We start from the raw sequence: 68,686 nt of genomic DNA, 5'->3' as shown, positions 1-68,686 counted from the left end.
TTGTTCTCATTTTTGCCACTAGTTGGCATAAGTGTCCATTTGTTGGAAATCAAACAAGCATTTAATGGCCACTTTTGCAGGCAAAGTCTTCTCCACTAGGTGTCATGAGACTCTTATATTTGTGCTACTAAATCTCTTGACATTGATAGGCTATATACATGTCTTAGTAATTTTGAACTATTGTCTTTGATTCAAGAAACACGTTCAAACCTGTCAGTGAACTAACTCACTAACACCCTTATGTAACATCATATGCCTGAAAACTCATCAACCCAAGTGTCATGAATAGAGATATGGACCTCTTTTCTCTTCCATTAAACAGCCCTTAGGGAACACACTAACCTAACGTATGAATCATACTATTAAAAATGCCAAGAGCAAGGGGAAAAAAAACACGATTATCCTGGGCGTGGTGAAGTAATTACACTTTAAATGATTATCCTTGCCTGATGAGCGCATGTTAATAACGTCCTCAGCACTTTGATCTCCAGATCACGATACCAGCAGTGCATTATTTCAAACAAACATCTGAAAAGTAAATAAAGTCAATAATTACAAGCTGGCATATATGTTATTACGGGTACCTGCCCACGCGTCATGGATATTTAAAATTCTATAATTAACCATCAGATGAGAGACAGAGAAAACGTTTCAAAGTATCAAACTGCACATCCTGGAGCCAATGTAAAGTGTCAGGGTGTGTGAGCGTGTCTTTAAAAAGGACTAAATACATAAACACACTTTTTTTTTTACCTTCATTCCACTGGCTGCCATCCAAAAGCTCCCAGCCGCCAGTTTGGCCTCAGTGGTTAATGGGTTTGTGGTCATGTTTTAAATGCAATGAATATGAAGAACACACCTTACACAATCAGTGTCAAGATGAAGATCCCTTTGATTGTGGTAATTAAGTTTTGCTGTCTTTGTTGTCAGGAAGACAGGGCTTTTATTGTCATTGGACATGAGCAACAAATGTATTACCTCATCATTTGAATGTATTTTAATGATGTGGCAAATTTCCACATAAAGTTATTACATTAATATAACTGCATATCTAATCATGTTGGATGTAACCAAACTGGCTCTATCGGAATTATCACAATCATTGAACCAATGTGATTTTCCTCAGACCTAATCTTGACTAGGCCTAAATTACACTGCCCTTATGTAATTTTCCTTAAAATCAAACTTAGCTATATTATATTAAAACCAATCTAGTTTCCCTGAAAGTCAAACTTAGCTGTGTTGCATTGACTTTTTACACTGACATTAACATACCTTCACAAATATGGAGTTACATTATGTACAGTATGCTGACCTATACGTACTATATATGACTCTTTCTTCAGATGAACACAAACAAAGATTTTTACTGGCCTAAAGGCCTAGTGTAGCAGGCTAATTCATGAGACCTGCAATGTGAAACCAGACATAGCAACTATTTTTGTGAACTGTGTATATTTGGAGCAATTTTTTGGCTAGATTTTGGTTTCCTAAACTATATGCTAAGTGTTCCTCTTCCTGTGTAATTTATATCCATACAGAGAAAGTTAGTATTTGAAAGATGTTTGTGATCATCCTGGCGAAAAAAAAAAAAAAAAAAAAAAAAAAAATCACACACACACTGCTGCACTTGCGAATACGCCGCATACTCTAGGAGAGGAAAAAAATTGATGGCATCCCACCCAAGCATTTTATTATTTCTGAAAGGCAGGGCATATAGAAAAATATAAGTTTGGCAGTCTGGCTCTCGTAATGAAGGGGTTGATCAGGCACGGCTCCAGTGCAGACATTTGAAGATATGCCTTGGCCATCGTGCCACCGTAACCAGTAATATAGCATGTCACAAGAATATAGAAATGGTCCTTCATTTGCCGTCATGCGTGCTGTTTGTACCTGCACGCTTGTCAGAACTCCCGTTTTGTGTCGCATTTGAGCGGAGTTGACATGCCGTAAACAAACCCACACTTGCTAAACCTTTTACTGTTTTTTATGTTGTTTTTTCTTTTTCTTTTTTTTTTTCTCTATTATTTGTTTAGTTGGCTTTTTTACGTAGTGTATTTCGTGTACTTTTTCTTTTTAAAATGGTACAAATTAATTATCAATCTCAAAATCTCTATCTACGAACCACGAGGTGCTAGACTCTCATCCCTCGAGAAGAGAGCCAAGTGGGATCAGAGCTCATGCGAACGCTAAATTTTTCGCAGTGCTGACAGTCAGCCCCCTCAAGGACTGACCTAGCATGCTCCTCTCCCATACACATCACACACATCTGGTGAGAGTCATCAGATGTATTATAAAGAGAACAGGGAGTCACACACATTGTGAATCTCGACCCTGACATGACGGCAGCTAAGCTCCTAACTTAGATACACAAACACAAAAGACAAGCGCTCAACAAACATACGGCTTCTGAAGATGCAGGGTGCGTCCCAATTCAGAGGCTGCATCCTTCGAAAGGCCGCAATCGAAGGCGGATTGTGTCACCACGACGCAACGAATGCTGTCCCAATTCGAAGGCTCTTTCAAATGCGTCCTTTGTTTCCCGTGTACTGAAGAATACACTTTTCAGATGGATCCTTTGCGGCCTTGCCTACCCCAGAATTCATTGCGCAATGGTGATGACAGAATTTGTATTTTATTTTTTATTTTTTTGAGACACAGAAACTGGTGAATTACACTTTTAAAGGCAAGTATTGGGTTTCAACTTACTCAAATATCTAATGATACAGATTTAAAGATAAAAAACCCTTTAAATCGGTTCAAATGTTGACTTGTATCTTACTAAGATCCAATTATATATAGTTTATACTCTATTATATGCAGAAATGGACCATGGTGAACATATTTAGACAGTTTGTGAACACTTATGTTTTCAGACAGTTAAATATAACTGTCTAAAGTGTAGTACAAACTTTACTGCCGCTCGTCAAAGGCAGCTGTCACAGTTGCTAGGCGACAAGAACAGCCCTCCGTAGGCTAGACCGTCCCATTTAACAATGCTCAGTCCAATCTTTGTGGCATTTGAAGGCGTGGCCTTTGAAGTCAGAGTCCTTCGAAGGATGCAACCTTTGAATTGGGACACAGCCAAAGAAGCTGTCGACGCGTTTCTGCTGTCAATTTTCGGACTTGGTGACGCACTAAGTTGCCTTGTGATGTCTATATGTTCGGCCAATCGGATTGGCGCATGTAGACATGCCGGCTTACGCAGAGGCATAGCCAACAACTTAAACATTTGTCTTTTTGATGCATTACAAATCTTACTTTTAATCAAGCTTATTTCAAGCTTATATCAAGTTGCCTGGCTGTCCATGCTAACCAGCCAAACCTTGACCATTTGGGGTCATATAACCAATTTATTTATTGGTGATTTTTGCCTTTATTATGATAGGATAGTATAGAGTGGACAGGAAGCGAGAGAGGGGGACGGGATCAGGAAAGGTCCGCGATTTGAACTCGGGTCACCCGAAGCGCAACGGCATTATATGTTGGCGGGCTGCCCACGAGGCTATCGCTGATGATCAAAATATATGCCAATCTTTAACTATTATTTGTATTGCATTTATATTAGTTAATATTGAAAAAATGGGCTGGATGTCGTATTTTGTTGCATGAGACTACATTTGGCCAACAGTGTATAGAGCAAGGTTTAAGCATGTTTGACATGTAAACCAAAAATGTGATAAAACAATATTTATTTCACTCTCTGAAATAAAAAAACAGGGCATCAAGCATTAAACATGCTTATTACACAGTACATAAAATTTTGTAGATGCACTTTAAATGCACCAATTCATCATGCAGCCTGTTCCTGTTTTATTAAGATTTTGGCTGAGTACAGCTGACAGGGCCAAATTTCAAAGAAATGACTTGAGTGTATGCCTTTTTTCTATTACTTATGGTTTTATCGTAGTACAAAAGCTGCAAATCTAATTCCTGGAGTGACGCCCCATCCCTCCAGTGTGCTTTAGCTACTGGGTGTTCTCTGCAATGAATCAGCCATGGAGCTCGACACAGCGGTGCTTGGCCAGCGGCCTGCGAGTATTAATGTGCACTGTGGCATCAGCGGGGCCTCTAGTTAAAGAGAAATGAGATGAGAGGAGTTAGGAGCTCTGCGGTACAAGCGCCTGCTGGACTGAGGTTAAACGCAGATCTTGAAATGAGAATTTGACTATCTGCTCTCATAAAAGCCTCAGTGAGGGCCGAGCGCGAGAGAGAAACCGCGGCGTCTCTTTCGCTGCTTGCTCGCTGAAAGCAAACAGAAGTGCTGTGTGTTCGCCAGGCCTCTGTGGGTGTTGATTTGCCTCTCTGTGTTTTTTCTTGCTTACCCGAACAGAATTTAGTTGTATGTCATCAAGTAGTTACCCCATTTGTCCTACACCACTACCAACCCCAATTTTCAGAGTGGCAATGAGACAAATAAGGCATTAAACCTATATTCCCTGCAAGTTTAGTTTAATTCACACTGTAAAAAAAAAAGTGGTAACCTGCAATTTTAAACTTAAAGAGCTGTTTCTACCTGATTTAATCCATAAATAGTTTTGTATTTAGGCTGATTTTGGCTTGAATATAGCCAATTAATTTAGATGTTACCTTTTTTTTTTAATGCTAGTTATTCAAGCCAATGCACAAAAGATCACAAGAGAAAAAAAAAAAAAAAAAAAAAAATTAATTATAGAGAAATATAGCGAATGTGTATAAACTAAGATAGACATACCATGATTGTAAGGTTAGTATATGATAGTATATGCCTCTGTAGAAAAACTGGTTATTTGCCAGAGTCTTAACTCTAAAAAATGTTGGGTTAAAAACAACCCAAGTTAGGTTGAAAATGGACAAACCCAGCGATTGGATTGTTTAAATCCAGCAGTTGGGTTAAATGTTTAACTAATGTGCTGGGTAGTTTTATTTAACCCAACTATCATTTAAACATCACTATATGGCTGGCTTAAAATGAACCCAAAATAGGTTGGAAATTAAAAATCAGACACATAATTACTAGAGGAAACAATAATAATCTAAAGGTGAACATTTATTAATAAGCAATTTAATAAATGTTTATTGTTTAATTGTTATTCATTAAACTTATTAATAAATGTTCATTTATTAAACATATTCATAAATATTAATTTCCAACATATTTTGGGTTCATTTTAAGTGAGCAATACAGTAATTTTTAAACAATAGTTGAGTTAAATAAAACTACCCAGCGGGTTGGGCAAACATTTAACCCAACCGCTGGGTTAAAACAACACAATCGCTGGGTTTGTTTTTAACCCAGCATTTTTAGTGTTGGTTAAATACCCACAATCCTGAAGTGAAATCTACCACTCAGAGAAAACGGAAAACAGAATCATGTCAATCTGACTCAATAAAGCATTGCCAAGATATTTAGAAAAATTGCTTCTAATGTTTCCAGTGTTGTTTTGAATCTCATTGATTTGCCTTGTATCAACCAGGGCTATTATCGTTAACTAAAACTAAAAAATACATTTAAAAAAAAATACTTGAAACAAAATAAATGTTAACTGAAATAAAATATACAAAAATATTTTTTTTTCAGCTAACTGCAAATGCGACATTTCTCATTTAGTTTAACTTGAAGTACTAAAATAACTAAAATTAAATAAACAAAAACTTATAAATAAAAAAAAAAGTAAGACATACAGTTGTGGTCAGAATTATTGGCACCCTTGGTAAATATGATCAAAGATGACTGTAAAAATAAATCTGCATTGTTTATCCTTTTGATCTTTAATTCATAAAATTAGCAAAAAACTAACCTTTCATTGAAAGAAAAGAATTGAAAGTGGGGGGAGAAAATCACATTATGAAATAAATGTTTTTCTCCAAAACACGTTGACCACAATTATTGGCACCTTTTTATTCAATACTTTTTGCAACCTCCTTTTCCCAAGATAACAGCTCTGAGTGTTCTTCTATAATGCCTGATGAGTTTGAAGAACACCTGACAAGAGATCAGAGACCATTCATTCATGCAGAATCTCTACAGATCCTTCAGATTCCAGCTCCATGCTGGTGCTTCTTCTCTTTAGTTTGCGTCACTCATTTTCATTAGGGTTCAGGTCAGGGGACTGGGATGGCCATGGCAGAAGCTTCATTTTGTGCTCAGTGACACATTTTTGTGTTGGTTTTGATGTTTGTTTTGGATCACTGTCCTGATGGAAGATCCAACCATGGCCCATTATTGGATTTCTAGCAGAAGTGGTCAGGTTTTGATTTTTTAGTTTCATCTGACCATAGAAGCCGGTCCCGTTTGAATTTCCAGTCTTGTCTGACAACTGAATATGCTGGAGATTGTTTCTGGATGAGAGCAGAGGATTTTTCTTGAAACCCTCCCGAACAACTTGTGGGGATGTAGGTGCTGTTTGATCATTTTTTTTAGGCTTTCTGAGACTCAAGACTCAACTAATCTCTGCAATTCTCCAGCTGTGATCCTTGGAGAGTCTTTGGCCACTCAAACTTTCCTCCTCACCGCGCATTAGGACGATTTAGACACACGTCCTCTTCCAGGCAGATTTGTAACATCTTTAGTTGATTGGAACTTCTTAATTATTGCCCTGATGGTGGAAATGGGGTATTTTCATACAGCCACTTTCTATTTTGTGAAGCTCAACAATCTTTTGCTGCACATCAGAACTATATTCTTTGTTTTTTCTCATTGTGATGAATGATTAAGGGAATCTGGCCTTTGTGTTTCCTCATGTTTATACTCCTATGGAACAGGAAGTCATGGCTGGACAATGTCATGTTCATGATCACCCTGGTGTGCTTAAAAAAAAAAAAAAAAAAAAAAAAAAAAATGTAAATATGAAGGGGAATATACTTTTTATTAGATATTTTACTCATAAAAAATTCTAGGGGTGGCAATAATTGTGGCCAACGTGTTTTGGAGAAAAACATTTATTTCATAATGTGATTTTCCCCCCACTTTCAATTCTTTTCCTTCAGTGAAAGGTTAGATTTTTGCTAATTTTATGAATTAAAGATCAAAAGGATAAACAATGCAGATTTATTTTTTATGGTCATCTTTGATCATATTTACCACGGGTGCCAATAATTCTGACCACAACTGTAAAAAACGAATCAAAATGACAAAAATGTTACTAAAATTTGAAAATTAATGTGATAGCAGTGAAAAATTAAATGTAATTTAAATTACATATTAGTATATCGATGATACTAAAATAACACTGATATGGACAAACAATTTATTAGTTCTTCAAAAGATCTTTTGTGTTCTACAGAATAAAGTTTTAGAAAAACATGAAGGTGAGTAAATGATGACAGAATTTCCATTTTTGGGTGAACTATCTCTTTAAGTTGACTTTCTTTGTCTGGTTGTCACATTTAAAAATGTTATTTATTATTATTATTATTATTATTATTATTATTATTTTCTTCAAATAATTTTTTTAATGAGATGACAATTTATTTTCCAGTCTTTTTTGAAACATTTTTGAAAAGCCTTTGGGGGGAAAAAAAATGAAAGGAAAGATAAAAGACTGCTTAAAAAGTTGACTGGTTTCTGGTCAGCTGAACACCACAGTTTGCATTTAATAAGCAATAATGTTTTGCAATTCTAGATTATGTAACCTGATGAACCATGAATCATAAATGGCTCACACCAAGACCCTGACCTTTAACCCTCTGTCGGCTGATGTTGCCACTTGCCTCATGAACCCCACTCGACAGTTTTACTAGAGCTGATTTTCGGGTAATCGCTAGAGTTTGAGTTTGTTGTTTTATGGAGTCATTTTATCTGATGCCACAGGAAAACACAGTCCTTGGACAGTGAAGGGCAGCGCTTGCCAGCTCAGTGCGGTGATCCTGAACTATGCAACACCAGTTAAACACTGAGTGCTCAGAGCTGCGGTCGACTGCGGCGGGATTCAGAGCATGTGTCCCGCTGCAGCTCTACGCTTTATTCTCCGTTTATCATGGCAGTGCGGAGCCTGGCGCCGCTGCCGCCTTTTAAAATGACATTGGTTAAATGACGTTAACATCCCCGTTCTGAGGTTTGAACTGTAGTTTTGGGCGGCTGACTTGTTTGTGTCTGTAACGTACGATCAAAGCAAAGAGATTTGTACTGAGATTTCTGACCATGAGAAACGTCACATGTCCAATTGATTCGTCCTATGATGTGTTAGCCTCTGTCTTTATAGGGGTGTTTGGAAAGCTTTGTGCTTGTTATGGGTTCTTTATACTGGAAGTGAGAAATCTTGATAGGAGCAGTTTATTGAATTATCTCAAGTATATGAGTACTTAAGACACACTTAATGTCTAAATGTCACCAGATCCTCTGTAAGGCATTAGAAGGGAGTGTCCATATCATTTTTGCAGTGACATTTATACAGTTTTAAAGGCACAGTTCACCCAAAAATGAAAATTCTGTCATAATTTAACCCTCATGCTGTTCCAAACATGTATAACTTTCTTTCTTCTGCAGAACACTGTGGAAGAATGCTGGACAACAGACTGTTTAAGTAACTATTGTACAAATTAAAAAGACATTTCTCAAAATATCTTCTTTTATGTTCCACGGAAGAAAGTCATACAAGTTTGAAAGACTTAAGGGTGGGTAAATGACAACTTAATGACAAAAAATTTCATTTTAGGTGAACTTTCCTTTTAAGTGTGGTTTAAATGCCTAAATACCTTTTTTTGTTGTTGTTCACTTTTTTTGGCTTGCAGTCAAAAGGCAACGTGCTTCTGACACACAAAAAGTGTCTAACACTTTACCGCATACTGGCCTACAATCAGCAGAAAGTGGTTCACATCCTCAGGCAGCACTGCTCCCATCCATCAGCACAGTGATAGGAAAACAATAGTGGGTTGTTCTGTCCGTCATTGGGTCTGTTTTGATCTCTCTGTAATGCTAATGAGGCTATCAGTCAGTACGGCCAAACCCACTCTCCCCAGTACATATTTAAGCACCTCGAACATCATTCCCCAGTCTCAAATGACTCAACAGATGGGCTCCTGGTGAGCATCTGTCATCTTTAAATGTTGGGTACTGATTATTGTTCTGTAACTTACTGTATGCTCTCAAAGTAATCAACTAGATATGGCAGAAGTAGTCAGGTACATTATTAGACTCGCCAATACAACATACAAACATTATTGGTCAAGTACCAGATATATATTTTATTAGCAACGTTTCTGTCAATCGACCTTCTTCAGGTTTAGCCTTTTCCATTGACCGCAACAATGCTAATGAAATTTTGTAATGATGCAAGTTTGTCGCGCTTACAAGACACAACTGTTGAAAATTAAAGGTATAGTTCAAAATTCAAAAACAAAATTTCTGTCATCACTCAACCTAGTGTCGCTCCAAACCCACAAGACTTCCATCTTTCAAACACAAATGAAATATTTTTAATGAAACCTGAGAAATTTCTGTCCCTCCTTTACCTTTAAAAGTTCATTCCACCAAAACTTTGAGGCTTCAAAAAGTTTGTAAGTTCATTCTTTCATGTGTCAAAGTTTTGGTTTTGGACTTTCAGTGGAGGGACAGAAAATTCTCAGGTTTCATTAAAATATCTTAATTGGTGTTTCAAGGATAAATAAAAGTTTTACTGGTTTGAAACTAAGGGTACGTTTACACGACAATGATGTACTAAAAACTAAAAAGTTTTCCTTTAGGTTTTTCGTGTACAAATGACAACTTTGTCAAAACAATCCCTGTTCACACAGATCAGTGAAAACTATTAAAAACACTGTATTATGCAAAGCAGGCCAGTAGTTGGCAATATCACTTTGTAAAGAAACACTACGCGCCTATAGACTGAACAGGTAATACACATGCACATGACGTCACCATTTTCACAAATTCGCATTTTTGTAGTTTACATGGAGACAATAACAGTATCGTTTTCAAAAACGTACACTTAGAAACCATTTTCAAAAGTTTGCATTTTCAGGCCCCCAAAACACTGTTGTTGTGTAAATGAATTTATTTATTTACGCCATGTCAGCAACAAGGCTATTTTCATGGCGAAAACAGAATAATCAACAAAATTCATACAATTAACAAAAAATATATATAAGACATTTCATATGAATACAAGACAGAAATTCTAAAATACATTCAGGTGATATTTTCTAAAATACATCAGTTAAACACATCTCGGAATAAAACCGTTGTCTATTTACATTAAAAACACTGCACTCCAGTAAAATATGTTTGTAGTTTGACATGGAAGGCTTGATGGTGGTTCTTCTAAATAACCATGTGTAAGTCTTGTATGACTCAAACGGCATCTAGTAAAAACAACTTGATCATACCTAGATTTGAAATTAGTAAAAAACATTCTTCTTATACTAGGACTTAATTCGTTTGCATTTATCCCATTCCATCTGCCAAACACTATTAATATAGGAGTTTATTACTGGTCTGAGATCAGAGGGTGGAATTTGACACTCTGAAATATTGAAGTTGAGAGCCTCCTTTGCAGCAATGTTTGCTTTCTCGTTACCAGATAAACCAATATGACCTGGAACCCAGCAAAAAAAAAGATAATGATTTTTTTCTTGCGTAAAAGATCTACTTTAGATAATATAGTTATAATTATGGGATGATCAGTCTTTACAGATTCTAGTGCCTGAAGGCAAGATTTTGAGTCTGTGAAGATTAAGAAATTTCATTCTTTTCCATTTTCTATATTTTCCAAAGCCAGTAGTAAAGCACGAGCTTCAGTTGTAAAGATAGAACTTTGTTGTGTAAATGAATGGCCAAACGCATAAAAAGTTGAAAACTAAATGATGCTGACTGAGTAAATGATCGCAGAATTTTAATTTTGGGGTGAACCAACCCTTTAACTCAAGGACTGTGACCATTTGTGGTTGTCAAACATTAGGCCATGTCCACACGAACACAGGTATTTTCAAGACCGCAGCTTTTTTAATAAAATGCTTATGACAATGTTGTTAGCCTACCGGAACAGGTAATAAACTTTTTTCAGGTTTCATTTTGCGTTTTCATGTGGACTGACTTTTTTTTTTAAACTGTGCTTGTGTGGACACGATTTTAAAAAAAAACAAATAAAAATACCGGTGTACTTGTGTATTAGGTCTTAGTGGCTCATGTTGATAGTTAATGTGATAAACTACACCTGTGGGTCCTCTCATAGGACACCTGTGTGAACTTGAGTAGAACTGTCTTTATATCCAAAAATAGCTCGAAAAGTGAAGTTGGCCCTGGGAAAAGCTCTAACATCTTTTGAGAGAAGATGACTCTGATATTTTATTTTTATTGCAGTGACATTGATATATTTACAAATGTGGCTTAAATGCTTTATGGGTCAATTGTACAAGGAATTTCAATCGATTAGGCAATTATATAGACACCTATTAGAAGTAATGTTAATTATGTTTATTATGAATGTTAGGATAATAATACCATTTAGCATTATGAATGATAAAATAGAGGCTAAGCATTGTTGACTCGTACTCTCTCTGGAGTCATTAGTGGTCAAAGAAAAGAGTTTGTGGCGCCAGTGCTGTATGAGACTCTTTGATTTGTGACCTTTCCCAGGTTAATTATAAAGAAGCAGCCCATTAGAGTTAAGGGTGCTGGTTTTCGTCTCAGACTTACATTTACCGTGGTGCTATATCTCTGAGGTCTCTATTAATAGCTAAAATGTTTAATTATATATTTTGCTCATTCTGAATGACATGATAGCAGACGGCAGTGCTTGTGTAGTTTTCTAATGCTGAAGGATGCACTCTCTTAATGAAGGTTGAACAGTCATTACCTGGCAATTTTCTGCTTACTTTTACCTTTTGGTGGTCAGTCTTCATTTGTGACAGCTTAACTGATCCAGTACTTTCATCTTGTGAGAAGAGAGACCTGTGAAAGAGTTGACTTTATTGAATGACTTCAAATGACTTATTGGCATAGTTGCAAAAACGCTCAGAAGCTTCTTAATAGAGATTATTCAATGCAAAACTTGATCATTTGTTAAACATGCCATTATGTTAGCAGCATATCTCATAACATTTAGGCCTAACCCTGAGTCTTACAAAGTAATACAAACTCAATACAATGGAAAATATAAAAGCTAAAAAACTTCATTTAAGTTTTGAATTCATGCACATGTTGTTAATGATAGCATACAATACAAACCTAGTTTGCTTCCAATATCCATAGGGAAGAAAAGCACAAATATCTCCTTTATATCTTGTCATCGAGATTAATATCTCATAGTTTGCTCAGAATAAGCTCTATTTTTCTTATTACAGTATGTCAACAATTATACCATTTCTTCTTATAACTTTATCTGAGATATAGTTGATACTTTCATAAAACAAATGAGAAACCCATTGTGTATTTTCTTTTGGGCATATGAAATATAAACACTTATATAGTCTGTGATTCAGAGTAATCCCAAGATAAAAATAACCCCAGACAAACCCCCAAAAAACAGCTTCTATGTGGTAATTGAAATATGTGTAGCATTGATTTATTTCCTGAATTTTTATGAATTACCCATGGCATTTGTCAAAGTTTTGTTTTCCTCCTTTACATCATGCTTTGGGTTTGAATTGGTCTGTAGCTTCAAAAGTCTCTAATGGATGTCTAATGATATGTTTGGTCTGTTATTGTGTCAACTTCACCACATTTTCTGCTGTAAAGCCCTGCTTCAATAACACAATCATGATATTGTCATCTCAGCCCTCCCAGTAAACAGTCCTTGTTTCCGTCGTGAGCTTTTGACAGACAGTGTGTGTGAATGGAGACTGCAGCAATAGGATGTTTGTGGCATTTCCTCCTGCATAAGCACAGCTGTGTTTGGTATGCTGATCGTCCGAGCTCCAGTCACTTACGCTGACGCCTGCTCGCTCTTGCAAAACACGCAGGCGGCACTACCGGGAGACATGACTCGGCTGTAGAAAGATAACAACGGTTTGTGTAAACCATTCAAATGATGACTATGCTTGAAACGCCATCATTTATTCAGATAATTGGCCAACCCACATTTCTTTATGGGCCTTGAAAGCTCAAGTGAATGCCAGACATTTTAAACATAGTTTTGGGAGCGTGCTGTTATGCTTGTGGTTTGAGACACCAGAAATGTGTAAATTGAAGTTTACTTCACAACTAAGCGTCCCTCATTCTTCTCTTTTTGACACGCATGAAAACACAAGGTATGGATTGCTTTTAATGCCAGTGTAATTCTTAGATTTAGTGGTAGGACTTGAGGACCGATGGCCCGACGCCAGTGTGAGGGCGTTTCTGAACAGTTGCGTTATTCCTTTCTAACATGGGTGATGTTTTGTCAGAATTGCGAGAATAAAGTTTAAAGCTGCATTGTATGCAATCATTTTCCAACAAAACTGTGTTCATGGATTCATAGGTTTCAGGAAGTTAATAGTTGTATAATTTGCAGATATTTTTATTAAAATTAAAACTAATAAATGATTTGTATTATATTGTATTTTCATATTGTATTATATTGTAAAGACCAACATTAAATTATAAGTTGCTAATGTAATTCTTGCAGTGGGGCCAGTGAAAATGTTGGAAGGGCAAGTGAAATGGTGAACTGGGCCAACAGAGAGATTTTTGATATGGAATATGGAAACAAAATTAACTAATCAGTAAGTACCCTGTAAAACAAAATTGTTGGTTTAACTTAAAAAAAAAAAAAGTAAGTTACCTGGTTGCCTTAAAATTGAGTTCATTGAAATAAAAAATGTAATAAAAAAAGTTAATACAATGAAGGCAATTGGTTTAATCAACAGAAACTCAAAATATTATGTTATCTAAACTGCATTAATTATTTAAGTTGATTTGACAAAAGAAAAAATGTTGTGATAACAATCCTGAAAATATTTTTTTTTTACAGTGAGCAAATTTAGGACTGAGATCGTACGTATGAGGTAATCAATAATTACTGAATGAGATTGGCCACATTAAGAGCTAATGACTATAACAAGTTATAAAGAATTACCAATTAATTGCTAATCACAACATAATGTGAGTCTGAGATGTGAGCAATTGTCGTTTTTTACTCTCAACATAAGTAAATAGTGATGCATTTTATGACCAAATGTTACCTAGTCACTCTTCAAGAGCTACTAGTGATCTGAACCGTTATTTTAAAGTGAACAAAAAAAAAAAAAAAAAAAAAGTTACTTACTGATTAGTTAGGCTTGTTTCCATATTTCCTTGTTAATGTAGTACAACTTATTTTTTCCTGCATAACTTCCTGCATAGTTACCTATTAATGATGGACCATTATTCTAAAGTGTTACCAAAAATATATTTACTGTTGAGTCCTGCAGTTGGGTGCAAAAGCCACTATTGAAAACACTATTGAAAATATTTTAATATAAAATAAAATGTATTTTATTTTCTTTCACTATTTTCCCAAAAACTAGATGTTCCAAAATCATCTTTGAAGCAAGAACATCTAATGTTTTGTACAAAGAGGTTACATGATCAATCCCACAAATTTTTCTGAAAATATCCCAAATCCAGTATCGTAAATCAATTTCACTGTGGTCTCAGATGTGTTGACCAACTGTATATCATATTCTATTTAAATATTAATAATAATTTTAAAAAAAACTATATGAACAAAATAATTAACAAATCACCCCATACTATTTGCAAACATGAAACTTGTTAAAAGCTTTAACACTTCCAGATCCACATAGGAAGTCTAGCAACTTTAGCTTTAAACTATTGAGTCATTTTCAAGATGGAGTTAATCTCATACAAGAGTTGAAGTGTTTTGGTCCAGTGAGATATACAGTAAAGAAGAGACAGGGTTTAGTCAAGGGTTCTGGCTCTGAAAGGGGCTCTACAGCAGATAAATGGTATGCCTGAGAGTAAGGAGTGGTGCGGAAAGAGGGATGACTGCTTTCCTATTACTGTCAAAATGTGATAAACAAGCTACTAAAGTCCTGCCGGAGATGCTTTGGTCCTGCCCCGCTCTGGTTCTCATCACAGTCAGACCGATACAGATCACTGCTCTGAGATGCTCTGGGCCAGGTTGGGAAACAGATGGGTTTTTTATGCAAATGTTACGTGGCTTATAAAGGTGCGGTCATGTTTATCATTGCTCAGCAAAATTTCACAGGCGAAATCCAGTCATTCCAAAAGGAATTTGAGTGATAAGGAGTTTTCTCGTGAGTTCACCTTGCAGATTTCGCTCATTTTCAAATTGGCACGCGAATTCGCTGTGCTGACCAAAAGGAAGCTGCTTGGTTTGAAAGTGACTTCTAAATGAAGTTTGTTTTGAGTTCTGGAGTTTGAAACAGCTTGCCAAAGTGAACTTTCTGGAAAATTTCGCTCCGACTGGTAAACACCTTCGAACTACCATTGGTCCATGGTGATTACTTAATAGGTATAGGTGTGGTTAGGGGCTCCGCCTTCTTTGACATGAAAATCTTCTCCGGTTCATTTCTTCTGTTTATTCCGCCGAGGTCAGTCGTGAGTAAAAACATTAACACATGGGATAGCTGCTTTATAGTAGAAATTTAAGTTGCAAGTTGACACTGATACTGTTTTTTCATGTTTAATACTGTAAAGCAGCTTGCTTTAAAGGAATCTATTGTATAACGTGCAATATAAAAAAGCGTGGCATGACTTTACTGGAGTGCAAAATTGCTGAGCTTGTGCAAACATATCCAACATTGCTATGATCAGATGCTTTCTTTACTGCTGTTTTCTCACCGCTGTCATATTTTTGTATGTTTATTTTGTAATTGAGAGGAAAGCACATAGCACATATTTACATAATCATCTAGACGCTGCTCTCAGCAGCGTGGGTGGCGTCAGAAATTATTTTATGGTATTTTATGCTCTGGTATTATTTTATTTTAACCCTGAGAGAAGAATAAAAAAAGTTGAGTATATCAGGGCCTTTACGTTGCATTTAAAGGGTTAGTTCACCCAAAAATTAAAATTCTGTCATTAATTACTCACCCTCATGTCGTTCCACACCCGTAAGACCTTCCTTCATCTTCGGAACACAAATTAAGATATTTTTGATAAAATCCGATGGCTCATCAGAGTCACGTGAACCATTGAAATTTTGAAACACTTATGACGTAACAAAGCCTCGTTTACTGAAATCACGTGACTTTGGCAGTTTGATACATGCTCCAAACCACTGATTCGAAACAAAAGATTCGTAAAGCTTTGATGCTTCATGAAGCAGTGTTTTGAAATTACCCATCACTAGATATTGTTGAATAAAGTTGTTATTTTGGGGTCTTTTGTCGCTTCATAACATTAAGGTTGAACCACTATAGTCACATGAACTGTTTTAAATATGTCTTTATTAGCTTTCTGGGTGTTTGAAAGTGTAAATGAACACTGTCAATGCAGGCCTCAACGAGCCATCGTATTTGATCAAAAATATCTTAATTTGTGTTCCGAAGATGAACGAAGGTCTTATGGGTGTGGAACGACATGAGGGTGAGTAATTAATGACAGAATTTTCATTTTTGGGTGAACTAACCCTTTAAGGTATACATCCTACCAGCACATGCATTCACTGGGATTCAAACCCATGACCTTGCCATTGCTAGCACCATGAACTACTGGTTGAGCAGCTCTGCTGATTCTCATCTACAGTTAGAAAGCAAAATTGACAATTTTCCAATTGTCTATGTTGTATTAATATGTGTGCATATTGTTGGGCCAACCCTGATGAAAACAGATCAGCTTAAATCAGGCTAAGCTTGTTTGTTGGTTAAGCTGATGCTTAACTGGTTTAGCTGAGTGTTCAGCTAGTCTCCCATCTGAAAGTTGCCCAAAACCTCTCTAAAAGCATGCTGAGAGAGCAGCTAAAACTAGCTTTATTTACCGGTGAAGACTGCAGTCAGGCTGTTCCCAGACCTGATGGTCAGGCTAAACCAAACAGCGCAACTCAGATCACCCAGAAATTGGCCTCCCACTGCAGCAGCAGCACCAGCTCCCGACCGCCTATCGCCACAGACAGACGGGCAGGCCTGGCGACAGGGGTGCAGCGGCAGACCGCGGCTGTTTGTCTTTCATGTTCTCAGAGCGCGCCTCTGCACCCGCTCCCCCCTTCAGGCAGCGACAGTTTGCCGTGTCGCTGCGGCTTTTCCCAGGCTGCAGACAGCCGAGAAAGAGAGAGAGAGAAAGAGGGAGGGTGTCTCCCAGATCAAACAGGAACTCCCTGACAGTGATGAGAAGCTTGGGAAATTAGGAGCAAGCCAGGCAAACGCATTATGCAGAGTGGCAGAGACTGCATGCTAAGAGTCAGCAGCAATAACAACAACAGAAGAAGAGGACTGTGGTTTTCAACTGTGCCAACTAGTGGAGAACAGTTTCTCTTCTAGGGATAAAACTGAGTTGATTATTTATCCGTGCCCCACTATAAAAGAAATGAGCCGAATGGTTATCTGTATGAATGATGGCGTTTCAAGCTTTGATCTCCTTAATACAGGGGTCAACAATAAGGATGGCCCACAGTATGAGAGACTTTGAAGAACTGTATGTATACAGTAATACACCATTACACCAACAGGGGGACTGTAATGACATTGCACTCTAAATACATAGACAGTGATATAGAGTTGGTGTCCCCCTCTGCAGCTGTAACAGATTCCACTCTTCTGGGAAGGCTTTTAGAGTGTTTCTGTGGGAGTTTTTGCCCATTCATCAAGCAGAGCACTTGTGAGGTCAGACACTGATGTTGGATGAGAAGGCCTGGCTCGCAATCTCCATTCCAGTTTACCCCAAAGGTGTTCAGTGGGGTTGAGGTCAGGGCTATGAGCAGGTCAAGTTCTTAACACCAAACTCATAGTCTTTATGGACCTTGCTTTGTGAACTGGGGCAGTGTCATGCTGGAATAGAAAAGGGCCTTCCCCAAACTGTTCCCACAAAGTTGGAAGCATAGTATTGTCTAAAATGTCTTGGTATGCTGAAGCATTAAGAATTAAGAAGGGGACTATCTCAACCCCTGAAAAATAGCAGGTTTTCTGCTGATATTAATGCCAGTGAAAGAACTCTTCAGCCATGGAGTCAGCAGAGTGTTAGCGACCTTTATGCACCATGCGCCTCAGCACTTGGTGACCCCGCTCTGTGACCTTATCAGGGTTTTTCCTGCGCTGAAAATATTTTGGTGGCCGCCAAAATTAATTTTTGTCCCGCCAAAGCTTTATTTGGTCATCTAATGTGTTATCTGAGATAACTGCTGTATGTGATGGCGGCATGGCACGCTTTATTAAGGTGATTAAAACAGTGTGAATAAAAATGCCTTTGATTAAATTACTAACTTCACATGCTTTGCGTTTGTATCAAATGCCCTTCTAAAGAAGAAACATTCCAGTGATCTTAGGTGATTTATCGCTGCTGGCAACAAGTGCATACTGGCTAGCTAGCATGTTATCTTAGCATAGCGTCAAAAGACAACAATTTATGACAATATTATCATGTTTTTATCCCAAACCCACTATATAACGTCAGTCGAATGTTTAAAATAACTGGTGTCTTACAGAATGATGAAAAAAATATATTAATTTATAATATACTATACAATAATAAAGTCTATGCCGATTATACACAGTTTATTCTTATGAAAATATCTTAGATAGCTTGAAGAATACAAAATTTACCACATATTGTCGCAACTGTGTGTTTATTGTCACGTTTATTCAGTCAAAACGTTTCTATCAGCATGTTGTTCAGCTTCAGCGAAAGCTGGATGCCTCTGTCCGTCATAAGTTTTAGTTCTACAAGTCTCACTTGTGGACATTCTGCACGATTGTGCACTCTAGCTTCCAGAATGAAAATAACACATTATATGAGTGCGTTTAAAGTGAAAGTGGCTTGACGTGTGGCCAAGAATTTGTGCTGTGCATTTCACCCTTCCAAGTGCACACACAGCAGTGAGTAGTGAACACACACAAACCGTGAACACACACCCGGAGCAGTGGGCAGCCATTTTTGCTGCGGTGCCTGGGGAGTGATTGGGGTTTAGGTGCCTTGCTCAAAAGCACCTCAGTTGTGGGTAATGAGAGTGGAAGAGAGTGCTGTTCATTCACTCCCCTCACCAACATTTCCTGCCGGTACTTTTACGACCTTCGGGTTACAAGTCCGACTCTCAACCCATTAGGCCACAACTAGCCACTGAATGCTCAAAAAAATCCCAGTTTGGGTAAAAATATAAAATAATAATAATACTCTTCTCTAAACAAATTTGAAATGAGCACAGTTATGGACTAAAAGCCCTGATGTACAGAGTTTAGTAAGGAACTCTGATGAGAAGTGTGCAGGAGTTTTTCCCCCAGTGGATGCATTAGAGGCTCATATTTAATGTGCATGGACATGGAGTTTTTGATTTTGCATAGCTTGTGACAAAAATTTTGAATTTACTGTCACTATAAGATATTTAATATAAGATAAAATGGAATCTTTGACCTTTCTAATGATGTGTAGTCTGTCAAGATTAAATAAAGACTTATAAACCCTGTGGTCTTCCACTTTGTGGCTGAGTTGCTGCTGTTCCAAAAAGCTTCCGCTTTCCAATAATACCATTTAAAGTTGACCACGGAATATCTAGCAGGGATGAAATTTCACAAACTGACTTATTGCAATGGTGGCATCCTATTACAGTACCACACTTCAGCTCTTCAGTACGACCCTTTTTTTTTTTTTTCTACTAAAACATTGTCTACTACAGTCTACTATTACTCTAATGAGAGTTAGTTGACATGTAGTTGCAAAGTTACTTATAGTTAGTAGAATGTCTAAAGTGGAGTGAAACAGGGTGATGCTAACTTCTGGGTTGACAAAAATATGTGATCATCACTCTATACAAAATGCATAAGTGTTTTGGCTCATAATCCACAGACATACAGCAGCCATTTTGGTTTATTAAAAGTGATTTTAGGTCAGAACTTGCAACCGTTCACACTCAAAGTGAAACGTAGACTAACATCAAAAAGGATAGTTCCCTAAAGTTGCTCTAGGGCCCTCTTTACACCTGGTATTAAGATGCATTTTGGTAGATCGGATCACAAGTGGACGGCGCTAAATACAGGTGTAAACGGTGTCTAAACCTTTTTGAGCTTGAAAACACATTAGACCGGGTTGCTTTCGTAGTGTAGACGCTCATGTGGTCGAATGTGTTCAAACAGCCGCAAAAGACCGCGTAAACATTATGGGAAGCGCGCTAGCCAGACGGGATTTAAACTTTGTTGGCTGGAGACCCAAGTCTGGGTTCAAGACGGAAAACATACCAAGCACATTCCTGATTTCTAGCACACACACACAGCATTTGGCGTGGTCCTGTGGCTGTTAGAGCAGAAACGAAAGCTGATGCTCTCCATGTTTTTCCGTCATCTCCAGGTGTGTTCATATGTAAATTGTGCAAGCTTATTTTGTCCATTAGATCAAAAGATCTGAAAAAACCCATACATTTACCCACCCATAGACCCTCCCCTTAAAGAATTCAGGACAGAAGTGGTTGAAAGTGGACAAAAAAAAGGCATTAAAATACCAGGTGTAAACAGGTATGCGTCTCCTATGTCTATTGTGACCCGATCAACCAAAGCGCATCTTAATACCAGGTGTAAACAGGGCCAAGGATCATTCACTTTCCTGTCCTGTCTCTGTCTGTCTCTTTCTCTCTGTCTCTCTCTTTCCACTCCCCTTTATCTTACTCATCTCATCTCTCTCTGCTTTGAAGATATCATGCAACTAATGAAAGAGTCATTTAGCTTTAGACTTTGATGTATCATTCATTATACTCTCTTCGGTCGCCTCACGTTTCCTTTTATTTGCTAGCGCTGTGTCCGAGACGTCTTTTGGTTGTTGTTGTCTAATTAAATGTAATTGCTTATTTTTGTGGTTGTTGTGCCCTGTCTAGCCTTGTAATAAGAGAAATTGCACGGATGGTCCACAGAGGAGCGACGCCACTGACAAGACGCTCCTGCTGTCACTCCTGGGCACGGCCTGTACATCTGCCGCAGGAAACCTTATCATTACCCTCCTCTGACACAAACACACACATTCACACCCGCAGAGACCTGCTGAAGTCACTCGCCTTACGGGAAAGAACTCTGACTCCACGCTGTCACTCAAAACGGTTGCATAATTGTTTTTGTTTTGCATGTTAGAGACTTTGCTATGCCGTTTATACTGTGGTAGACTGCTTGACTTTTCCCCCGGAGTATTATTTTTAAGCTTCTAGACCATGTCAGCATTTTTGATCGTATTTGCTATTAATTTTTCATTTTGTTGTATGAATATGTAAACAGTGAATATATCAAAAGAATGAACAAAGCCTTGTTTATTTATTTATTTTATATTTTATTCTAGCTTCATTCATTCTTTTTTTTTAACAACACTTGAAGTTGGATGTGTCCCAAATAAGTCAAATTGAACATTGTTATGGGTGGAGTTTAGTTGTTTACAGTCTGGAGCAACAATGCAAATAAATGCATAAAAAAAAAAAAAAAAGTCAACTGATGCGAGTCTGATGTTCAGGCTATTTTATATGATATAAATATCAGCTATGTTTATATAGTGTATTTTTACTTATCTCATTGAGATTTTTTATTAACTAATTTTGTTGTTGTTGTTGTTTTGTTTTTGTAATAACATTTTTGTGTTGTTGTTTTTTTTTGCAATAATTTCTTAATGTTTTATAATATTATTATTTATTAATAATATTATAATATTTTTTATTTTGTATTCTAAATAGTGGATTTGAACACGCTTTATATGATTATAATTTAGAAATCGTAACTGAACTATAATTTGTATGTTTTGTCGATTTGGGGGAGTTTTAAATTTAAAGTTTGAAAGAATCAATCAATATTTATGTTTTAACTATCGATCGATCGATCGATCGATCGATCGATAGATCGATAGATCGATAGATAGATAGATAGATAGACTACTGTGATATATACTGTCCAATTAGTCTTTTTTTGAAGTCAGTATTTTAAAGTACGACAAACACACAGCAGGACACATAAATCTCCGCCAGCGTCCTTCTAAAGGTATCCCAACAATTTTGTCCGAATTCCATTCATGGTGGAGACACCTACAGGTTTGTCTGGAGGTTCTCTGACGGCGTTTGACGGAGAAGACAGTAAATTACAAGCCAAGCAGCGATATAATGAGGACCAGGGAGATTGTCGACCCTAACAGGCGCTTGACTGAAGGTGTGTCTTCCGAGCTGGATAATTAATCACGGCACTGATCTGGAGTCAGCTCCTCTAATGAAAGGCCTTCCCTGCAGCACTGTGCATTCGGGCCCTCTCTGCTCTGGTGCCAGGAGGTCTGCCACCGAGTGCACGCTGGCTCCGGATCAGGTTTCAACCCCGTATGAGAAAGTCTGGCCTGGGTAACATGAGTCTGGACCATCTACAATGATCAATATGAATCTCATTTCCTGCAGTGTAAGAAAAGGCCTTTTCAATTAATTGTTTTTCGGTTTGGGGAGGACGGTATGGTTGCATGCATGGTTTTATTAGTCTCTTGTGAAAAAAGCAGAACAACAAGCTAACGAGATGACAAGTTCATATTAGATACTAAAAACACTACAAATTAAATAGCCTACTATTTAATAATACTATATGTTACTGTATTTATATGATACTTCATTACTTCTACTTATATCAGTAAGATTTTATTAACTTTTTTGCTGTAATTACTATTATTTTTATTGTTATTTTTGCAATAATTTCTTCTCATTTCATATTATTATTTGTTAATAATATTATATTTTGTATTCTAAATTGTGTTGTATTTGAACATGCTTTATATTATTCTAATTATGAAATTTAACTATAAATTGTATGTTTTGTTGACTTCAAAGAGTTTAAAATTTGACGTTTGAAAAATGTAATCAATATTTTCTATTTTTACTACTTAACAATAATAATAAAATAATAATAATATTATATATATATATATATATATATATATATATATATATATATTATTATATTATATTATATTATATTATATTATATTATATACATATAATATATTATACATATATTAGTCAAACCAAAATAACAAACTGACATATTATACCCAAAAATTCTTCATGCAGTAGAAGACTACCAGTAAAACTGATAAAAATTTGGGACCAAAAATTATTCATACACTTTGACCTGACCATGTTTTGCTTAAGTGTTATCTGACATAATTAAGATTAATCATTTTCTGACACAGTTTAACTCTGAGATCTTGTCATATTTTATTACCATTTTTTTTTTTTTTAAACTATAGTGAATAAACTGTATTAATGAATGAAATGTTCAAGATGTCTGAATAAATTTTGGTTTGACTGATGGTATTATTTCCATGGTATTATATATGAATATATTTATATACAGATATTTTAAAGTAGCATCTTTTTAATATTTCTCTTGAATTTGTTTTAATATAAAAAAAAAAACTATTTTTGATATTTTAAAAATTAAATTTAAATTGTTTTACTTTTATTATTGTTATTAATATAATATAATATAATATAATATTATAATAATTGTTATTATTTTGCAATGCCTTCAAAAATGTGTTTTCCCCCTCTACGCTGATGCGTTTTGGACAGGCTCTAATTCTCTTGACCTGGACCATGTCATTATTTATCCATGAATCTCAATCTTGTCTCCTTCAACACTTTATAATGTCTCCCTGGCTCCACACTGCCCTGTCCCCCACTGAGCATGTTCAGAGTGAGTTATAGATCAACAAATGACTCAACAGAGGACGTCTAAGTGCACGGCCAGTCTTTTGATGTTGAAGGACTCTCTTCCGGAAGCCCTTTTCCGCATGCATTGTCTTCGAGCCCCCTCTCAGACATCAACAGTCACCTTTTGGCATGATGATAAGATCTGTCAAACTCTGTTATTACTACATTAGAGAAACTCAGGTTTACTTCATTCCAGTGCTTCAGCGGTGAGTCAGGCTGATTAGGAATCATATGAGGGTGTGGACTGGAGCCAGGCATGAGACGCTGAGAGGATTAAAGTAGGACCACGCCTTGCATTTCTCCAATTAATTCACTCACACTCCTCTTGACCCCTCAATGGGCTCCTCTAAGGAGAACCAGGGCTCCGTGAGCCCTCCCAACCCCAACGGTTTACGTCACCACTAATCCTCCTGAAACTTCATTAATGCCCAGTCCATCCACCATAATCCCCCATTTATCACAATGCTTTCATGATTCAACCTACAAATTAGATGAAGGCACCAAGGCGGAAGGAAAGTGGGAGACTTGAGGACAGGACACAGATATCTGGCTTTCCTCTTTAAGCTTCTGTCTCTGGGAAGAGCATGGAGAACATGTGACATCAATTATCATTAGCATTGCGGTCTGTGTGTCGGGAACTTCGCCGCAGAGCTGCCCATTATCATCCTGCTTCGATGTCTTTTAAGTATGGCAGATTGTCCAGGCTATCAGGCATTCTCTGTGTTATCTTTCAAACAAGGTTTTTTATATACAATTAGTGAATCCAGTTGTCTCTCGCCAGCAGAATCCAGGAAGAACATCAGACATTCCAAATCATCAAAGAATGTCCAGTTGAAAGGGAATTAAACGTATTCTGAGAAGAGTGCTCTTCAGATCAACTCATGCTATATTTAGCTAATAATATGTTGCATCGCCTCAAAATAGCTTGCCTTGTTGTCTTTGATGCTTATTTATACTGAATGATCATTTTCAAATGGCTCTTGGCTGACAAACACCAGCTAGCTATTCTAAAATAATTGCCCTCCTCAAATTCTGTGTTTGTCCTCTGCTCCTTTCCCCACATGGCTTTGCTGTCAAATTAAATGGCTGTCAAAGTTTTAAGTGTGAAATTGGGGATTTGACTCTAGTGACAGTGCTTCTTAGTCAGCAAAGCCTGAAAGGAAAACTACTTATGTCTTTCAGGGCTTCACCATGTTAAAGAGGTCCTGTTATGCTTTTTTACATTTTCAAGTTTCTTTAGTTTGTAATGTTGCTATTTGATCATGAAAAAGGTCTTACAAAGCACAAAGCCACTCCAAATGGAGTTATTCTCTATATCAGTAAGCACTGTTTCTGAACTCCCTGAAATGACTGTAGTCATGAGTTTTCTCCCGGGAATATACACGTCACAATATTCCTCATTTAATTAATTCCTGGCCACAGTACAGGCAAAATAAAGGTGGCAAGGCCTGTATAAGTTGAGTTAGTGTGTTGTCGCTATGTCCAAGAGGCAGTTTTTTTGTTTTGTTTTGTTTTTTCACTCCGTGGATCTAACACGGTTATGGTAAGGGGCGTGACTTTTCCGAAACACGCTCGAAGCAGTTGACCAATCACAACACACTGTTCCAGCCGACCAATCAGAGCACACTGCGCTTTTCGGAAGGAGGGGCTTCATAGAGATAGGAACTAAACAGAGCAGAATGGGAAGAGAGGTGCAACGATGTAAAATATGAAAAATAAGGTGGTTTTTGAACATTCAAGCATGAAAACTTATTCTAGTAGACCCAAAAAACGGCAAAATAGGTCCTCTTTAAAGAGTTTAGAAAAGCAACTTGTGTCCAGGGATTTTTCTAAAACTGCAACCTCTTGGTATACAGAATAATTAAGAAAATTTTAGCTAATTTCAAGGATTGATACTAAAATGAGAGTGAGAGCAAGAGGATTTTTTTTTTTTGCAAAATGTACGTATGTTATTGCCCAGCTCTTCATATAAACTTGGATATACAAGTATGTCCAACTTTATCCGCATACATACCGTATACTTCAGTAGGGTGTTTATATACTATACGCAAATCTCAAAAGCTTATTGCAAAATGTAGAATAGACCTAATACTGATTATGAATTTAACACAGATGAAAACATGGCTGTGAGGAATAGACGTACAGGCTTTACAATAGCACGCACTGTATAACGGTCCTAGATCGCGTCATTTTCACAACTCATAACTTTTAAAACTGTTTTTTGGTGTTTTTGTCTACTGATTTTTTTTTTTTTTTTTTGGAAAGGTGTTTTGTAGGCTGAATAATCTGATTGTTGTTTAACAACAGAACAATCCATTGAACGCACTGTATTTTTACAGCCTCATTTTCATTACTGTCCAAAATTAAATATGCTGCTATCCTGACTAAGGTCTATTATCGCCCAGCTCCAATCTACGCGACTATAAGGCATAAGGGTGTTAAGAAATTACAGACATTAACATCTTGATTTTCTTTAAAACTGCTTTAAAACAATGTGTATTGTGAAAAGAGCTATATTCATATATTTGACTTGACGCATGCCACCTCGATCAAAGGAATTCTTAGGTTAAAATTTTAAAATGAAGATTCAAAAGAACAAAAATAGAAACATTGCCATGCTTATGGTTTAACTGGTGTGAGATGACATGGTTATGGTTTATGATGGCTCTTGTGTCCTCTCTTATTACAGATAATTGTGTTTATATTGCACTTCACATCTTTAATTTAGAAGATTAGGCTTCTTGTCTTCATCTAAACAGCACAGTTACTAACTACTTCAAACGGTAACCCCAAGTGTAGGTCTGAAATATCTCCACACAGGAGTATACGTAACAGGTCAGGACCACAGCTGTTTATTTATGCTACAATGTTATTTTGGCCCTGAGAGACCCATTAAAGCCTGTCGGTGTCCAACAGGCCTCTGGAAAGAAAGAAAACACTACTTGAGGAATATACTCAGTCACCACCACCTGTAAATAAGAATTTGACAACATACTCAAATTTGATTATTGATTACATGTAGTCAATCAAATTTGATTATGTTGTCATGTGTTAAGTATGAAAGTCTGCAGACAGACTTTCCTGTAAAAACGTCGGCAGATTCCACCTGAAATTATGCAACTATAGAGAAATTTTTATCACTGAATTATATATACACCAATCAGGCATAACATTATTACAATCTTCCTAATATTGTGTTGGTCCCCCTTTTGCTGCCAACACAGCCCTGACCCGTCGAGGCATGGATTCCACTAGACCCCTGAAGGTGTGCTGTGGTATCTGGCACCAAGATGTCAGCAGCAGATCCTTTAAGTCCTGTAGGTTGCGAGGTGGGGCCTCCATGGATCGGACTTGTTTGTTCAACACATCCCACAGATGCTCGATTGGTCAACACCTCAAAGTCGTTGTTGTGCTCCTCAAACCATTCCTGAACCATTTTTGCTTTGTGGCAGGGCGCATTATCCTGCTGAAAGAGGCCACAGGCACCAGGGAATACTGTTTCCATGAAAGGGTGTACATGGTCTGCAACAATGCTTAGGTAGGTGGTACATGTCAAAGTAACATCCACATAGATGGCAGGACCCAAGGTTTCTCAGCAGAACACTGCCCAAAGCATCACACTGCCTCCGCCGACTTGCCTTCTTCCCATAGTACAACCTGGTTCCATGTGTTCCCCAGGTAAGCGATGCACACAGATCCGACCATCCATGTGAAGTAAAAGAAAACGTGATTCATCAGACCAGGCATACACAGTGCATCGCAGTTTGTTGCGCCAACAGTGGGTACGTGAGCATCAGAACTGGACCACAGAGCACTGTTGTCGCTTTCGGCGGTGGACAGGGGTCAGCATGGGCACCCTGACTGGTCTGCGGCTATGCAGCCCCATACACAACAAACTGCGATACACTGTGTATTCTGACACCTTTCTATCAGAACCAGAATTAACTTCTTGAGCAATTTGAGCTACAGTAGCTCGTCTGTTGGATCGGACCACATGGGCCAGCCTTCGCTCCCCACGTTCATCAATGAGCCTTGCTGCCCATGACCCCGTCACCAGTTCACCACTGTTCCTTCCTTGGACCACTTTTGATAGATACTGACCACTGCAGACCGGGAACACCCCACAAGAGCTGCAGTTTTGGAGATGCTCTGACCCAGTCGTCTAGCCATCACAATCTAGCCATCACTTGCTCAAATCCTTACACTTGCCCATTTTTCCTGCTTCTAACACATCAACTTTGAGGACAAAACGTTCACTTGCTGCCTAATATATCCCACCCACTAACAGTTGCCGTGATGAAGAGATAATCAGTGTTATTCACTTCACCTGTCAGTGGTCATAATGTTATGCCTGATCAATAGAGAGACGTTCTACACCACGCCATGACGTAAAATGCGTAGCATGTCAAGTCGCAGAAGTTAACACTTTTTGGATGTACGTCGAATGCGTACGTGCTGGAAGCTCGTAATTTTACTTTATAAAGTTTTAAATAAGGATACTTGTCTACACAAACGCATCGATTCGCTTCAGAAGGCCTTTATTAACCACCTGAAGTCGTATGGATTCATTTTTTTTGTTTGTCTGAAAGAAGATAGTCATATACACCTAGGATGACTTGAGGGTGTGTAAATCATGGGATAATTTTCATTTTTGGGTGAATTATCCCTTTAAAGGGATAGTTCACCCAAAAATGAAAATTTGATGTTTATCTGCTTACCCCCAGGGCATCCAAGATGTAGGTGACTTTGTTTCTTCAGTAGAACACAAATGATGATTTTTAACTCCAACCGTTGCGATCTGTCAGTTGTATAATGCTTGTCAATGGTAACTCCATCTATAAGAGTCAAAAAAACATGCACAGACAAATCCAAATGAAACACCACTATGTCCAACTGCCTTGCGCATCCAGTTAGTGAGGTCTGAACGCGCTCTGACAACAGAAGTGATGTCTCGCACTCATTGAAGTACAAGCGTGAGACATACTTCCGTCACCAGAACGCGTTTTCAAATCTCACCAATCGGATGCGCAAGGCTGTTGGACATAGTGGTGTTTTAGAGATAAAAAATGATATAAATACTGTTCGGTTTCTCGCACAAACCGATCGCTTCGTGTCTTAGGACATCAATGTGTCGTCACGAGCCGCAGGGTTTAATTTGGATTTGTCTGTGCATGTTTTTTTGACTCTTATAGATGGAGTTACCATTGACAAGCATTATACGACTGACAGACCGCAACGGTTGGAGTTAAAAACCATCATTTGTGTTCTACTGAAGAAACAAAGTCACCTACATCTTGGATGCCCTGGGGGTAAGCAGATAAACATCAAATTTTCATTTTTGGGTGAACTATCCCTTTAAATCTGCTGCTCTAGATGAGAAACACCAGTAGGGACTTTACGGAATAGAAAAGCGGGTCCTCAACAGACGGGCCCCACATTCCACACACATGCCTTTGACCACACTGAACTGCAGCCAGGTCTTGATTTCACTACTTTGGGGGCTGGAGCAACTATGTGGAGTGTTGACGGTCTCTGCACTGTGGTCTTAGCAATTATCCCTTGCCACCCTCTCGAAATGCTCAAACATCCTGATTACCCTCTAATTGGCTCTTAAGTAGTTTGTCATTCTAGTCTAGTGGCCTGTCCAGTGTACAGCCTATGAGGTGACGATGAGGCGGCGTGGTTGCGGCTGAGACTTGAGAATGTGCAATGTGTGATCAGCTGATGATGGAAACTTTAAATGGCTAAACCTCATCATAAATCAAATTCATAATGACCCATTACCAGTCTGTGGCAAGCCACACTCTCAGGTGGCACTAGTGCCACATTCAGAGCCTACGACACATAGTCTCTCACAAAAATATGGAAAAATCCGACTGAATGCATGCTTTACCATGGCTCACAGCTTTAGTCACAGTGATGACAAATAATCAGGGTTTCAAAATGTGTTTTTTTAGCAAATTATAGGATAAAACTCTAAAAGTGATCAAATAAGATCAGTGTCATTATAAATAAGGATTATTACGTATAACGCTGCATTCTGGTGCAAATAAATTTGCTAGAAATATTTTACACTATGGATAAGTCATTTACAGTGCTGTTCAACATTAGACTGCCTATGATCCTGCCTGGGAAACAAAACATTTGCTGATGAAAATAATAATGGCGCTTGCCCGTGCAAACTCAATGCCAAGATGCTCACCAAGCTGTCTCTAAACGGTGAGCAAGGTGTTTAGATAACTTTTTAGCACATTGCTATGCGATTGCTAAAGCTAACAGGGAACGTTCTCAGAACTTTGGCTTCTGGCAAGGTTCTCTCCAATTTTTCCAGTATCATTATAGAATGTTCGTTCAGAATTATCTGGTATTTAATAATGTTCTCAAAACTTAAGCACAAAAACAATCAATAATGAAATGACCTTTCACAATAGATAATGCCTTACAATGACCCATGTCAGAGAGCTAAATATGGCAATTTATCTGTTCAATAATAAAATAACTTACTCACCAAGTAATAACGCCATCATCTCCGCGTCGCTTTTACAGCATTTTTAAATCCCTTAGTTCTCACTATCTCCGAAAAGGCAAGCCCAAGTTGATTCTCGTTTTATTACGAGCTCTGTCGCGTTCTTTTGCCAGGAGTCTCTCCTCAGTTCTGCTTCTTTTCTTTTACTTTTTTTAAACAGGTGATTCCCTGATGGGCGCTTTTGAAACACGCTTCGTGAAGCTTCAAAACCTTTGCGAAATATTTGTTTCAAACCAGTTAATAGGGGCACGTATCAAACTGCCAAAGTCACGTTATTTTAGTAAACGAGACTTCGTTATTTCATAGCTGTTTCAAAATATCTCGAAATTTCAATGGTTTGCCGCTAGGGGGCGATGATATTTGTGAACCCATGAACCAGTGTCTGTATTTTTTTTTTTTTTTTTTTTTTTTTAAATAACTTATTAACAGTACAAAAAAACAGGCACCACAGACAAAGCTCCAAAGATAAATGAAAAAAAAAAAAAAAAAAAAACAGAAAAAAGGGGTGAAAAAGACATTCACAAGACGCCAAATACAGACTCATAGTATGTAACAACTGAATTACCTTTTACATTTTTCACAAGTTTAAGAGACTTTATTTAAAGAACGAGTTCGTTACAGAAAACCTTGTATAAAGAAGGATATTTGGATAATCGACATTTATGAATAAAGAATTTGCAGTTCAAGATAATGAAGATTGTCAATATTTTTATCTTCATGCTTATAATAATAAATAAAATAAATAATTAATAAATAAATAAATAATTGCTTTCACATTCAAAGTTATCATTAATCTAACTTTGGCAGAGAACGTGTAAAAACAATCTTTCCAAAATGTCTGTACACTTTGACAATCATAAAACAAATGGCATAGAGACTCCTCGGTACATTTACAAAAAGAGCATTAGGCTATTTCCCAACATCCATAAACTTAGAGAGTAAAATATTAGTTCAATATATATTTTATGTAAAATCTTTAGGTGAATTTATCTACCTTATTTGAAATACAAAATTTGTAGGATAACAGTCTTTCTCCAATTAACATCCCTTAGAAAGGAATTCCAATAAAATTTTCCTTTTGGAATAACTTTTTTTTTTTTTTTTTTCCTGAAAGATTTGTCTAATATTTTTCTAAGTGCATTTTTTATCAAATACATTTTTGCCATTTATAAAGAAATCACAGTCCTTATTATCTACATTATGATAAGACAGATTGCTCATCAAATGATCAGATCTGGGATCAAATATATAAATTTGTAGACATTTGACGTCACATTTGTATACTAAAAAGGAAGAGTTGTAGTTAAAACTCTCTTTTTGGTCTGATTAGCCAAGCTCTCCATAAAACAAATCAAACAATCCCTACAATTTAATAAAATAAAACTTAATTAAAACTTAATTAAACTGAATATTTAATGATATTAGATGATTTGTTAATTGCATTTAATAGATTACACCTTGAACGTTTTCGTTGTTGTTTGAAAAGGAATTAAATAATTAAAGGATTACATGGATTTAAGGGAATAAGGAAAAAGAAATAAAAATGGTAATATAAGTATAAAAAAAAAAATGTGTGAAGTTTAATACTTGCAGTTTTGCTCAAATATAAATAGTGAATTTTGGGTACAATATATGTTTATTTATTGCTATTTGTCTAATCTGAGTGCAGATTAGACTGCCAGTGCATGCACATAATATAACTCATCATATAATATCATAAATCAATTCACATTATCTTGTCAAGTTTGCTAAATCTGTGCCAAGTTATTTTTACCACCTCAGTCTATGTTTAGAATGGATTAACAGTACGTTCAGCTTTAAGTCAATTGTTGTTTTTAAGTCTCCACTTACTCTAAACACATTTGTTTGGATGGGAAACACCTGTTCTTCTAGACGAGATTAGGAGCATCTCTCAGCGTGGAGGACTGTGTTTGACTGATAATAAGATTCTCTGAAGTCTGTTTCAAAGACAGTCTCAAGCAATGACAGTGTAGTTAGAATAGTTCACCCCAAAAAGTTCTGTCATCATTCACCTTCTTGTTGTTCCAAATCTGTATTATTTTCTGTCTTCAGTGAAACAGAATCAGTGTTGTTCGTGCTGCTCTTTTCCATACACTAAAATAAATGGGTGCTGTTGAGTTGGTTTGAAAAAAATAAATAAATAATTGGTTGTTTATAGTTCATGTGATGAGCTACACCTGTGGTTAGTCTTATAGGACACCTGTGGGAATTAGAGGAGAACTGACTTCATGTAAGGGGCCATTTACACGACACAATTCTTAACTAAAACCTAAAAACGTTTTATGTGTTTTGGCTGTTCATTTACATGACAAATGGCATTTTGGAGGCCTGAAAGTGCAAACTCTTAAAAACGGGTTTCAAAGTGTTGAAAACTATATCGTTATCGTCTCCATGTAAACTACAAAAATGCAAATTTGTGAAAACCGTGACGTCATGCGCATGTGTATTACGTGCTCAATATAGGCATGTAGTGTTTAATCAGTATGAGGTATAGTGAAGAATGCGTAATTATTAAATAATATTTTCAAGTATGGCTTCAAATATGCTTGAATTCCAATTGTATATCTTTACGCCTTACTGGGACTTAAAAAAAAAAAAAAAAAAAAGAAAAGAAAGAAAAAAACAATCCATTTGGGATAAGAGCCAAACCCATTTCCTGTGAAAACAGAGGCAGTCTTGCAGATGCAATAATCAATACAGGATCAGAGATTAGAATAACAACAGGAGAAACAACTGTGAATTGAACTATAAAACTCTTTTCCCTACAGATGATAATCTTTCCTGTTCCATTAATGCAGTCAAATGAAACCTTTGATGCCTATAAGAAGAGAGGATGCAGATGTTCTCCAGCGTTATAAAGAAAATCTGAAGTATACGCATATATGAACTGTTCATGACAAAAATGACTTGTAGAGTATATTTCACATTTGTTAAACCTTACTGATGTGCCTGTGGGGGTAAAGACAAAATAAAACGTTTGGAAGCTCTAATTGAACATAAGACCAAAACTATGTAATGCAAGAAAATGTAGTCTCAGCCTCAGATGTCACGCCCACGGATCATTGGCCGAACATCTGACGCATATGGCACACTTATTTGGAAACACTTCAGAAGTTTCAAAATCGTCATCTGGTTAGTTGAATTCTACAGGATGTGCGGGAGATGTGTGTCACGTTCTTTATTGTAGGGACATCGACTTTACATTTTCACGCCCCTAAACATGACGCGGAACAAGACGAACTGTGATTGGTTGCGTTACATGTCAGTCAAACGTTCTCTTGGCGATAGAGTCCAGACCTTCTGCCATCAGTCTGAAGGTCTGGCTATGCGAGACAAAAGAAAAACTGTGACGTCAGCAACAACCAGGTTATGTAACTGCAGTGAATTGCACTCATTCTCTTAAGGATTAGTTCACTTCAGAATTGAAATTTCCTGATAATTTACCAATGTCATCCAAGATGTTTGTCTTTCTTTCTTCAGTCGAAAAGATTTTTTCTCCATATAGTGGACTTCAACGGCTACCAATGGGTTAAAGGTCCAAATTGCAGTTTCAGTGCAGCTTCAAAGGGCTTTACACGATCCCAGCCGAGGAATAAGGGTATTATCAAGTGAAACGATCAGCCATTTTCTAAAAAAAATTTAAAATTATATACTTTTTAACCACAAATGCTTATCTTGCACTAGCTCTGTGATGTGCCTCGCATTACGTAATCATATTAGAAAGGTCATGCGAGACGTAGGCGGAAGTATTGAGCAAGTGTTTACAAATGGAACATGCAAAGACTAAGTCAAACAGCCTTTACAGAAAAAGGTAAAACAACGATGTCGGGCGATTTTAAAGTTGGAGGAGAAAATGAGATGGAGTTTTTCATCCTACCGTGGTACTTCCGCCAAACATCACGCGTGACCTTTCCAATGTGATTACATAATGCGTTCCGCATCGCAGAGCAGTGCAAGGTGAGCATTTGTGGTTAAAAAGTATATAAATTTGTAATTTTTTTTTAGAAAATGACCGATTGTTTCACTAGATAAGACCCTTATTCCTCATCTGGGATTGTGTAGAACCCTTTGAAGCTGCACTGAAACTGCAATATGGAACTTCAATCCATTTGTAGACATTGAAGTCCACTATATGGAGAAAAATCCCAGAATGTTTTCCTCAAAAACCATAATTATTATTATTTTTTTTTTTTTGACTGAAGAAAGAAAGACATAAACATCTTGGATGACATGGGGGTGAGTAAATTATCAGGAAATTTCAATTCTGAAGTGAACTAATCTTTTAAGGCTCTAATGTGTGACTTGACATAAATGTCACCGTCTGTCATCTTGAAATGACATGAGATAAAAAGTCTTTACGAGTCAAATAAAGTAATATCGGTTAGCTTATCTTCCTTTTATGTGAGGTCACACTGTTGTTTTTATGATATAATTGATGATACTTAGCCTTTGTGCTGGTGTGTATTTTCTCACGAGGCAGCCAACTGTAAAATGGGAGGTTAATTGACATAGCCCATGGGGGTGACGCGAGGTCACCGCCGTCGTCTTGGAAATATCCTCTCTGTCAGTTTCAAGTTCTCCGGGATCTGTTTGGACCCCCTCCCTTTTTTTATTTTGGAGGAAACTGTTAAGTGTCCCTCGGGTAATGCTGAGTGATGTAGCCCCAAGTCTGCACACATGAATAAGCACCTTGAAAATAAGCACACTGCCTGGGCTCTATGGGGGAAGAGAGTGAGCCTTTGAAGTCATGTAATGTACACCTACCCCTCCCTCCTTCTCTTTGACTTATTTATGGTATTTGTTTCAAGTGTAGTTGAGAAGAAAAACTTTTCCCCCATCCTTGCATTCATATTTAGAGTGAGGGCTGGTGAATGGGCCTGGGTAGCACGGTTGCTCCTCTGAGGAGATGGATGGTGTGCTCTTTTGTGTGCGGAGGAAGTGTATTTGAAAAGGTCATTGATGGAGACCCAAGGATGCCCCTCTTTCATGTGGATCCGAGCAGCTTGTTTGTCATTAGCACTAGGCGCTGAGGTGCTAAATGTTGTTTGCCTTTCGACAGCGGCCAAAGCTGCTCTTTTTGAAGTGGCCCCTCCAAATTAAGCCTGCCCGCTGGTCCTCTCGGATGACACAGATAAACTTGACGGACTCAGTGCATCTGTCCACCCATCGACACATATTCTTTTCTCCTAAACCCTTGTGCAAATGAGCAAACACGCAGATAGTAATGTGCGGGTAATAGCTCGAATTAGGGGCTCCATTGTTTCGGTCAGCGCCTCACGCTGCCACACAACGGCCTGCGGTCCGAGCAAAGCCAACACATTTGCACCTCACTGAGATCAAAGTTTCGAGCCTTTTTTGTGGATGCAATCACTTAGGCAAATGAGATTCTGTGTAACCACCTCTTTGTGTAGTTTAAGTTGGGCTTTTGTGTAGAACAAATGGGGGCATTATGGGTTTGGCGGAGGAAGAGGTAATATCAAAGGGAAGCGGCCTGCCCTATTAAGCCCCAGTAAACTGTATGCAGTACAAAGGAGACAATTGAGGAACATTAAATTGGCTTTGGCTACTTCCCTTCAGAGCAGGGAGAGGAGAAGTGAATGTGACATAATTGTCTTTAATGATGAAGATCAGCGGTCTGAGCGCTCCTGTGGAATGACATTGTCTCTTTTCAGAGGGAGACAGGAGATATGCCTTTCTTTTCCAAAGCAATTGTGTAAATCTCTGTTGAGGTTTGCAGTGTTATCTGTCTTTAACTCTGGGTGACCTGCAAACCTCAAAGAGGAAGACGCCTCCAGCGTTTGCGCTTCGGGGAATCGCAGATCCAGCCTTATGAGGAAGGGCATCACATGCGGAACACCTTAAAATGTTTACTAAAAATGTTTTAGCTGCTGTCTTAAAGGGATGGTTTACACTAAACTGAGAAGTCTGTCATTGTTTGCACATGCTCATGCCATTCCAAATCTGTGTGCTGTGTGCTTTTTTCTTTTTTTTTTTAAGAAGAGAAATTCTGAAGAGTCAAAACATCAAGCTTCATAAATTACAAAAACAGATCCAAATTTATTATTAACAAAACATATTTTCAATAATAACAACAATAAAATTTTGAATCTGAAGGCTTGAAATGCAGCGTGCAAGTTCTGTATTACTTTATGGTGGTGAATTTTTATTTCTGGGTGAACTATTTCTTTTAGAACACAGTGGAGTCCTTTGCCCCTCTGCTAATGGATTGATACTCAATAGAGACTTTTTATGAGTGGGTGTGGAAGCTTTTAGACTAATCAGACACTTAAACGATGATCACACCCAGCACCATGGTGACAGCAAAGAAGCTGCCACTGTCCTCCACATGACACAGCCATATGCAGCCACATCATCAGCTCAGTGCAACTATAGGATACTTAACAGTACATTACAGTACATCTAGTTCAGTGTCCCACTTTTGCAGGCTTCTCTGCAAATTTATTCTCTACTGTTTCATTTAATGGTTGACATAATACATGTTTCTACACCAATTCTCTACAGTGCATAAAGCCAAGTGTACAATTCCTCTTTTGGTTCTATGTATAGGCTATATATGTCCTGTGTGTGTAATTATATGCAACTATATCTCCAATATTGACTGATTGTAAAACAGCTGATAATCTATTGGGTACTGATATATCATGCATCCTTACTTCTAAGATTTATTCCAGTGAAAAACACCCTATAATCTCACATGTACGGTGGCTGAGAGAGCTCAACAATGCAAATACTCACAATGCAACCAAATACAGAAACGAACTGCGAATATTCACAACGCAAGCAAATACAGAAATGCGCTGCAAATACTCTCAACGTACATATAATCAGGATGTTAAAATAAACAAAAAACTCACCTTTCAGGTAACCTACAACACCTCTGATGAGTAGACATTGAACAATAAGCATGTCCCAGCCAGGTTCGTCACTTTGGGGTCCCCTTGAAACATTTCTGTTGTGGTCTGTGCTATTTGCAGCGCATTTCTGTATTTGCTTGCGTTGTCAGTATTTGCAGCACATGTGCTGTCAAACTGATGATGTTTTTATTTGCTTGTGTTTTTTCTATTTACTGGTGTTTTCTTCAGTTGCAGAGCATTGAGCTTTGTGCTATTTGCAGCACGTTTTGCAGCGCCTTTCTGTATTTGGTTGCGTTGTGAGTATTTGCAGTGTGTTTCTGTATTTGGTTGCATTGTGAGTATTTGCAGGGCGTTTCTGTATTTGGTTGCATTGTGAGTATTTGCAGGGCGTTTCTGTATTTTGTTACATTGTAAGTATTTGCAGCGCGTTTCTGTATTTGGTTGCGTTGTGAGTATTTGCAGCACACATGTCAAACTCATGAAGATGAATTTGTTAATTTGCTGGTGTTCTTTCCATTTGCATGTGTTTTCTTCAGTTGCAGTGTTTGCAGCGTGTTTCTGTATTTAGTTGCGTTGGGAGAATTTGCGGCACATTTCTGTATTTGGTTGCGATGTGAGCATTTGCAGCATATATGTTGTCGAACTGATGAAGATGTTTTCTTAATTTGCTGGTGTTCTTTCTATTTGAATGTGTTTTCTTCAGTTGCAGTGCATTGAGCTCTCTCGGCCACTGTACACATGTGCCCTTTAGAGTTTCAAAAGAGATTGGAACAATGCCTCAAATTTTGCCAGGATACCAGACATTTTAGTATTTTCAGTATGAATCATTTCCTCCAAAACCAAATTATCTTTTAAATGAGTTGTAACTCATTAATGTGCAAAAATTAGTAACAACAAATTGTTGCAAACTGTGAGAAGTATAACAGTCTTTTAATTTGTTTGAAGGTTGTTCTGTTAAGATGCAATGTCTAAAAAACATCACAGGTGCACAAGTGAAGTTTGCTATAAAACTTCATATAGACATTCCAGAATCTGCTACTTGAGAGAAGGATGAGAGGCTGTTTGTCCTTTTTCTCACATCATATTCTCCACCAGTGTTTGAAGTCATAATACTGAACCAGGCATTTATCAACACGAATGAAAATCACTTTTCCACAAGACATCAAAACATGCCAAATATTTATCATGTAATTTTGGTAATTATGCCGACAGGCCTTAGTGACCAAGATGTCCATAAATCACATCGTAAAGCTGTGTGGAACAAGAGCGAGCGTTCAGACCATTCTCAGATGTTCCATGACATGGCATGCCCTTTTTAGTTTAATGATGATATAAACAGTCAGATAATGTGTCAAAATTATGTCTTAGAAAACCAACACATTGAACACCATTTAACTAAACCAAGTGTTGCATTCATTTTATGCCAAGAATCCAAACCAAAGCATCGCTTTTGCACATGTGGCTGTGGTTTATTTAAAACATTTAAAAACATCTCATCTAGAGTTTCAATAGAGATCTCAACAATGATTTAAACTGATTAGATTGGATTATCCAAGGTTTTAGTACGAATTCCAACAGTTCTCAACAAATTCTTCTAAGTTATCTGAGCTATACTACCGTTAGTCATTTTATAGTTCTATTCTCTTACTGTATGTCAACAATTATGTATTTTAGAAGAAACATCTAAGACAAGGTTGATACTTACAACTTAACTACATTATACAAAGCGCCTTTGGAAGCAACAAAGAATCTTTTTGTCAGATTCAGGCCCAAAAATTTCAAAAGCGTTCAAAAGAAGTGGTTTGTTTGTAAATTTGGTGCATTTGTCATCTTCAGATACCTCATGATGGTACCTCAGTTATGAAGGCCTACAATTCAGAGTAACTGTTAATGCCATATCATAAAATTCACCTATAGCTGTTGACATTGATAACTTTCTTGCCTCTTTAAATCCAGATCCCTTGACTTAAGATAAACAGAGCCGTTTTGTTCTCTAACTCTGTGTTTGGACTCTGTCAGGCTGCTGCAAACCATGCATCTTAAAGAGCTCATATCTGTGACGCCTGCCATCATTACAGTCGGATCTCGCTGTCTGTAATTTGCAAGCATGGCAGTCAGTCAGCTAGTAAAACAGCACAGGGTCATTCCAAGCCATTCTACAGCCAACACTGACCCACAAACCTCTGCTCTGTGTGACACAGACGAGACATCTCTGTATTTATGTACAACGCTTAGACTTGGGTATATAATTCCTCAAACGCTAACTGTGCAAGTCAATTGAATAAAATGCTGTAAAAATATCTCAGAATGCAAATTATCCTTCCACAAATTGAAAAAATTAATGCTGCTTAATTATTTTCATAATATTCCATGATCTGCTGATTTAATCACCACATCAGTATTTTCACCCCTTTGATGAAAACATCTAACCGTGACTAGTAGGTAGGCAAGATCATACTAGTAATTACGCACAACCTTTAAATTAAAGACAACCACGCAAATGTCATTCATTTATGCAGCGCATCTGCCATTATAATACTGAGGTGTAAAAAACATCTTTTATCACACTAAATGTTCAAAATGTTTCCTTAATTGTATCCTCTCATCTCACTTCCACCTGCTTAAGGCTAATTAACATTAAGAGATCTAAGCTTTAACCACAATGAAATCTTAACCTCTTTTGGAAGCTTTATTTTAAAAAGGCAATGTCAAATATATACAGTATGTATCTATCACTTTATTTCTTGTTTGCTTCTTTAATTTCTTCATAGTTTCTCAACTTAAATGAATTTAAATTGTCAAAGAGATCGATCAGCAAAAATGAAATTGGATCAAATATTATGACGCATACAGCCATGTGTCTCATTCATCTTGCCACATGTCATTGAAACAGCCAGACTACCTTCACCGGCACATACTTTCGAGGGTAAATGCTCAATTCACGCTAATGTGTTTGGGTTCTTTTTAAGTAACTCTGCGTGTGAGTCCCAGTTACTTAACTATTTGTTGAAAAATAGTATGTGCCGTGAAGTGTTGACTGATCTCAACTTCAAAGTGAACCAGGCTTTAGGGGCAGTTCGCAAACATTCACACTGCTATGTTCAGAAGCCTCAGTATTGCTGCTTTATTGTACCTAGTTTGAAAAAAGGAAATCCACCTTTTCACACTCATGTTTGCAGATTATTTCTGCCTGAACACTAGAAACATCCTTTATGGATTCTTGATTCCTCTTAGTGAAGCAGATCAAATGGCCTTGACCTGTTGCGGAACTCTTTTGCCATCAAAGACTTAACTGCTTTACTGTATGCAGACTGCGGAGGTTTGGGTTTCTTTTGCACCATTGTGCAGCTCAGGATTCCATCCACAGATGTTTGTGGTCTTCAAGTTGTTGATGGTATTGACAAAAGCTGGGAGAAAGCCTCTCCAATGCCAGCCGAGGCACATGGATGGGAAAGGGACAATTGCAAACTGTATATCCTGTGCTTTGAAATGCTTACCCCACTGCTTTGTCTCTCTTGACAGCTCCAGGTAAAAGACTTAAAGTTTCCAATTACAGCTGGGAGAAATGCAAAAGGAAGCAGTACCCACAAAACGAACTTTCTGAATGAGGGCGTGTTTTGAGCATTATGTTCTGTTTGAATATGCTATTCTGTTAAAACGACTAACATTAAAACATAAACGAAGTTAATAATAATCATTTAACTGTGTATAATACCAATAAATTCATTTAAGTCTGATATATGTGCTATAATGATTTACTGGAAGGTTTGAAATGTAGCTCCCAAGCCCTGCTATGAGCAGACAGAGCCATTAAACGCTGCCACTATCAGTGAGCATCCTTGAACTTTAAAGAGAAGGTGACTATAGTCAGTCTCCACGTGCTAGACCATATTAAAGCCTCTCACCTTCAAAGAGAGAGACAGACAGAATTCACAAGCAGACCTCAAACAGATGCTTGTTTGTAATGTGTGACCTGTCTATATAAATGCTTTTGAAAGCATCGGATCAATCAGACATGGTGGCTTTTAATCTCCATTTCAAGATGGGTTAGTTTACATTACTGCTATTTTGTTTACTTTATTGTAGTCACATTGGTCTTTCATGTTGTGCTTGTAGCTTTTTATATCACATGCTTCAAAAAAGTGCTTTTTAAATAATAGATCGTTTGCTGATCATTTTGATCTCCTTGTTATCTTCCGTATATATGTTTCAACATGTATAACACAAAATGACTTCAAAGTAATAAAAACTAAAAATAGCCTTCCTGATGCAATTAAATACAGACTTTGAATTTCATTTGTTTTCCCTAGTGGTGGAAAGGTCTCTTATGGCTTATTAAATATAGACACACCTTATTAAATACCTTAATTAAAGTTCTGGAAGGGAATACATAAAACCTCCTCAGCTCTGACCGCACCTAACTTAGCATTCTGTGTATCCTTTACATGCAGCATGAAAAACTCTCTCTTAATTCTCTTAATGCAAGTATGACTTAAAACACTGTATACTGAATATCATCTTTACACTCTTTATTTAGAATAAAATAGACATTTAAATCAGCTCTATATGACTGTAAAAACCAGAAGTATACACATTTAAGATAGACTAGCAAAAGACTGAAGCACCTTCTTTCAAAACAGGGTTGACAAAAATATCTGAAGTAAGTGCCAACTGCCTTATATTATTTACAGTATAATACAGTAATTTACTGCAATATTTAAGTTCCGTTGAGAAACAATTATATCTACTCTGCAATGTTGACACAAGAAAATGGAGGAAACCAGTTGAAAAACAGAGTATCCCATTCCAAGTCCTGCTTCCCTCAACCGCTCGTCGCTCAAGTCTGTTTTTTGCTTCTCTCGGAGCTTGTGAAAGAAATTCCTTGAACGTTCATTCAGTGTCTCTGGCAGGTGTGCAGACTCCGTGATGACTTGCTGCCATCTCCTCTTTGCGTTCTGCAGGACAGACCTTCCCCACAATCGCAACGCTGGAATATCTCTAAGCCATGGGTGCCTTTCCTCTTGTGCTTGGTGCAGACCTGGCCTTCTTTTAGGACGGGCTTGCAGATTTTGGACCAAAAGTGACGAGCGCAGCAGAGTCCCTCAGCACAATCTGATGACCTCAGACAGTTTTCTCCCTCCAGTCCTTTATTAACAAAATAACATCCATGAATATCACGCACAACTGACATGTTCTTTTTGGGGTATCAAAAAATGTCACATTGAGGATCAGGTTGATACTTCATGACGTGTTAGTCTTACTTTATAAGCATGTCTTAGTCTTAAAACTGGATTATAAACGCATCTCAACATGCTCCAAAAGGTCTGCATGTCTTTTGCTTTTACATCTTAATACCACTCAAATTCCTGAAAAGTTCTTGCCTACTTTGTGATACACCAGAGGATTAAAATATCTGCCTACTGAGTTGCAATTAGGTCAAAGGAACATTATCTGAAAATTATATGAAGCTATTCTACACATAGACACCCATACATAGCCAATAAAGTCAACATAACATGGCAGTTAATCAAGTATATTAGTTATTTGAATCATTATTTACCTTTCAGCATTTGGTTTTGTGGTGAACCTTGAGTTGCAACTTTTGGTGGCACCACAACAGTAGAGTTTTCATGGGAGATTGACACAAACTCTTCCATTCCAATCTGATGAATCATGTCAGGATCGTTTGGAAGACAAACTCCTAATAGGAAGAGGTTCATTGTTAGCCAACATTTCTTGTTAATAGTTTAGGCTATATAACGATTAAATGTTTCGTATTTTATAAGTTTAATCTTACCATTGCTGCAATGGTTGCCAGGGCAGCACATCGCATCCCGGATGCAGCGCTTCCTGCGCTTCTTGCACTGGAGACAGACTCCGCGAGACAGGAAACAGAACTCCTCGCCACCGCATTCCTCATCACTCTCGCAGATTAAAGGCTGCTGGAGTTTAGAAATACACTATTAGTCAAACGACCACGAAGTAAAAGCAGCTGTCTGAAATAACATGTGCTCATTTATATTCTTACCTGCGGTGTATCAATGGCGAAGTTCAGACTGCCGCTGTCCGCAGGTGACTCATCCGGACTCGGGCTGACCGGGAGACCGGGATTCGACACACCTGAACCGACCTTAATAGCATTCGAGTTGAGCACCACAGAACCAGCGGATGCCACTTTGATGTAGCCCACAAGAATGAGGCATGCGGTAGAGAACATGGCAATGTGCAGCATTGTCAGGTCTGCTATTCCTTGGATGGAGGATGTATTCCCGAGGTGAGCAGAGCTCTTCTGTGGTTCCTCAAGAGCGCAAGACGCTTCATTTATACGCGCGCGGGGTTATTTGCGCTCCCGCCCCTCGCTGAGAGTAACAAAGAGCTGGATGAAATTTCAAAGCGTTGTGTCATGACTCATGAGCTGTCTGTCTATCAGTGTGTTTGTATGCACGTCTTCATGAGCTCCCATCAAACAGCAACCTCAATAATACTGCTTATTTAATTCACATTAATGGGGAAATCAGCTGAGAGAAATAATGAAGTTTAATGAAAAATTACTATACAGACTGTTATATTGTATTATATAGATTTACCCATTTACAAAACTGTAACTGCTTTTATGTAAAGTCAAAGTGATGCAAAGTTTAAACAACTGCTAATAAAGAAAACCGAGCTAGAGCTAGACTGACGATCGGTTTGAATCAATTTTTGTTACTAACATATTTATCATTTTAGAACTGGAATATTATTTTAATAATAAAATAAAATTTTACCATTTGTATATTTTATTACAATTTTTATTGCATGCAGTCTGGTTATTTCACTATTCAAAAAGCAGAAATGGATGTCTGGATGTAAGTCATTGGACGTTTAGCAACGCCTGAATATCCAGATTTTATTTTCCCATAGTTTCACAGTTTTTCACAGTGAGTTTATAGGCTATATTTCATACTAGAAATGCAGCAGTTTGACAGATTTAGCAGAAATTGAGTCATAACCGTGATGGGGGCACTTTGAAATGCGTTTGATTAAACAAGTGCAAAAGATCAAAGTGAATATGCAAATAAGAAGAAGTGAGAAGTTTACCGAATTAATTATCATTCAGTCTGTGCTTTTAAACAAATAGTGCGTGATTAGCAATCTGAGATAAGAATGTGACGCTCTTAGGTGACGTGGTTCATCCACTGATCTATCTGATTATAAAGATTTGAGCTCTAAATTTTTAGAACAGAATAAAACAATTATCTCGCTTTCTTAAATAGGCTATTAATATCATCCAAATGAACTGAGCAACCCATGTGAATCTTTATCAGAATATTTTGTCTATTGAGTAGGTTAGGTGAATTCTAATACATATTTGAAAACGTTACAGTCGCTGTCTAAAATGAGATCTGTTGCAGCATGAATAGATTGCTCTTAAATTATAGTAACCATTAATAATAATTATATCATTGCAATATGACACTTTGGTTGCGCAAATGATTTAACAATATCAAAGTGTCTGCCTGCCCAATACTCCGGGATAACTCCCAAATCAATGTCTTTGATGTCGTTGACAGGGCCGGGTCACTTCTAATAGACGACCACAGGACAAACGCTCAATACACTTCATTAAACGTGAATTGGCAGGGTTCATCCCCATCCCTTTGTCTATTGGCTTTGTTTTAATTGTACATCCAAAGCCTACAGTGGTGTAAAATGAAGCTTGTGTAAAGGACCCTTTGATGAGCTCAGATCAAAAAGGACTGAAGCCCGTGTCTTAATCAGACTTCAACAGCGATGGCATTTTCGCAAACAGTCCATTTGCTCGGCTTTTAGCGGCTTTTTGTAGACATTGTACTTAGCAAATTCATTTAGTGGGATGCCAGGTAATCCTGTTTTAAAATTCCTGATGACAGCTTATTCAGGTCAGGGCTCCCGATTGACCCTGGGTATTATTCAGCAATCAAAAAAAAGCAATTAAAATAAAAATCGTGCAACGCGCCGTAACGTCGTTGTATTAGGGAGACCGGGTAAGGTTGTAACACTTCTTGCTTCAGCATCTATAACTCTCTGATTTTTTGAGCTAGAGTGCAACTTAATTTGGTACATGAATATTATGCGTGCCTTTTCAATTTATTTGAATAGTGTTTCGATTCTTTTAAATAGGTTGAAAACAGCGAATTCTTTTACGATGTGACGTAACTTCATCACTTGACACCCTGATGAGGCATGCATGTTCTAACATGTTTGAATACTATGAAGACGAATATTGTTTGTTAAGTTTTTTTAATTAACCTACGTTTTATTAGGTTAATAAGATTTTTTACTGTGTCCCAGTTGAGTTCATTTTGTTACAGCCATGATTCAGGTTATGAAAACGTTACCATGCTGTGCATTCATATAACTTACCATTTATAAGTCCATTTACAACTCTTGAAATTTTTGTTTTAATAAAATTCTATTAAAACCAAATCTATATGCTCAGATTTGACAGTCGGAACTATTACCGACTCTCGGATAAAATATTACAAACTCCCGTCACCAAGGTAAAAAGCGCTGTTGCAATGACATTTGAAAGTGTTAATTAAATTTGAAAAATGATCGTGCGGGAGTCAGACATTCCCTCTTGTGGTAATGGTGTGTTATTCATTCTGCAGATGGAATGCAAAGGTACGTCGTTTATTTGTGTAGGTTGCTGTCCTGTCCTCCTTTGGTGTGACAGTATCTAAGCGGGGGGTGATGCGTGTCCTCTGATGGCTCTCCAAAACAAACTTGTTTCTTTGTTGATGCTTTGTTGGACTTCATGTTTGAAGCTGGGTAAAGAATTTACTGTAATGGCCCAAAACTGTAGTAATATGTTTAGAAACATAGGCTAAATAAATAGTAAAAATAGATGTTTTCACATTGAGAAAAATCTCTCCCAGTTATTCTATAGTGACATTTAGCTCTAAATGTCCATAACCCAATTGTATAGGCCTATTCATTTAATGTTTTCATGACTTTTGTAAGATTGTTGTGTCTATTTATATATTGTGTAACAAATATATAAATATTAAAAGCTTTATATAGGTTAAAATCACCAGTTATTAGTAGATGGGTTATTCCTACAGATGGGTCATTCCTATAACAATAGGATATAACAAGATGTGCTAACACAAATTTATTAGTACCTAAGAATAATAAATTGGGGAGAAAAAAAAAATAAAAAATCGAAGCACTTGACAGGCAATTTCTAATGTTTTTTCAACTTCACTTTGAAATAAAGGGTACATACGCGTTTCTAAATTAGCAATTTAAAGTATTAGTATACATTAACTTATTCTCTTTTACATAAAATAAAATTTATTGTCATACAATTTTGTGTGTGTGTGTGTGTGTAAAAACCATTAAATTATCTTACATCCCTCAAACTTCAGTCCACCCTGTTACATTGGTGCGATTTGCCCTTTAAAGTCTTAAGTGTATGCCCTAAATAACATGACTTGCTATAAAGTGACAAAGTAAGAATTAGTCATAAACTTTTCTCTTTTTTCCTAATTTTTAGGTCACTTATAATGTAAAACACATCCACCCTGTTGTGTCAATCTGTACTGGACATGATTTTTTTTTTTTTTTTTTTAATTTAAATTCTTCCTAAATTTTAGTCTTCTGCTATAGCATGTTGTTCTTTCCTAGCTTGGGCTTTATTAGCGTAAAACGTCCACCCTGTTATGGTCCACCCTGTTACACATTGCATTGTAAATATGTCATGTAACAGAGTGGACAAATGTCATAGAATGTGAATGTGAATTTTGAAAGGTTTTATTAGGTTATACTACCCTGAGCTTGACCATTTGACATTTTCTCCCTCTGACAAGACTGAAAACATAATTGAATTTTAAAGATGTTTTTAACAAACCTGCTCTGTCCAAAATCCACCAAACTGTAGAAATGACCCAGATATGCCATTGACTGATGGCTTTAGCTGTGAACTGCAGGTCAAAGATGTATTTTCTACCCCCTGGGTTTACATCTTTTGATGTCTATGGGCCACAGTGCTGGCAATGAAAAGTTACCATGCTCGTGTGTTATCTGTTGGGAAGAAGGGAGGGCAGATGTTTACAGAGCATTATCACCAGCTGATATGAGTCAGACCCTTCATAATACTAACACCTCAGGCTAAATCTTGTTTGTAGGACAAGATAGCAAATCTTGTTTATAGGACATTCTGAACTTCTGAACATAACATGCAATGAAAACAGCAGCTTTATGCAGAAGTATTACTTTGAAAGATGCTTTTATTGTAAGAAAAAGGGATATAAATCTCTGTACCTTTAAAAAAAAGCCACAACTGATTAAGAAGAACATTTGAGGTGTCTGACCTAGCCGTGCAGCATCAAAACAAGCAGGGTGAATTCTGAATGCCATTGTTTTAAGGCACTTTCAATAATGCCAAAAGCTATATGGTGAGCACAGAATATCCATCTTGAAAAGTAAAGATAACAGAGGACAACTAAAACAGCTAAAAAAAAATCCTAAGCAATAGGACTGGTTTTACTCTGACAATAAATCTCTACAAATATCACAAAAATATTACCACTGTATATATGTATATATATATATACATAAATATTTACCCCTGGTCCTACAATAAATAAGATTACGTAATTGGTTTTCCAGCACAGCACTTTGTGTTCAAGCTATTATAGACCACAGGCAGTCTTCTCATCATTGTTTAAATGAGTCAGGTAGAGTCATGAATATGATTGGTGAAAAAGACGGAAGAAATGTATGTCTGGTATCAATAATAGAGCTGATTATGTAACTTCATAAACAATCCTGATCTTACTCACATTTTATCTGGGAAGCTGTGACTTGACAGCCCATCCACTAGAGAAGTACAGTGTGTATTTTAGTAAAAAGCCTGCCCTCTAGTGGTGCACACACTGTATTGAGTCTGATTCAATATTTGAGTAGATTTAAACAACAACGGTAACACATTAGAATACTGTTCCGTCATTAATCAATAACTACACAGAAACAAATCAGTAGCACAATATTAACATTATTGTAACTAACAAAAAACTCTAATTAACGAATTAGAGAGTAATAGTGCTCGGTTAAATGAGGTAGCTAATCAATAACTGCTATTTTTTCATACCTTCCAGAGGACTACTAAGAAGTACAGATTCATAATTAATGTGAATAATGCATAATATATAATTAATTCTAAAGTGAGGATAATGGTAACCCACTAGTAATGATTTAAGTGTTACTACATCCTTATAAAGGTATTACTAATTATTTGGAACAGTATTCTAAAGTGAAAAGCATGATAACTCTATAGTACTGACTGAAGTCATTGTAAACTTTTGAGATTTTTATAAGGTTTTGGATTCTTTCTGATGGATTTGTCAACACTTCAGTCATTACTAGTGGGTTACCATGATCTTTACCTTAGAATACTGATCCAAATGGCCAGTAATTCCTTTAGAAGGATGTAGTAACACTTGAGTTTTTACTAAAACCTTACTATAACCTCAAAAGCTAAGTAATTCCTTTAGAATGATGTAGTAAAACTTGAGTCACAACACTTGCGTTACTCATTTGTTCCTGTTTAGTTATTCATTAATGATGGAAGTGTTTCCCAAAACAACATTCAGAACCTTCAAAAACATTCAGTTTTCCATACTACAAATAAAAAAATATCCAGTCTAGAAACCTTTTAGAAGAAAATTCTGAATAAAAATTTAAATGGACAGTCCATCCAAAATTGAAAATTCTGTCATTATTTACTCACACTCATGTCATTCCAAACCAGTATGACTTTCTTTTTTTCCATGGAACTCAAATGAAAATATTTTGAAGAATGTTGGTTTTCGTTCCCATTGACTTCCTTTGTATTTTTTTCACATATAATTGAAGTCAATGAGAACCGAAACTGATTTGTTACCAACATTCTTCAAAATATCTTCTGTGCTCTGCAGAAGTAAGAAAAACATACAGGTTTGGAATTACATAAGTCTGACAGAGGTTTTATTTTTGGGTGCATTATCCCTTTAAAAGGAGTATACATAAAAAAGGACAACATGGAAATGAATTTAATTATATCTAAAATCAATCAATCTATATCCACTACAGAATCTTTTCAAGTATGTGACATTGGTGTGCTTCTGTTCCAAATGTATTTTACACACAAATATGTCACACAATTAAAAGTAACCGCAAACTAAAATCCTTCTTAATATGCATCTTAGAAACATTATCAATACTCAGCCCAGATCACAGTCCTGTCTCTACTTTGATTCTATTTTGAGGACCCCAGACACAAAACCTGCAAATGCTGCTTGTGCAATCAGTCAAACATAAGCACAGAAAAAAATATGAAGTGCCAGAACGAGTCCATATCTGAGGTCAAATATGAACTCCAGTCTTTATTATCAGGACAGTTATGGGAGTCATGGGGTGCGGCGGGGGAGCTGGGACGCCCCCAGTGGCACCGCAGGACAGAAGCATGGGCGAAGGCAACTTGGTGTCACAGAGCTGGGCTAGACGTCTTCCATTCTCCTCTTCGATCGCACCCTCAGGCTGACGAACCATACAGGACACTCCAGGGCGGGGCGTGTTACGAGTTTCAGTTTTAGAAATCAGTGTCCCAGCCGGAATTGTCATCTGGGGGAGGGTCCTCGTTGTCCTCAGGAAAGCTATCAAAGTTACTGGTGTCAGTTGGGCTTGCAACCTAATAGGTGCGTGAGCAGAGGAAATGGGATGTTAGACGCACAGATATTGAGCAGTAATGTGAATGTCATAAACACAACTGTAAAAGAGCTCAATGATAATGTGTACCTACATTGTTTAAGCATTATTCAGTGTCTAAAGTATCAACTAATATACATTAGTATTCAATTCATAGATATTAATTAATCAATTAAGTAATTTTACAGCTTCACTGTACAATAAAATTATTATTATTATTATATTTTTCTTAAATACTTAAATATTTTGTTACAGTAAAATTATAATAGTAATATTATTCTTATAATTATTTTTAATAATAATAATAATTGATGGTTGTGTGAATCCTTCTGACAGTATTTAACAAAATTAACAACATTAATTATGTTATATTAATTTATGTTATGTTTTGTCGCAAAAGTTTTGGGTGACTGTTGAATTTATTTGAATTGCAATTCTCTTAATTCCTCTTACTGACCGTAAAATTCAAATTTACACTTATGAATTACAAAGGAGCTTTTAATTCTGATTTTGCTCAACCCTCTGGAGATGTGGATGTGGAATACTCACATCAGGAATAATTGGAGGTGTGAGAGTTCCTTTGCGCAGTCCTTCCCAGTTAAAGCCTTCAAACCATCTATGATGGAAAAATAGAATTAAGATCAGAATAAAGATCCTGCGTAGGGTGGTATTACCAGTTGGATGTCACATATCAGTCTTAGGAAGTAATAGATTTAAATTTAAAGATTTAAATTTAATAGAATAGATTTAGATTTAAATGTCAAAATATGTTGACCCCATGCACAGCACAATAAGACAAAATATATATTTTATAGTTTGTATATAGTGGCAATATATATATATATATATATATAGTAATTCCTTCAATATAATGTTAATGTTTCCAAACCTAAAAAACACAATTGTAAAATTTCCAAATAATAGGGGCATTATAGTACTCACTTGTGCTTTTGGATATCTTTGACTCCATTTTTCAAGTTTCCTAGCCTCTCAGACGGATTGTCCCTGGAGGAAACAATATATTTGGGGGAAAAAAAGAGATTAATTTATGAATCTGACTCCAAACCCAGATCCACTATATTTCCAACTAAGGATTTGTTTTAACCTTGAGGTTTAAATGAGCTTTGGAACAGCACAACCTTTTAAGTTAATTTAAAACTTAACTGAAAGAGAGTGTCAATAATTGTTGATAAATCAGACTGAACCTCAGCGGTTTTCAAATGTACCCACCTGCATAGTTTTTTAATTAGATTGCCTGCATTTTTGGTGATCTTCTTTGGAAATTCTATCATGTCGATTCCTCTTAAAATGATATTATATGTCTTCATTGGATCTGGTCCTGAGAATGGTGGGCTGAACAAGAAATGCACATCAGATTTTATAAAACTAGAAGGCGTAAACTTAACAAACCCAGAAGCTGAAAACATTTTAGCTTAACTTGTAAAGACAAACAAGTTTTCAAACACAATGACAGGAAACATGATTACCTTCCAGTCAAGAGTTCATACATAAGAATTCCCAATGACCAGTAGTCTGCTGAGATGTCATGGCCTTTATTAAGAATGATCTCTGGGGCTACATACTCCGGTGTTCCACAGAAAGTCCATGTTTTTTTCCCAAATCCAATCTTTTTAGCAAAGCCAAAGTCCACCTACAAGAGACAAATGGACTCTTTGTATCAAAATTACACCTACACCAAAATTACAGCTTTTAGTACATGCATGTTAGCTTTGAATTTCCAAGTGTACTAAAAAGTTGATAAGAAAAAGATATGCAAATTTAAAAGTATTTCTCATTTTGGGTAAATGGACCAAAATATCAATGACTCATCTTGCACTCAGGGGCGTATACAAATTGTTGTCCAATCAGATGCTCTCTAGAAAGAGAAGTCCTTCCCCCCTGATACCACTTGACGCTAACAACAGTCTTTAAAATTCACCAGCCTTAGAATGTGTCATCTCATATTAAAAAGGCTCTTGAGATGTATACTCACAAGCTTAGCATATCCTCTGTGATCCAGAATGAGATTTTCTGGCTTTAAATCACGGTAGATTATTCCCTTGGAATGCAGGTAAGCGAATGCTTCAACCACACAGGCTGTATAAAACCGTGTAGTGGAGTCTTCAAATGATCCTCTATGAATAAAGAAAAACTCATGATTTACTGTTTCTATTATTTAGATTGATTAGCTTCCACCACCATTTGGGTATACCTGTCTCTAAGAATGGTCCAAAGCTCTCCTCCTAGACAGGCTTCCATCAACATGTACAGATATTTGCTGTCTTTGAAAGTCCTGTACAACCTGATGGAACACAACCACACATTTTTGTCCATCAATTTTTATTTTTGCCTTGATATTTGTAGGATATGACTTCCAATTATGCTCTAAGGAGGTTTTAGCACCTACCTTACAATGAAGTCCGAATGAGCCTCCTGCATGATATGTTTCTCAGAGCGGATGTGCTCCTGTTGCCGTGTATCCACGATGTGACGCTTTTTCAGAATCTTCATTGCAAATGTTTTGGTCTCTTCACTCTTGAGCTGTACCTGTGGACACCAAAGGCACACAAAAATGAGCACAGAAAATGTGCTAATAAGCTAATTTCCTATGGAAACTAGCTATAAAAACAAGTGCTAGTGCTCCTTAATATAGCACTTGAGTCATGGTCTATTAATGTGTTGAGGGTCCTCGAAACAGATTGACTGAGAGAAGGAATTCTTAACATTGCGTCTCCATGAAGGCATTTGCATGTTCATTTGATCCTGTAGCTATCTAGCAAACGGATAGCACTACCAGAATATATCACTGTCCGGCGAAAGGCGGCTTGTTTTTACTATGTTGCCGCATTGCCAGAAATAGGCAAGTGGAAAGGGGAATCCTCTTCCAGGACCTCTGGGCTTTCCTTTACAACAGAATCCGATCCGCAATGCGGATTTCTTCCCTCCTCTCTATGTCAAAGTTACCGTCATTCTCCTCCCCCAACATAAATGGTCATGCGGAAAACACATCAATGGTTTTTAGAGGAACATCTATCTATATCTATCTATTGTTTGATCAATCGGTCGGTCCGACCTCCATCCATCCATCCATCTATAATTAATGTGGTTCAGATAACATAATATTTTGAGTTTCTGTTGATTAAACCAATCGCCTTCATTGTATTAACTCAAATTTTTTAATTTCAATGAACTTATAATTTTAAGGCAACCAGGTAACTTACTTTAAGTAAAGTTAAGTTTTGTAAAAAGTTAAGTCAAGTTTTTTTTTTACAGTGTACCTACCTACTCACTCATTGAACTAGTCTTCTTGAACTTTGTGTGGCAGTAAATCAGATGTCTGCCCTATTAGCTCTGTTGTGGAAAGTTACCCTGAATAGAGTTAGAGCATTCCCAGACCTGATCTGTCCTTTAGCACCGTAAAGCATATGAGAGCTGCTCATATTCCCTGCAAAGCACATTAGTAAAATGCATTTTTATTATCGGTTAACAGAAGTTTTTGTTTTGGGGGTGTTGCATAAGGCAACTACACCATATGCATTCACTGTTCTCTTGCTGCAGTCACCTTGTAGTGCTTTATTATAGGAGCTGATGATTTTTTTTTACTTTTTTATTTACATAAAAATCATAAAACATGAAATGCACACATACAGAAGGTGGGCCATCCTACCAGTTCAACTCTTCCAAATCCTCCAACTCCCAAGGTGTCGATGATGTTGAAGTCCACCAGCTTCAGGTTGGAGAAGAAGGCATTCTCCGCCTCGTATCTGCATTTTTTGAAGTGGAAAAAGGGAAACTTCTTAGAGGTTTGGATAGAGTATGTAATAGGGAATGTTGGAGCAGGAATTGGGGCAGGAATGCTGTTTATTCGCTCCCTCTCCTTCCTCTCTTTTACCGGGATAGGAAGTAGCTCACGCATTCTGGCCTTCTTGTGGTTTGACCAAATCAAATACTGTGAAAGAGTTAAATGTACGATTCTCAAAACGACCAGCAATATCGCAAAGATGATCTTGCAGTATCTGGCTTGCAATATGCAGTATAGTCCTCGCCTCAAGAGCACGTATTGCAGAATAATAACAACAGTCTTTGCTCAAAAGTGGAGTTAAGGCGCCATTTCCAGGTTACATTTCGAGCTTTGGGATGCAGTGCAGATCGAGTGTGGCAAAGGATAAAGCGATCCAGATTGGTGGAGTCTCTCCACATCAATATCGGTCTGTGAAAGCTCTTCTGGACACAAAGTTTGGATGCAGAAATACCCAAAGTTGTAACTGTCATCAGCAGAGACAGTACTAAAAGTCAAGCAGAGGTCCTCGCTGATTTGCTGATTTTCTCACAAAGCAAGAGATTCTGTCTTTGCAGGAGGAGGAGCGCTTGCCCAGGGACAGTACACTTGACTGGTGAGACTAGTGCTGTCCTTGTGACTAAGTCTCAGTCCCTGTGCCAAAACTGAGCTTGACTGTGTTCTCTCAGTGCCAGTCTCTACTAATACTGCCTTGCCTGATCCAGCTTTATTTTTAGCATGTGAACTTGGCTTATGGTTCACCTAGTCAGAAAAGGTTTCCCCACTCTACCCTCACACCACCACATCTCTCTTTAAAGTTTTAAATTTAAAGTTCAAATTTAACTTGAGAAGGACATTAGCGCTGCATAATTAGAGCCCATTTACATACTTTAGCACTGACAGAATGTGAACCTTTCAATTAACACATATAATTTACCTGAGTACTTTTCAAGCTGAATACTAGTAATCCTACTCAATTCCAAGGGGAAAACCAGATTTGTTTACCCCTTATAATCGTAAAAAATGTTTACATATTTGGTTACATATTTTACAGCATAACAATTTATGCTTGGGTTACAGTCCTTGACCTAAAGAAATACGTTTTATGTATAACCATCTGTCTGTCAGATGTCAAACAACTACAAAATCTCACAATTTTATTCTTAACAGGCTTCAGTGTAACTCTCTAGTGTGACCCAGAGATTTACATAGGACAAATTAAATTTGTTTTTGTTTTGCTTTGTTTTTGTTACTAAGTTTGACATGGAACCCATACTTTAAATGAAAATTGTTTTACTCATGTCGCTCCAAACCTGTATGACTTTCTTTCTTTCTTCTGTGGAACACAAAAGTAGCTATTTTGAAGAATGTTTTGGTCCATAGTATCTAGCTAAAACCTGATAGTTCACAGAAAAATGAATTTTGGGTTACACTTTATTTTAAGGTGATATAGTTACATTGTACTTACGCAAATAAGTATATTATTAATAATATTAATTAACTACAAGTACTTACTATATAGTTACGGTTAGGGTTAGGGTTAGTTACTTGTAATTATGCATAATTTACTGGTATTACTATAGTAAGTACATAAAGTAACGTGTAACTATGTCACCTTAAAATAAAGTATTACTGAATTTTGGTCCAAATAGTTAAAACCAATGGGATCCCCATGGGATTAACTTTCATTAGACCAAAAAAAAAACTTTTTTCAAAATATCTTCTTTTGTGTTCCACAGAAGAAAGTCATACAGGTTTGGATTGACATGAGGGTGAGTAAAATAATATAATTTCGCTATACTTTTCACAAGTCTAGATGATAAAATGCTAAAAGTCTCAAGGTCAAAGTCTCAGTACAAGCACAGAATCCCTCATGTCACTTTAGAAGCTGGAAAACACCCTTGAGGACCACCACTGTTATTTGACACGGCAAGGACACAGTATCTGCAGTAAGTTTCCACATTTAACTAAGACTCCATGGCCAGTGGGACAGCTGCCCTCTTCAGCCTCTCCAGGCAACAAGAGAACTCAGACCACTGGAGTTGTCTGCAAAAGAAGAACACGCCACATAGCGACTTGGCTGTTTCTGCCAAAATCGAGAGTCATTCTTCTGGAAAGAAGACAATATTTTTGGTACATTGTTCCATCCACATCAACAAAGAACGCATGTAAATCATCCAGTTCCAGCATTTCGGGAAAAATAATGATAATTTAAAAAAGAAAATTCCCAGCCCTACATAAACTGCAGTTCAAGTCTGGGACAAGGAGTTCTTTGATAAATGAAACTATATTGGTCATGGTTGTTTACGAGGGCACAAGCTACTACAGGTAATTGATATAATCAGCAGCTCTGATGTTAATAGGATAGTTCATCCATAAAAGAAAATTCAGTTAGTTGTTACACTGTAATTATACATTTAAGTACTGAGTAATATTAAGTAACTACATGTACTTACTATAGGGTTAGGTTTAGGGTTTGGTTTAGTTTAGGGTTAGTTGCATGTAATTATGCATAATTTATAGTTATTACTATCGTAACTACATGTAATATATGTAACAATGACACTGTAAAATAAAGTGTTACCGACAATTCTCATAAGACTTTTGTTCACATCTTTGGAACACAAATGACACATGGAAACAACCTCATTGATTCTCGCAAGTCACACACATACATTGGTTATGTGTGAATGAAAGCCTAAATCAAATCTGTTGGAAGACATGGATTAAACTTCTTGATTCATATGGATTCATTTTTAAAATTTCTTTATGTACTTTTTGAAGCTTGAAAATGTTGATTACATAGACTGTCAATGGATGGACAAAAATTATGAAAGAAATGCTTCAACAAAAATAATTTAATTAAAAAAAATGTGTTCTGAAGATGAACCAAAAATCTTGAGGGTGATGACAGAAATATAATTATATGTTACATGTATGAGAACACACTGGTTCAACAAAATCACTAGGCAACTAAAGAGAACATTCAAATAAATGAAACAAAATAATTAGTGAAATTAGTTGTTACTATTAATTGTCATTAACTTTTTTACATACATCATCTAATTTTACTCTTCAAATCAACTATTTTTACACATGTGTCTCCAACCCAAGGTTGTTTTCCATTGTTATGGTTACAAGCGTAACCCCTCAAGTGTTTGAGCTCCATAAGTGGGCAGAGGGGAGTGGGCTGGATTTCACATAAGCTGTTGACAGGTGATATGTTAGGTGTGAGCTCTGAGAAGAGCTACCGATGATGACCGACGTCACACGGTCAACTAGCGTGATTTTCCACTGCCCTAGCTGAGAGCATGAGTTACATCGTGTTATGAAAACCCATATGTACTCATACTCATATACCCATATGTATAACCCATTCATGGAACAGTAAACAAGTCCAGGGTACTGACTGAGAGGCTTTGATAAGACAGTCTGAACTATCTGAACTATCCAGAGCCGGTTTACAGTACTTGTGTTCTAAGCCTCCACTGGAAGAAACAACATGTTCTTCAACCAATACGCCTATGTAGGTCGTTTGTCACTTCCCTGAAATACGACCCATGGGAGCGTTTGCTAAAGTTGTGCCCCTATCGACAACAGGACACTTTCATTTTAATGCATTGTTCCCTTTTATCTGCTTCATATTTCGGGTTTCACATAGCTCAATTGGTAGAGCATTGCAATACATAACAATATGCAATCATGTGATCATTCGATCATTGGTTTGATCCCAGGGAACGCATGTGCTCATAAAGTGTATATGCACTATAAATCACTGAGGGTAGGTTTAGGGTGGGGTGGGTGTAGTCGTTAATAAAAAATGAGTTTTGCTAAATGGAAATAGGACAAATGGTGTAAAAAGTCCACACATTGCATTTAAATTAACACGGATTTTGATTGGTAACGACAGTCATACGTCATTTCATGACGACAGACGTAACACGACACTGTCATTATTTTTACGCCAGCTAGAGGGCGCATGACTTTAAAACTTAAATATAGGTCGTAATAAAGTGGTTGAAAAACGACCTATAGGGTCTTTTTTTTTTGGAGGACAGTCTGGGAAGAAAACATTTGATATAGGCTCCGTTCCAAACTTAGTGCGCTGCCTTGTGGTCTACTGCTAAGGGCAGCATCCTAAATTAAACAGATTTGACTGATTTGGAATGCACTACATTGGCAACCTTGTGTGTCAAGCTACTGATTTCAATTGAGTTAATGACACAATAGTTTAAAGGATTAGTTCAATTCAGAATTAAATTTTCCTGATAATTTACTCACCCCTATGTCATCCAAGATGTTCATGTCTTTCTTTCTTCAGTCGAAAAGAAATTAAGATTTTTGAGGAAAACATTCCAGGATGTTTCTCCATATAGTACAGGGGTTTTCAAACTGTGGGTCAGGACCCACTTGTGGGTTGCACTGTGAGAAAAGGTGGGTCGCACAAAGTCACGTGGCTGCAGCTAAATTTACGTTACGGTGAATCAAAACCAGTATGATAATGAGCAAACGACTCTTTAGAGAAGATTCTGTTTTTCAAAGGAATCATTTAAATTAAAACACATGAGCTGCGAGTCATTTTGAGGCTGCGTCCTCTGGGTCGCATTTGATATCTGCATACGTCATCGGGACAGTCTCATTTAAGAAAAGTAACTGTTCAATTACAAAGTAAAAAAGAAATTACAGTATTTTACATCTCATGGTATAACAGTCAATTTTATTATGGTTACTTTTCTTAAATAAAACATCCTTGATGACGTATGTATGCAGCCTACAAGTGCGAACTTGCAGCCATACACACACACACACACACACACACACACACACACACACACACACACACACAAGAATCAGAGTCTGAATCAACATAGCATTCATTGAATGACTCACTGAATAAGTCGTCTGATTCATTTGTGTTGAACTGTCACGTGTGTGCAATGGGGTTCAACGGGTTGAAGGCCCAAATTGAAGTTTCATTGCAGCTTCAAAGGGCTCTACACGATCCTAGCCGAGGAATCTTATCTAGTCATTTTCTAAAAAAAAAAAAAAAAAAAAAAAATTTACATTTATGTACATTTTAACTACAAATGCTTGTCTTGCACTAGCGTCCACAACTTCACGCATTACGTAATCACATTAGAAAGGAAGTTGAAGTTGTGGATGCTAGTGCAAGATGAGCATTTGTGGTTAAAAAGTGTTTTGTTTTTTGTTTTTTTTGTTTCACTAGATAAGACCCTTATTCCTCATCTGGGATCATGTAGAGCCTTTTGAAGCTGCAATGAAACTGCAATTTGGACCTTCAACCTGTTGGTAGCCGTTGAAGTCCACTATATGGAGAAAAATCCTGGAATGTTTTCCTCAAAAACCTTAATTTCTTTCTGAAAGAAAGAAAGAAAGAGTCTGCTTTGAGGCAGGACCTATAGAAAAAGATGATATTTTTACCTAAAAGATAATATTTTGCATATCAGTGGAGACCAAACAACATTAGACCTCACTGACTTTCATTGTATAGACAAATAACACATCTACACAAACTTTCTTCTTTTGTGTTTCACAGAGGAAACAACATGATGGTGAGTAAACGAAGACAGAATTGCACTATCCTTTTAAAATGCTGCCTATCTAGCATGAACCCCAGAGTTTTTAGGAGGAATGTTCTAGACCTTGACTGGCCTCCAGTCTCTCGTAAAAAGCTGAAGACCAGTCACATTCCTTCATGCAGAAACGGCAGCCTTTCAACATATCCACTTCTGCTGTTACAGCTGTGAAAATAAGCCCTAAGTCCGAACTCTAGTCGGACCGCGGGCAGTTTCCTCAGGGGTCAGTGGTTAGCTAAGAACGGCTGGGTGCTGGGGTTTGACCTCATACCCAACAAAGAAAAGATGGATGAAATGACAGAAAACAGCGTGCTGCGGGCGGCCTGCCCAGGTGTTCTCCACAATGCAGCATTTGGCTGCATTACATCCCCTTGACTTAAGACGACCTTTTTAAGTCTAGGTCAGCTCTTGTTGACTTGGTTCTTGTCACATTATATTTTACTCATTTACGTTTGCACGTGTCTTACATGACCTATTTGACCACACTGGGACTGAATAACGTTAAAATCATTCTTCAATACACAGGCCTTGTAAAATGTCAAGGACAGATCTCTCTAGAGCAACTAACAAAAATTTATTTAATGGTTGTAAGAAGAAGCAAGCTAAATCCAGTACATGCATGTGACCATTCCACATACATGTGAAATCTGATGCGCTGTAAAGCCACCAATGTAACAACGCTCAACCTTTTCCATGCTATAAAATCTTTTTTAGTCTTTGATAATACAGTTCACAATGACAGAATTGTATACAGACTAATATATTGATTTTATTATTCTTCAAATATATTTCTGATTGTCTGGATATGTTTATCAGAATGTTTTTGTCAAAACCGAGTGTCAGTTGAACTCTCGGTGGGAGTCAAATTCACCATTTGATCATGAGACCATTTTTGTTACGATTTAGTACAATAATGCCACAATGTACACTAAAAAATTTGGGTTAAAAACAAACCAAGTTGGGTTGAAAATGGACAAACCCAGCGATTGGGTTGTTTTAAACCAGCGGTTGGGTTAAATGTTTGCCCAACCTGCTGGGCAGTTAAAAATTATTATATGGCTGGCTTAAAATGAACCCAAAATAGGTTGGAAATTAAAAACCAGACACATAATTACTAGAGGCTACAATAATAATCAAATGTGAACATTTATTAATACGCAATTTAATAAATGTTTATTTGTTAATTATTATTCATTAAACTTATTAATAAATGTTGATTTATTAAACATATTAATAAACGTTAATTTCCAACATACTTTGGGTTCATTTTAAGCAAGCAATACAGTAATTTTTAACAATAGTTGAGTTAAATAAAACTACCCAGCAGGTTGGACAAACATTTAACCCAACCGCTGGGTTAAAACAACACAATTGCTGGATTTGTCCATTTTCAACCCAACTTGAGTTGTTTTTTACCCTGCATTTTTCATAGTGCACAATGTAAAATTTGACTCCAGAATTAAAACGCAAACATCAGGGTGCAAAGCTTATCAGCTTATGCAACAACCATTCTCGTTGGCTCACATATCATTCGTATAATGGCCTGGTTTTTCTTCAGCTGTTTTTAGATCTACGTGCGAGGTCTCAGTCACATGAATCCTAACAGCAGTACTAACCTCGCACCAATCTCAGCTTTGTTCCTTCAACACCCTCTTCTGATGCCACAGATAACATCTGTCATTATGATGTACGGATGGCCTTTCTCCAAACTACAGCAGGACAGTAATAGCACATGACAGAAGAATGGCTTGGCACTTCAACCAACTGACAAGGTCTTGCTTGTATAATTATTTCTCAGAGTTAATTAAAAAGAATAATTATTATTATGTAATACAGCTGTTTATAATCACTAGGACCCATTTCGCAATACTTAGATCACTTATTCAAAACTCTTCGCACAGTGAGCACAACAGCAGTCTATGGGGGCCAAACAGTGGCTCTTTTTCTATTGCTTTGGCACAAAATGCATTCACTAGCTATGTTTAAATTTACCTATTTTTATGCACATTTTAGGATATCGCATTAAAAAAATGCCGGATTGAAATGCCAAGATGCACATAAATTCTAAAAATGTGCATAAAAAACACATGCACCCAATTTTATCCGATAAAAAATATGTGCATAAACTGTTTACCGAATAAATCCCTCGATGCGCAACAATAAATCATGTGACTTTGCCTCAGAGGATGTGATTGGATAGCTGGACTGATCAGTGGACTAATTTCATTGCACAGCATCTCAAAATTTGGTTTGATCATTTTGAAATGCCTGAGCTAAAGTCTGTCATAAAATTATCTGGTTTCATTTCCTCCCAGAAGTGTCTCACATGATTGTGTTCCCAAACACCAGGCATCTGAACACAAGATAATATGACAGTGTTTATTACTTTTCATCTGTGCGCTCTGAGATTCAAGTCAGTTATGATGTAGGAAAATAGACCCACAGTGGCTTCCACGATTGCTGCAACTTCAGCAATTTCCAAGTTGCTTTGCTGTATCCAAGATCTTTCACAAGATGTTCCGGTCTTAGCAGTGGTTTCCAAGTCTGGACCAGCTGAAAAGTTCACAAAACCCTCTAACCAGCCAAACAGGCTGAGAGACCCCCCCCCCAAAAAAAAAAATGTTTTGATGGTTTTAAGATTTTTGTAATGTCTGTATAAAGATTGAAATAAAGGCACTTTTCTTGAATGAATCTTTTCTTGGTCTTGAATAAATCTGATGAAAACACTCCTTACATGTCAATATTAGTCTGTAGCCAATCACTATTCAGTAATATGTGTCACATTATCAGCTGTGTGATACACTTTGCAAGGTCTCCTCTGCTTTTCCATATAGAGGCTGTTTATGTCAGGCGATTCCCAAGAAAAACAACGTGCTAGCATGAGGGACAAGAGACAGCTGCCCGCTGCATGTCCAGCCCAAACACAGTCAACACAGTCAACACGCATGAAATGTACTTATGGAGTAGCTAAGAAAGAGAAGTAAAGAAATCCCCAAAGGCCCCAATATACTTTAAGTGACTATTGTGCCATCATTTTGAACAAAATTAGGCCAAACTAGAGTTCTTTCTGGAGTTAGAATCAGTTTGCCAAAAGCTTGCCAAAGCAAACTTTCTGGGAAAAAATTTGTTCCGGCTGGTAAACACCTTCGAACTACCTATAAAATACTATAAAACTCCTTGTTTTAAAGGGGTCCTTGATTATGATTTCACTTTTTTAACTTTAGTTAGGGTGTAATGTTGCTGTTTGAGCATAAACAACATCTGCAAAGTTACGACGCTCAAAGTTCAATGCAAAGGGAGATATTTTCTTTTACAGAAATCGCTTTTTAAGGACTACAACAAACAGCTGGTAAGGACTACAACGAGCTTCTTCCTGGGTTGGTGACATCACGAACCCCAAAATTTACATAAATCCTGCCCCCGGGAGCACGCAACAAAGGGGGTGAGGCCATGTTGGGCTGCTTTAGAGAAGAGGAAGAGTTGTTGTAGTAGAGTGTTGTTACCATGCCGTCATTTTACACCGGACTGCTACACAAACGAGGGTCAATTCAACGCTGGATTTGCACAAAAGTTTAACATGACGACAAATGCTAGTCTATGAGCTGAATCAACTCCACAGCAACTACATAAATTTATCCACTAATCAGAAATCAGAAACATCCAGTTGCCTTCTAAAAGTTGTAACTTCTTCCTGAGTCTCTCCATCAGTGTCCGACTCTGGTTTAAACAATGTAAGGCTGAACACCGTTACTGACAATCGTCATTTTGGCTACGTGAGATTCTCCAGCATTGTTGTTGTTGAGCAACCGAAGCGTGGGCTGTTAAAACTCCGCCCTCTTCTAGAAAGCGGCCAGAGAGCAACAGCTCATATGCCTTTAAAGGGACGCACACAAAAACGGCATGTTTTTACTCACACCCAAATAGGTATAATAAAGCTATAATAAATGATCTGTGGGGTATTTTGAGCTGAAACTTCACAAACACATTCTGGGGACACCAGAGACTTATATTACATCTTGTGAAAAGGGGCATAATAGGTCCCCTTAAAACAATCTATTGTATAACATGCTATATTAATAAACATGACATGATGTGACCGGAGTGCTGAATTGCAGAGCTCATGAAAACATATACACATCGCTATGATCAGATGCTTTCTTAACTGCTGCTTTCTCACCGCTGTCATTTTTGTTGTGTGTTTATTTTGTTATTGAGAGGAAAACGTTCAGCACATATATTTACATATTCATCTAAATGCCACTCCTAGCAGTATGGGAGGCATTGCTAATATTATACTGCTATTTTATATTTTGAAGGGTTTTTTTTTTTTTTTTTTACCCTTGAGCAATGAACGAAAAAGACCTTTGTTGTGAGTATATCATGGCCTTAAGTATTTGTTGACTGATGGCATAAGGCCGATGTGTCTGCCCTATTGCAGAGGACAGAACATAGTGTACTCATTTTTCTGTTCCAACATAGTGTGAAATGACATCTGCCTTATCAGTGTGCTCAGCATGGCAGCCAAACCAACGTGGAGATACTTTTGGGGTAACCTCAGATCCAACTCTCAAACTATTTGCCAGACATTCCGCAAAGTCTTTGAGTCCAAGTCTGAAGTCACAAGTCCAAGTCAGTAACAATTTTACATGCTGCAGGTTAGTCTGGGGTCTGAATGTCTGGAGTCTGAATGATTTTAATTATTATTATGCTTTAATGTTTTAGAAAATAGTGTGTTATGTTCACCAAGGTTGCATTTATTTGATCAGAAATAGAATAAAACAGTAATATTGTGAAATAGTATTACAATTTATAACTATTTTCTATTTGAATATATTTTAAAATGTAATTTATTCCTGTGATACAAAGCTGAATTTTCAGCATCATTACTCCAGTCTTTCCTTCAGAAATCATTCTAATATGATGATTTACTGCTAATATATATATATATATATATATATATATATATATACAGGTGCTGGTCATATAATTAGAATATAATCAAAAAGTTAATTTATTTCACTAATTCCATTCAAAAAGTGAAACTTGTATATTATATTCATTCATTACGCACAGACTGATATATTTCAAATGTTTATTTCTTTTAATTTTGATGATTATAACTGACAACTAAGGAAAATCGCAAATTCAGTATCTCAGAAAATTAGAATATTACTTAAGACCAATACAAAGAAAGGATTTTTAGAAATCTTGGCCAACTGAAAAGTATGAACATGAAAAGTATGAGCATGTACAGCACTCAATACTTAGTTGGGGCTCCTTTTGCCTGAATTACTGCAGCAATGCGGCGTGGCATGGAGTCGATCAGTCTGTGGCACTGCTCAGGTGTTATAAGAGCCCAGGTTGCTCTGATAGTGGCCTTCAGCTCTTCTGCATTGTTGGGTCTGGCATATCGCATCTTCCTCTTCACAATACCCCATAGATTTTCTATGGGGTTAAGGTCAGGTGAGTTTGCTGGCCGATTAAGAACAGGGATACCATGGTCCTTAAACCAGGTACTGGTAGCTTTGGCACTGTGTGCAGGTGCCAAGTCCTGTTGGAAAATGAAATCTGCATCTCCATAAAGTTGGTCAGCAGCAGGAAGCATGAAGTGCTCTAAAACTTCCTGGTATACGGCTGCGTTGACCTTGGACCTCAGAAAACACAGTGGACCAACACCAGCAGATGACATGGCACCCCAAACCATCACTGACTGTGGAAACTTTACACTGGACCTCAAGCAACATGGATTGTGTGCCTCTCCTCTCTTCCTCCAGACTCTGGGACCCTGATTTCCAAAGGAAATGCAAAATTTACTTTCATCAGAGAACATAACTTTGGACCACTCAGCAGCAGTCCAGTCCTTTTTGTCTTTAGCCCAGGCGAGACGCTTCTGACGCTGTCTGTTGTTCAAGAGTGGCTTGACACAAGGAATGCGACAGCTGAAACCCATGTCTTGCATTTGTCTGTGCGTAGTGGTTCTTGAAGCACTGACTCCAGCTGCAGTCCACTCTTTGTGAATCTACCCCACATTTTTGAATGGGTTTTGTTTCACAATCCTCTCCAGGGTGCGGTTATCCCTATTGCTTGTACACTTTTTTCTACCACATCTTTTCCTTCCCTTCGCCTCTCTATTAATGTGCTTGGACACAGAGCTCTGTGAACAGCCAGCCTCTGTTGCAATGACCTTTTGTGTCTTGCCCTCCTTGTGCAAGGTGTCAATGGTCGTCTTTTGGACAACTGTGAAGTCAGCAGTCTTCCCCATGATTGTGTAGCCTACAGAACTAGACTGAGAGACCATTTAAAGGCCTTTGCAGGTGTTTTAAGTTAATTAGCTGATTAGAGTGTGGCACCAGGTGTCTTCAATATTGAACCTTTTCATAATATTCTAATTTTCTGAGATACTGAATTTGGGATTTTCCTTAGTTGTCAGTTATAATCATCAAAATTAAAAGAAATAAACATTTGAAATATATCAGTCTGTGTGTAATGAATGAATATAATATACAAGTTTCACTTTTTGAATGGAATTAGTGAAATAAATCAACTTTTTGATGATATTCTAATTATATGACCAGCACCTGTATGTATATATATATATATATATATATATATATATATATATATATATATATATATATATATATATATATATATATATATACAGTGGGTACGGAAAGTATTCAGACCCTCTTAAATTTTTCACTCTTTGTTATATTGCAGCCATTTGCTAAAATCATTTAAGTTCATTTTTTTTTCCTCATTAATGTACACACAGCACCCCATATTGACAGAAAAACACAGAATTGTTGACATTTTTGCAGATTTATTAAAAAAGAAAAACTGAAATATCACATGGTCCTAAGTATTCAGACCCCTTGCTCAGTATTTAGTAGAAGTACCCTTTTGATCTAATACAGCCACAAGTCTTTTTGGGAAAGATGCAACAAGTTTTTCACACCTGGATTTGGGGATCCTCTGCCATTCCTCCTTGCAGATCCTCTCCAGTTCTGTCAGGTTGGATGGTAAACGTTGGTGGACAGCCATTTTTAGGTCTCTCTAGAGATGCTCAATTGGGTTTAAGTCAGGGCTCTGGCTGGGCCATTCAAGAACAGTCACGGAGTTGTTGTGAAGCCACTCCTTCGTTATTTTAGCTGTGTGCTTAGGGTCATTGTCTTGTTGGAAGGTAAACCTTCGGCCCAGTCTGAGGTCCTGAGCACTCTGGAGAAGGTTTTTGTCCAGGATATCCCTGTACTTGGCTGCATTCATCTTTCCCTCGATTGCAACCAGTCGTCCTGTCCCTGCAGCTGAAAAACACCCCACAGCATGATGCTGCCACCACCATGCTTCACTGTTGGGACTGTATTGGACAGGTGATGAGCAGTGCCTGGTTTTCTCCACATATACTGCTTAGAATTAAGGCCAAAAAGTTCTATCTTGGTCTCATCAGACCAGAGAATCTTATTTCTCACCATCTTGGAGTCCTTCAGGTGTTTTTTCATGTCTTGCACTGAGGAGAGGCTTCCGTCGGGCCACTCTGCCATAAAGCCCCGACTGGTGGAGGGCTGCAGTGATGGTTGACTTTCTACAACTTTCTCCCATCTCCCGACTGCATCTCTGGAGCTCAGCCACAGTGATCTTTGGGTTCTTCTTTACCTCTCTCACCAAGGCTCTTCTCCCCCAATAGCTCAGTTTGGCCGGACGGCCAGCTCTAGGAAGGGTTCTGGTCGTCCCAAACGTCTTCCATTTAAGGATTATGGAGGCCACTGTGCTCTTAGGAACCTTAAGTGCAGCAGAAATTTTTTTGTAACCTTGGCCAGATCTGTGCCTTGCCACAATTCTGTCTCTGAGCTCTTCAGGCAGTTCCTTTGACCTCATGATTCTCATTTGCCCTGACATGCACTGTGAGCTGTAAGGTCTTATGTAGACAGGTGTGTGGCTTTCCTAATCAAGTCCAATCAGTATAATCAAACACAGCTGGACTCAAATGAAGGTGTAGAACCATCTCAAGGATGATCAGAAGAAATGAACAGCACCTGAGTTAAATATATGAGTGTCACAGCAAAGGGTCTGAATACTTAGGACCATGTGATATTTCAGTTTTTCTTTTTTAATAAATCTGCAAAAATGTCAACAATTCTGTGTTTTTCTGTCAATATGGGGTGCTGTGTGTACATTAATGAGGAAAAAAAATGAACTTAAATGATTTTAGCAAATGGCTGCAATATAACAAAGAGTGAAAAATTTAAGAGGGTCTGAATACTTTCCGTACCCACTGTATATATATATATATATGTGCAACAATGTAAAAGTCTTTACTGTCACTTTTGATCAATTTAATGCATCCTTGTTCAATAAAAGTATTGATTAACTTTTGAAGGGGATTTTTTTTTAAGCTGAAGTATCACAGTAATTGCTATTATATGACATGACCACTTAAAAAATAATCAGTATGACGGTGTATTATGAGTTTGTGCTTGATTCGTTTACATAGCTCACACATACGGCTCTGAAATATCATTACAATGTTGAGATAAATATATTATCAACACAACAATTAATAATGGTTCTGCACTGCACTACTAAGCCCTATCTATGCAAGACAAAAATCACTATTTCTGAAATATCCAAATGTACAAATTGCAAAAGAGCACAGTTTACATGTATGAAGGACACTTGCACACATGCATATTAAGCCAAAGGCTAGTTTCCTAGTAACTAATGAATGTAGCGTAATTCTCTCGGGTGATAGAGGTTGTTTAGACACTTGCTATTGTGAGGACAGTGCATTTCATTAACACAACTTCATAGCACTCTGTGTATTCACCACTTGAGACTCCTGATGCTCTAATGAGAACAGAGGTGCTGAATACACACGCCGCCATGGCAACAAGACCACCGTATAGTGCATGTTCATCAGCGCATGTGACCATAGAAGAACAATGTTTATGACAGTTGCAGTTATGACAGTTAGAGATGTTGGTTTCATTGCAGGTGCCATTCTTCCTCTTCACTGACCTAAATAACCTTAAATTTTAACATCAGAGCGCTGTCTAATGTCAATGTTTGAACTGTACAGTTTGGGGTTTTATAAGCCCACCTGAGTCCCATCTCTAACACTATGGGACAGATTTACTAACAGCTTACGCAAGGCCAAACCCTCTTTACTAAAGACACACAATGAAAAATTAGGGATAAAAAGATGTGGACCATTATTTTTGCAGCTGACCTTAATTGCGTATGCATTTGCAGGAGTTTTACTTTCAGACGCAAAATTTATGGGAAGAGACTATTTAAATAAATCATGCAACATGATTTACTAAGGTTTGCAGTAGTTAATTTACTGGTATTTGCACCATTGATTAATGCCCCCAAAAAGCATGTCTTAACCCATTTTGGATTCCATTGCTCATAATGGAAATGAGCTGTGCCTGTACTCTTTAAAGGGGTTAGTTCACCCAAAA

General features: G+C 37.3%; 2 protein-coding genes and 1 long non-coding RNA gene across 7 annotated transcripts in view; all 3 read right to left on the bottom strand.

Annotated features, from left to right (window-relative positions):
- Positions 1-10,019: 10,019 nt before the first annotated feature.
- LOC127523785 (uncharacterized) lies at positions 10,020-30,677 on the bottom strand. Its single transcript, XR_007932937.1, has 3 exons — positions 30,226-30,677; positions 11,800-11,869; positions 10,020-10,514 (listed from the first exon to the last, which is right to left on the bottom strand). It is a non-coding gene; the product is annotated as an uncharacterized LOC127523785 (long non-coding RNA).
- Positions 30,678-41,653: 10,976 nt separating this feature from the next.
- On the bottom strand, positions 41,654-43,451 carry dkk1b (dickkopf WNT signaling pathway inhibitor 1b). Of its 2 annotated transcripts, none has more exons than XM_051914706.1 (4): positions 43,168-43,451; positions 42,937-43,078; positions 42,700-42,840; positions 41,654-42,284 (listed from the first exon to the last, which is right to left on the bottom strand). In XM_051914706.1, exons 1-4 carry the CDS (start codon positions 43,369-43,371, stop codon positions 42,034-42,036), a joined length of 738 nt encoding a protein of 245 aa, XP_051770666.1. In that variant the 5' UTR covers positions 43,372-43,451; the 3' UTR covers positions 41,654-42,033. The 2 variants fall into 2 exon arrangements, with proteins under 2 accessions (XP_051770666.1, XP_051770665.1); XM_051914705.1 differs by having other exon boundaries at positions 42,937-43,081; positions 43,168-43,449.
- Positions 43,452-47,372: 3,921 nt separating this feature from the next.
- prkg1b (protein kinase cGMP-dependent 1b) overlaps positions 47,373-68,686 on the bottom strand; it is a 155,993-nt gene continuing 134,679 nt past the window's right edge. For 2 of the 4 annotated variants that reach the window (XM_051914674.1, XM_051914673.1), the window contains exons 10-18: positions 53,518-53,614; positions 52,258-52,397; positions 52,063-52,152; positions 51,844-51,985; positions 51,338-51,501; positions 51,081-51,203; positions 50,793-50,855; positions 50,400-50,466; positions 47,373-49,833 (exon numbers count right to left, since the gene is read on the bottom strand). In XM_051914674.1, the coding sequence (XP_051770634.1) occupies positions 49,735-49,833; positions 50,400-50,466; positions 50,793-50,855; positions 51,081-51,203; positions 51,338-51,501; positions 51,844-51,985; positions 52,063-52,152; positions 52,258-52,397; positions 53,518-53,614 (985 nt within the window). In that variant the 3' untranslated portion in view covers positions 47,373-49,734. Of the gene's footprint in view, positions 49,834-50,399; positions 50,467-50,792; positions 50,856-51,080; positions 51,204-51,337; positions 51,502-51,843; positions 51,986-52,062; positions 52,153-52,257; positions 52,398-52,644; positions 52,807-53,517; positions 53,615-53,742; positions 54,384-68,686 lie in introns of those variants that run through there. The other 2 variants (XM_051914675.1, XM_051914676.1) reach the window with 2 other exon arrangements.

This window comes from Ctenopharyngodon idella, chromosome 12 (genome assembly GCF_019924925.1).
Source record: "Ctenopharyngodon idella isolate HZGC_01 chromosome 12, HZGC01, whole genome shotgun sequence".
Taxonomy (NCBI): Eukaryota; Metazoa; Chordata; class Actinopteri; order Cypriniformes; family Xenocyprididae; genus Ctenopharyngodon; species Ctenopharyngodon idella.
Note: the sequence above shows the minus strand (reverse complement) of the source record. Positions and strands in the feature narration are given on the sequence as shown.

Coding starts and splice junctions, on each gene's coding strand:
- dkk1b (XM_051914705.1), bottom strand. CDS start 43,371: ATGCTGCACATTGCCATGTTCTCTACCGCATGCCTCATTCTTGTGGGC. Junction 42,841..42,936: donor TGGCAACCATTGCAGCAATG/GTAAGATTAAAC, acceptor TCTTCCTATTAG/GAGTTTGTCTTCCAAACGAT. Junction 42,285..42,699: donor ACAAAACCAAATGCTGAAAG/GTAAATAATGAT, acceptor TTGTTAATAAAG/GACTGGAGGGAGAAAACTGT.